General features: G+C 40.7%; 2 protein-coding genes across 3 annotated transcripts; one reads left to right on the top strand and one right to left on the bottom strand.

Annotated features, from left to right (window-relative positions):
* Window positions 1–1852: 1852 nt before the first annotated feature.
* LOC147883743 (large ribosomal subunit protein uL4-like) lies at window positions 1853–4781 on the top strand. The gene is made up of 2 exons (XM_087398067.1): window positions 1853–3026; window positions 4428–4781. Exons 1-2 carry the CDS (start codon window positions 1938–1940, stop codon window positions 4548–4550), a joined length of 1212 nt encoding a protein of 403 aa, XP_087254193.1. The 5' UTR covers window positions 1853–1937; the 3' UTR covers window positions 4551–4781.
* A 47654-nt stretch (window positions 4782–52435) lies between these two features.
* On the bottom strand, window positions 52436–58557 carry LOC147883744 (ABC transporter C family member 8-like). Of its 2 annotated transcripts, XM_087398083.1 has the most exons (12): window positions 57960–58072; window positions 56878–57849; window positions 56426–56746; window positions 56245–56331; window positions 55324–55986; window positions 55063–55227; window positions 54666–54954; window positions 54346–54560; window positions 53849–54154; window positions 53667–53730; window positions 53304–53543; window positions 52437–53212 (listed from the first exon to the last, which is right to left on the bottom strand). In XM_087398083.1, the coding sequence occupies exons 2-12, from the start codon at window positions 57847–57849 to the stop codon at window positions 53079–53081; spliced, it is 3456 nt and encodes a 1151-aa protein (XP_087254209.1). In that variant the 5' UTR covers window positions 57960–58072; the 3' UTR covers window positions 52437–53078. The 2 variants fall into 2 exon arrangements, with proteins under 2 accessions (XP_087254208.1, XP_087254209.1); XM_087398082.1 differs by having other exon boundaries at window positions 52436–53212; window positions 56878–58557.
* Window positions 58558–72089: the final 13532 nt, after the last annotated feature.

Below are 72089 nucleotides of genomic sequence, written 5' to 3' on the forward strand. Positions count from 1 at the left end.
CCATTATGGAAATTTTCTAGCGGTCAAAGCAGGGTAAGAAAAGCTTGCGGATTGGAAGCATATTCTTTCACACTTGGCATGGAATGAAAGAGACTCTTTACAGGGTAACTCTTTGCGAGCTGAGAGCATCCATTGGTCACGGGTTTTTTCTACTCCCTTGGCTTTGTAGGAGCCTCGACGCTCTTATTTTCTTAATATAAAAGGGATTTCCATTGTTGCAAATGTTATTAATGATGATGGCACTCTTTTATCCTTCCCTTTGGCTGCTGCAAAGTATGGTTTGGGTATGCACTATCATCCAGTATGGCAAGTTATTACTCAAATCGTTCAGCCATTTCAGCTAGTACCACTTTTAGAGCTTCAAGAAAGGCTTCAGGATTGGACTCTTCTTCCTTTGTACTCATCCATTCATCCTTTGAAGCTGTCTCATATAATAGTCTCTTCTTTATATAAAGTTTTGTTATCACTGGGTGTCTGACAGAGCCAATCAGATTTGGGCATTGCACCGTCCACTCAAATGGTGGAGAAAGAGATTGAAGCAAATTTGGCACTCTCAAATTCCATTACGCCAACAGGTTTTTTAATGGCGTGTTTTGATGGGGATTGTTCCGTTAGGACAACTTTTTATCTTGCAGATATATTGCTCTCGCTTTTTGTCATCGATTTTTAGCTCCCAAGGAATTTGTATCTCATATCTTTTGGCATTGCTCTGAGACACATAATTTCTTGGGCATCCTTCGGCACGGATTGAGATTGAGATTCTCTCATGCTATTTTTGGCAAGCATTTCTGGTTGTTTGGGATCTATCCTAAACGGCTAAACTTTAATTTGTTCTTTACCTAGGTTTGCTACTGGGCACTTTGGACTCTCTGGAAAGCTAGGAATCACAGAGTCTTTGGTGATCCAGTCTTTTCTACTTTTGTTTTCTTCCGTTGTTCTTTGCAGCAATCCCGATTGTTTGCAAACTCATTGCATAGATCAGGATGTATATTTGTCCTACATGGACATTTTCACTTGATGTACTATTTTAGCTTATCAGTTTTTTTCTGGATAGCTATCTTGTAATATAAAGCACTCAAAGTTTTCACTTAAAAAAAGAAAAAAAGTGCACACACACACACACACACACACACACACACACACACACACACACACACACACGTACATGTACATGTGTGTGTGTGTGTGCATGTTGGGGGGGGGACCACTTGCTTAATGCATATGTATATATGTGTGTATATGCACATATATATAGATATATACATGTACATATCTAATACTCATCGAAGGGATGTGCAAAAGAACACAATGATACAAAACAAATTTTTATAGCCTCCAAATCTATACAAAAATATACAATAGATCAACATAGAGATCCCTTAATAAAATGAATTGCGTTTGTTGAGTATAGAGTGAAGACAACGAATTCAAAAAGATACAATAAATCTACATAGAGCTATAATTTAATTGAATTGCGTTTGTTGAGTGTGGTTATGCAACTTGAAATTTTATTTCTTCACATTTTAAGATCGCACCTTGAGACCTAGCAGAGCGGGTCTCTAGCCCGTTGTAGACGGGTCATGCAACTCGTGTGTGTGTGTATATATATATATATATATATATGTCTATGTCTATCAACAAGCCTTGTTAAATCTGTGACATTTCTAGTGCTCACATTGTTGAGTTGAGATTATAATAGAGTTTAATAGATGGCATGGGTGTTAAGGTAGACATGGGTAAGGAGTGGACGGCCAGGATGAGGGAGAGCGTGGATGGAGGGCGAGGAGGGAAGACACGTAGGCCCTAGAAGGGAGGGCAATTGGGGTATAGAGGGAAGGCTTGGAAAGATGAAGTTTCTTCTTTCACATTCTGGAAGGGGGCTCGTCGTGAAGGGTTTTTCACCTCCCCCTCCTCCTACCGCCGCAGCAGCAGCAGCCATGGCCGCCCGCCCCCTCGTTACCGTCCAGTCCCCCGACGGAGATGCCATGACCGAAAGCACCACCCTCCCTGATGTCTTCAAGGCTCCCATCCGCCCCGATATCGTTAGCTGCATCCACGCTAACATGGCCAAGAACAAACGCCAGCCCTACGCCGTCAGCAAGAAAGCTGGCCACCAGACCTCTGCGGAGTCTTGGGGTACCGGGCGTGCTGTTTCCCGTATCCCTCGGGTTCCTGGAGGCGGTACCCATCGTGCTGGGCAGGGAGCGTTCGGAAACATGTGTAGAGGAGGTCGTATGTTCGCCCCGACCAAGATTTGGCGGAAGTGGCACCGGAAGATCAACATCAATCAAAAGAGGTATGCTGTGGTTTCAGCATTGGCTGCCTCAGCCATTCCTTCTCTCGTTCTCGCCCGCGGACACCGGATCGAGAAAGTGCCTGAGGTGCCATTGGTCTTGGATGATTCCGTGGAGAGCGTAGAGAAGACATCAGCTGCTGTGAAGGTGCTGAAGAAAATCGGAGCTTACGAAGATGTCGAGAAGGTCAAGGCCAGCAGGAATATTCGTGCTGGTAAAGGAAAGATGAGGAACAGGAGGTATGTTTCTCGCCGCGGCCCCCTTATCATCTACGGCACAGAGGGTGCCAAGCTTGTGAAGGCATTCAGGAACATCCCTGGCGTGGAGATTGCCTCTGTGGATAGGCTAAACCTGCTTCAGCTTGCCCCTGGAGGGCATTTGGGCAGATTTATCGTGTGGACCAAGTGTGCGTTCGAGAAACTGGACAAAATTTTTGGTACACTTGATCAAAAATCAGAGACGAAGAAGAACTATTCGCTTCCTCGTCCTCTCATGTCTAACTCCGATCTTTCTAGAATTATTAACTCAGATGAAATCCAGTCGGTTGTGCGGCCTACGATTAAGGATGTGAAGAGGCGAGTCCTAAAGAAAAATCCTCTGAAGAACTTGGGTGCCTTGCTGAAGCTTAACCCTTATGCTAAAACAGCCAGAAGAATGGAGCTACTTGCTGAAGCGCAGCGGGTGAAAGCCAGAAAAGAAAAACTGGATTTGAAGAGAAAGTCGACTGCTCAGGTTTGTGCTTATCCTATTTCATTACATGTGTCGAGGAGTTGTTTTTATTGTTATATTGGATGAGACCTGCTGAAATTGATATTGAGATGATTCGCATCTAGATGGGTTGGGTTTACAAGTGAGCAGTGGTTTATATCAAACGACTCATCATTACAGAAAGTTGAATAAGGTTACCAGGTTTGTTAGTACCTTATGAGTTGCAGGTTACCTACCTTACCTTAAAAATTCTTATCTTGGACTTCTGAGACTAAATTTCTTAGCTGCTTCCTGCTTTTGATCCAGCATGTTTTTCCAACTTTCTACCCACCCTCTGATTCCATGTTCATATAGGAGATTACGTCATTCTGTGATAAAAGCAAGGTTAGGCCTTTAAAGTCTCATATTAGGTATTTGGTGCTTGTATAAAGAGGAATACATTTGCCGTCAGGCCACTGCTTTGATCATTTCTTGGAACCAGTCTTAGCATTTATTGCCATGAGGAATAATGCAATCACAATGTTATGGGCTGTAGAGGACAGACAGGCCTTTTCCAAGTTGCTATCCTGCACATGTTTAAACTCAATCTCCTTCTGTGACTGTCGTGACACTGTAAAAGAGTTTTATTTTCAGTCTTCTTAAGCTGCGCATGTGTTGGGTCCCCGACGCAGTTTGCAGGTATCCTTTGCGCACCGACAATGCCTTACTTGGAGATCCTTGTTGCCCTTGGTTGTCATGCTGTAGAGAAGTGTTCTGTTCTGTTCCTTTGTCTTTGGCAAACCATGGTACCTACAGTTGGAAGTGGAGTAGCATTGCTGCAAAAGCTAGATCATGTTTTTGTAAGTAATCTTAATAGATGAATGAACGCCCAAACGAAGACTAACTGGTTCAAATTGAGGACATGTTTTTGTTCTGGAAACCACTTTTTCCAGTTAGTGTTTAAGGATCTTCCTGCGAGGTAGGACCAGGGTTTCTAGTCCGGCCCCAGAATGCAAGGCAGGACTTTCCTATAGTGCTACCTGTCTCGTGGTTTCTGTTGCCAGTGAAGATGTTGTCTGGATCTATCTTAGGGTATATCTTGGAAGGCCAGAACTTGGGACTATTTGTTTGTGCCACCTCATCTCCTCACTTTGGAATTTGTGAATTGATTTCAAGAGGCTATTCTTTACCAGTGCTCTGTATCAAAGGTGCGTTCAGCACCTGCCTGTCTAGGTTGTCCATGTACCAAGCATCTTTTAAGTGACCACACTGGTGCAGTTCTTAGAGGTAATGTGTATGTGGGTGAGCTTTAAGTTAAAGGCCAAGTGCGTTTTGGAATGCTGTTATATGACAATGTCGTGGCTCCTGGTCTGTGAGCTGCTTATCTAGATATCGGCTCCCTGTCTAGTATGTAGAATGTCCTGATATTTGAGTTTGCTTGCACAGGTTGAAGGGGTTGATAAAGAGGCAATTAAGAAGGCTGGTGATGCTTGGTACAAAACTATGATCTCAGACAGTGACTACACTGAGTTTGAGAATTTCTCTAAATGGCTGGGTGTCTCCCAGTAAGATGAGCTCAGCTGTTTTCACCTCTACGCATTTCTGAATCTTGCTAAATTGCATTTTTGTTTTTCTTTCTGCTGGTGAAGGCTCTTTACTATTAGATTATATAATCACAAGGACATAGCTTTCTTCAAATATAGAGAGAAGTTTTGAAACTTTAGACTCCTGGTTTTTTAAAAAGTCAATGTATACTAGGAATCTTTGATGATTGTGGCAGACTCTTATGTTTTCAAGCAAGACCTCTGGTTGCACGTCAGTTTGCAAATGGAATGCACTAGACGATGATAAAGGCTATTGCAATCTTAGTATATCAATAATTTTGGGAAAATTTCAGATGCTGTGAACTGGCTTGCTTTTTTCTTGTTCTTTTACTGAAGTTGGCTTTGGGAACTTCTTGAATGAACTTGGTGAAGTTGTTCTGGTTCAGTTTTAGGATGTAAAGTGTTGAGATGCACCAGCTGCTGACTTAGTTTCTTGCAATTAAAACATTTTGGTCTTTGCTCCCCTTTTAAATGTGTATCTTCTCACTTCTTTATGAGAATACCTACAATTGCCCAATAACATACCTCAAGTTCTAGTGATGTCAATATAATGACATAGAGTTTAATCATTATTGATTCTACATTATCAAAATTATTAAGTTTGAATTAGTTGAGGTATGTCTAGGATTTAATTTGAATTGTGTGATGATCATAGTAAAAGAACTGCTGGGGTTAAGTAATTTAGTGGTAATATAAGCATTCCATCTATTAAGTGGTTCCCAAGATTCTAAATGATACAGCTTGTGACCTAGATTCCCTAAAGCCAATCCCTATGGGATAACCCTAGATGGCCCTATCAATGGTTTAGAGATATCCACCAAGAGGTAAAAATCAATTTGGATACACTATGAAAAGCATTTATAGTAGAATTGCCCCTAGTGGATGCAAATGGAGCCCGATTAACCAAATGAATGAGGTTAATTGACTCCCTTTGTGATTATATTACCAAGAAAGCACTTGAACTCATGAGATGATGAGTGATGTTCAAAGTCTTGCCACTCTTTAGGAGAGAGAGAGGAGAAGGGAGGAGAGGGGAAGGAGGTGTTGCAAGGTTGGATAAGGGGGGAGTAGGAGACAAGGGGAGGACATGCTTTTGGACGAGAGAGTGCAAGGGAGCATGGAAACTTATAGAATACAAAAGTAGCATTCAACACAATGCCCCAAAGAGTGGGCTTCATTCGATCATGAGATATTTATACAAGTTTGAAGAGTTTCTCTCTCTTCATGTAGGAATTGTAGGACTTTATCTACATGTAGAACTTGCATCTATGATGCAAATAGAGGAATGGAATATGAAACTTGCATGTAGGGTGCAGATGTAGAAGTTGCATCTAGAACATGCATATAAGAATCACATGCAGAATTTGCATGTAGGTTGTGCATGTAGAAGTTGCATCATAACATGCATGCAGAAGTTGCATCATAACATGCATGTAGGATTCCTAAGAGATTATTCCTAGCCTTATGTAAGTACAAGAGGAGCTTGTCACTACTCTTTACACACATTCTGTGCTACTTGAGTCTGTGTGTTGACACATAGTTGACATTTCTCGATCACCTAGGTGGCATGCTTGCCATGTGGACATTGCTCCATTACATGTCGCATCACCACCACCATGGAGACACATGCACCATCACCAGTCAGTGTAGAGCATGTGGACATGTAATGTGTCACTAGACACTCTGGAGACACATGCACCATCACTAGCCAATGTGGAGCATGTGGACATGCAATGTGTCACTAGATACTCTGGAGACACATGCACCATCACCAGCCAATGTGGAGCATGTGGACATGCAATGTGTCACTAGACACTCTGGAGACACACAGGCCCAAGTGGACATGTCATGAGTCAAAAACCATACATTAGTATATCTAACGACTTATCACATAGAAGTTGGATGAATTATTTCGATGTACATTTACGAGTTTTATCCTTGCTACCCTCCATTTTGAAATGCCTATAAACTTCCAAGAGTCTTCTGCACCACATGTGACTCGGCCTTGGTTCCATCCCCACAGCTAGCCTACAATTCGGTTTGCTTATGCAAGAATTGCTAGCATCTTGACCATTGAGAGAAACATTCATTATCAGTTGTACAATAAATCCTCAAGTTACATCTTCACCCGCATATCTGTGTGGATGAGATATATAGCGACATGCTTATCAAGATTAGTTCTTAGCAAGCTAATCTATGATGAAACCCAATGAAAAGCACCCCTCAAGCATTACTATATGATAGCAAAGGATGTGAAATGACAGAAGAAGACCAAGCTTACCTTTTGGAGCTTCTTTTGATAGTTAGTCATTAAGATCGATCTACTACATGGGAGAGTAGGTGCTACAAGCATGCTAAACGGAGCATATTGCCTTGGAGTTGACCCATTTGGTGCTTTAAGTGTTGTTTAAGAATTGAGGTGATGTTGCCTACATGTCATGGCGCCTTGATGATTTCTTGCTTGGAACCAATCATAGCTACTGTGAAATTTTGGTTGCTTTGTCTTGGCTGCATATGGCCTTGTCTATGTGCCACCCAATGCTACATATTATTGATTCATCTATTACAAGTTCTTTTGACCATGGTTGACCATGAAGTTTCCTAACCGAGGATATGGTTGCTACTAGACATTTATATTGGCTTCCATTCTATGCAGTCTATGTGGTTTTCTCATAGGAACTCTAATGCTACAAACTATATCTGGGACTAGAGGTTGGCTACATTCTGTGTTGCATGCTTTTGAAAAAGCTTTGCTTTATTGGTCCCTTCTTTAGATTGTTCATTCAAGGCTTTAAACTAGAAGGTTGTGTTCACTTACAAATGATTACACAGATTTGAAAAGAGAAAATTCATTCTAAACGACAATAGACTAAAGTCATTTTCTATGTAGATTTTTGGTCTTTAGAACAACAAAAATTCTAAATTTGTATGATTGGATTTATTCTAGTCTTACAAAGGTATATATAAAGTCCCTTTAGTACACCAAGCTATATGAAAGCTAGCTAAATTCTCTTAGTTTAATGCAATAAGCATAACTTTGTAGAATCCAAGAAGTTGATAAACCCCAGGAATAAATCAATGTGATAAGTGAAAAAGAGCAAAGGAAAGAAAGATTGAAGAAGAACAAGTGTGTTTATTGTAAAATCTACTAGGACATTATAACAAAATTTCCCCTCTTTTCCCCCTTTTATAATATGAACTTACCTTGCAAAAAGAAAGGGTGTTTATTGCATGAGGAAGATGGCCATATGGAGCAATAACTTGAGGAGAAAAAGATGAGATAGTAAGAGAGCAAAGGATTGCATGAAGAACAAGAGTGTATATTTGTATGTAAAATTGCACCTATAAAATATTAAGGGGTACATCATTGAAAACTAAAATAATGAAACAATACCTGGGATTAATATAATTCTAATAACAACTGCACAATGGTAGTTAAGAGTAGCACAGGCTACTCATAGAGCCATGGTCCTAATGGAAAGCTCGACAAACATTTTGAGTCAATAAGGCACTGATAAAAGAGAATACTGATCTACTCCTATCATAGGACTCAAAGGAGTCTCATCGAAGTTGCAATATACCCGAGAAGCTTTTCTTATGTTCCCCCTTATGAGTAATATAGGATCTACAACAAATTGCTAGATGAGCTTACGACTATAAATTGGCTCAGATCCAGGCTCAACCCCACGTTTGCAAGCACATGAAACTTGTTGTGGTTCACCATGTCCAACCACCCATTGGACTACGGATACAAATTATAATTTACATTATGTAATGCAAAGGATGATCCACAAACTATGGATAATTGATGTATCACAACTTTCCAACTTTTGTAGAAAATGTAGAAGTAAATGCAAGAAGTGAAGATACTATCATGCAATGGACTCTACTATCATGATTGCAAAGCTCTATTATCATGATTGCAAAAAGACAACACCAATCTTGCATTCCGTTTGCAAGAGATGAAATACACACACACACGCATGCGCACACACACACACATGTGCACGCACACACACATGTGCACGCACACACATGCATGCGCACGCGCGCACACACACACACACACCCCCATTTGGGGACACGTGTGCTTCAGGCTTGTCAACATCATTGATGGCCCATGAAGGTCGGAAATCATATTGAAATTACACACACACACACTTATCCCCTTGGGGATCCTTGTGTACTACAGGTTTTTCAACATATTAATGGTCCATGGAAATAGATGGTCACATGGAGAATGCAAGAAAAAGAGATGTGAGGCTCGATGACTTGAGGCACTAATGAATTGATGATTTTAATGAGATAGAAATATTGGACTTCCTTTAAAGCCATTCAATATGTATGTATATAGTGTATCTCATTTTTAAATCATGATGAGATCATGATTTCTTGGAGGGGATCCTATGCGTAAGGAGCATGCGATTATACTATTTAAGCATTGTACAAGGACATATGGTACTTGGCCATGTGATGTAGTTGGACATTTTCGATGCACCAAAGCCCAATAACCACATGCTTGTAATGGGTTTAATGAGGACTAGCTAATGGTACCACCCAACTGGACAAATGGCACCCCTTCCTAGATTCCTGACATTGAACCACAAGACAACTGCCACTTGATTGATAATGATAGTGGACAGGAAGCCTCATGCTTGGTGGTATGAAGCTCGATTTTAGAACCACAAAAGCTTCTAAGAGGGTGACCCACGAGACCCAAAGGAGCTTCTCCATTGTTGACAGCTCTTTGATTAGCTTGCAACTGATCATGTCCGTTACTAGTTGGAGATGGAACGCTCCATATATCATATTTCTACATACAATGAAGAAAAGAGCACTGTTGAGCCTCGCCCAGGCTTTGGCTAATTTGTACTTGCTAGAGGTGGGAGCTTCTTCCAATGTCGTCCCAAATTTAGGCCAGAGCATATATGACAAGCTTATGTTGGGAACTTCTTCCAAGGTCGTCCCAAGCTGCTCAAGCCTCAGCCAGGTACTTGCTACGAATAAAGATTGTGAAAAATACGGTGAGGATGTATTAGCAACTCACTACTACGCTGTCGTTTATGTGTTTGTGCATAGCAAGGCGGAACCCAGATGGGAGTTTTGATACTGTTGCAACCATCGATTACTATCATATCGTGATTATAGCAGTTTTGATAAGCCGCATGATTCTATATAGCGAGGTAAAACCCACAAGATGGGATACAGTGTCCACCAACAAGCAATTGGCTTGAAGGGTGGCACACTATCACATTAGTAGTTCTCCGCACAAGCTGAGTGTGTTAAGGTGTGTGGCTCTGTCGCTACCTCACACTACGCGGATACTAGTAAGCTTAAGGTTCTAGTGATTGGGACGGCTCCCAATAAAGAGGAATGCATGCTCGACTGCTGCCATTTGACTCCACTACGTAGATATGGTATACAAGAGAGACTTACAAAATAAACATGCTGGGTATATCCAAACTCAATGCCTTAGCACTTTGTAGATTCTCGTTGACGAATTTAAAAATTTTTAACGAAAGTAGCAGAGGTCCGATCTATATGAAGCTCTTGCTAGTTGGGTGTGTTTAGGAGCTTATTATACAGTCACCACGCAGCTTTGCTCCACTTTGCTTTGGCTCCTTCTGCATGCAGAGCAATGTTCTCTCAGAGAAATAGTCTCCAGGCTATCTCCTTCGCCATTTTGTAAGGGCAGGCTGGGTACAGTCACTGGATGTGGTCACTGAGATGAGTTTTTATAGTAGCCCAGTCCTCGGCTCTTTAGTCCAGTTGCTCTGTAGCCCAGGGAACCCTCACAGATTATCTGAGTTGTGGCAAACTTATACAGAACTCCCGGCAGGACCTTCACATTCCGTGAGCCATGATTATCTCGAATGCATGGGAATCCTACTTCCCTGGTACAACTCTCATAAGAGCCACTCTATTTTAAGCTTCTACTTGCGCAATGCCAAGAACAATGTATGTCTACAAGGCAAGGATGAGTGGTAGATATAGGTAGACATTGGTTTGAGGTGGTCTACTATGCTCTTTACAGACGAATATGTCTCTGGATACTTCAAGGGCTTGTATACCACAGACTTTGTAAATACGCATACGTATATATTTTATGCCAAAGCACAACTGAAGCTGGTTCTCGGTGACCAACAAAGTCTTTAGACTCATATAATCTTTGGTAGCTGGAAGGCAACGTGACAACTTTGGCCATCATACATTTAACTCTTGTATACTCTAAATATAAGATCGACATGGTGATCGAAAACATGCCAAGGATACATAAGATTAGATGCTATAGAAAAAGAAAGAAAAACGTGACTTCCCTTTGAGTTTCACTTTGTTTAACTCAATATGTTATAGATTCTATAGTATTTTCCTAAAGTCTGTAGTTTAGCACTAGAAAAGAATGGAATTTCCTATGTTGCAGTGACATATTTAGTGTTGTTTACACATGATTTCAAGAGATACGACTATGTTCATATGTGGGCATTTACACATCTATTTTGAAGAGGGATCATGAGTGTAGCTCATTTCCCTAAGGACCTAAGGGGACACTCTACATATGGAATAAGACCACCACGGTTTTATTAGGTTGTCTTTTATTAGCATAGATGGCACCTATATTTTGAAATTTTCGACATAATATGCTGTTCTTAGATTTCTTTGGGGGAATTTTTAGAGTTCTTTAGAGACTTTCATGGTAGATGGTAAGAGTATCATGCAAGGATTTGTATCCATATCATGCAGGGATTTGCACCCTTAGGGGTACACATTCCATAACACAAAATTCGATACACTTTATACTTTGAAGAGATTATGCTTACCAAACTTTTTTGCAACAAGAAATTTGATACACTCTATACTTAATCACTATTTTAGAAAGCGGATTCTTCTAGAAAAACATCCTTTTATGATGTTCCCTTTGGTGCTACTATTGTTACTATGTTATGTGGATAGGGATGAGTTTCTATGGATGTTTATGGTACCCAAGGATGTCTCTTCATACCATCCTTGTAGTTTTTTGCAAAAGTACCTTTGGAATTCCCCTTGGGAATTTATTTATTTTTCTTTGTTGAGGGACAAGTCCCAATGTCAAGGAGGCATTAAACCTAAATTGTGGTATTGTGATGCAGGGATTAGTAAAGACATATCACCCTTGGTTTTGAATTCATTATAACACTCCTTGGTGGGATGATTCTTTCTATTTATGAATGGATTGACCCTGATGATGCAAGAATTGGACACCCTTTTAAGATGTTATCTTGTAGGTTTATGGGCATGGCTGACTTTGAAATGGAAACTGGAGGGCTCTATTCCAGGATTAATGTCTTTAACTCTCACCTTACTAAACTCTTCACTTGTTTTATTCTACTGTTCTACTTACTATAACTTACTAGAATTTCGACATTTTTTGCCAACATATGTTTTATAAGGATGCCAAGATTTGATGCTAATCTAGATAGAGTGACATGGATAACAACTGTATGCCAGCATTGAAGCCTGGCTTCCACAACATGAATGAATTGTTCTAACTTTCATTGTGTTGTGATGGTGCTAGGTGAGTCGGCATACCTTTCCATCAGGTTTGCATTGAATAGTCTAAGGCATGAGGATACGATGTTGGCTACTTTGAGACGTACTCTACAACGGATTATCTCCAAATATTGATAGATAAGATTCGACATTCTAATGGACACTAGTCATCAATATTGTTGTACTTTTTGCAATGTATTGCCATGAGTCTGAGTTTGAAAACTAACTCTCACTTTGACACTTTATTAGGAGGAACGGTATGATATGGATTATTCTCACTTATGCAGTTTTAAGAAGTTGGTTATTAATGGACTACTCTCACTAGGTGTTTGAAAAGGGCAATGATGGATGTTTGCAATTGGATTACTTTGATATTGGAAACTGGTCTAGTAGTATTGTAGGATAGATTGTTTAATAGGACGAACACACACACACACACACACACACACCCCTACTACATCCTTACTCCTTTTTTTTCTTCTCGAGTTTTCCCTCCCCCCATCCCCACCCCCCTTTTTCCCTCCCTTTTTCCTTACTTCCCTTAATCTTTTTCTTTCCCCTTATTTTCCTTATTTTTTCATTACTCCTAAATTGTTTCCCTTAATTTTTTCCTTTTTTCATTTTTTCAAAAATTTCTTAATTTCCTTTAATATTTTTTCCTATTTTCCTTTTTTAAAATTACATTTCCCAATTATCCTCCTTAGTTCCTGAAAAATTTCCTTGTATTTTTCTTATCTTCTAATTTGCTTATCTTCCTTATGTTTTAGTAAAATATCTACTTGGTAATTTATTTATCTTCGTTATCTACCAATTAAAATTTTTATTTTATCCCTAATTATTCCATTTAATTTTCCTTTTTATTTTAATTCTTCCTATTTTATACATTTTAAACATGTCCCCCCTTTTTTTCCTAAATTTCCTAATACTTTTAAAATTTTTCATTCTTCCCTTAATTTATTCCTATCATTTTTTTCTTTTCTTCTATTTTTATTCTTAACATTTTTCTAATTTATCCATAGATATGAAACTATTCGTCTAGTTTATCCCCCTTTTTTTTAATCTCTAATTTCTAATTTTCAAAAAAATTTAATTTTTTTTAAATTCATAATTCTAAACTACTCTCTAATTATTCCCCTCCCCCCCCCCCAATTTATTCATAATTATTAACTATTCTCCCTAACCTACCCCTACCAAACCCAACCCTACCAACCAACCAACCCCAAACCCTCCTCCTCTGTCTCCTGACCCTCCCACTCCCTGACTGTTCACTCCCAACTTGCCCTCTCTCCCTCGACAACTTCTCCCATTTAAACCCCTTACTCTCCTCCTCACTATCCATCATCTCTGCTCACCCATACTACGCTTTTCTCCCATGTCTACACCTTTGTTCCCAAGTCCTTCTGTGCCTTCTTCTACTCAGTCTGCCTTCACTGTACTAGCTCCCCGGCCTACCATAGCTCTTTATCCCCTCCCCTGTACTTTTGCCACCCTTGCTTCCTCGACTGCTGTGCTCAACAATTGCCCTTCTTGCCCCTCTACACCTTTCTCTTCCCCTCTCCATGCATTCCAAACATGTCAGCACTGTGTGACCAGGACACCGGATTCGTGATCCTTGTCGACCTCGTCGTGCACATTCATTCCCCATACCGTCGACTTTCTCCTCCGTATCCGCGATGGACTCTCAGGTCCTTCCTCTTCTCTCTTATTAAATCCCCCCCCCCCCCCCCCCTTTTCCTTCCCCTCTTGCTTTAACCTAGAGGTCTTACTTGACATTTATTAATTCGTTTTTCCTTTTTCTTCTTTTTAATATCATGGTTTTTTTAATAGTTCTTTCTTATTTATTACTTTTTCTTTTTAACTCCTTTACCCCCCCCTTTTTTCTCTTCCTTTCAACATCCTCACCCCCCTTCACTCTTTTTTGATTCACCCTTTTATACGCCCCCTCTTCTTCATTCATTAAAACCACTCTTCTTTTGTATTTTCATTAACCCCCCACCCCATCTTCTTCATTCATGCATTAACCCTTCTCCCCTATATCTTCACCCCCCTGCCTTTCTTTTCTCTCTCTCTTTCTATGACATTTAAATCTCTCTATTTCCCTTTTAAAAATCACCTTCTAATTTCCCCCTTCTCTTTATCTATGTATTCTTCCCTTCCCTCCCCCTTCTCTATACATTTATTTGCCTTATCCCTCCTCTCCTTTTACCCTCCCCCTCTCTATATATATGTTTTCTTTTTCCCTCCTTTCCTTCTTTCTCTCCCCCTCCCCCTCTCTATTTATACAAATTCCCTTTATAATTTCCCCTCATATCCCACCCCCGCCACCCCACCGGCCTTTTTTAAAATTCTCACCCCCACTGCCATTCTCTCTTCTTTTTTCTTTCTATATCATTATACCTTCCTTCAAAACTCACCTCTTATTTTCCCTTCTCTATATGTGCATTTTTTCTTCCCTTCCCCCTCTCTCTATATTTATCATCCTTCCCCCTTTTCTATATTTTCATTTTCATTTTTCCCTTCCCCCTTCTCTATATACATATTTTCTTCTACCCTCCCCCTTCCCTCTTTATTAAAATCCCCTTCAACTTCCCTTAGTTTTCCCCTTAATTTTTCCTTTAACATTTCCCTCTATAATAACCATTTATAATTTCCCTTTAAAAACTTCGCCTTACAATTTCTCTCTATAGTCACTTATTTTACCTCCATAATCTATCTTTTGTTCCACTTTTCATTTATTTTTACCCTTAAGGTTTTACCATGTCACCCTATTCCTATCACTTGCAACTCTACATCGAGCTGTTTAAGTTTGCGATTAATCGTCTAATTTATTGTGACCCCGATAACAAGGGAGGGGTGCTTATGACAACGATCTTCCCAACCAAAGTTCAGTTGGTTCTTACTATGTTTTCTTGTTGGATGGTGGCAGGTATGCAGACTTTCCTCTTCAGTAAAAATGACGCTTACCAGGACTTCTGCAAGCTCTTTTTTTTTTAATTACAATTTTTGTTGCAAAAACATTTATGTCCTTACCAAAACTCCTATGTACTTTTTATCAAATTTAGTAGGTGTTTTACTTGCTTACTCAAACTCTTCCTTCTATAACCTTCTCTCTCTTTCCCTTTGTCCTCTCTCTTTCGTCATTTCACTATGCAAAAGGGGTTTTTGTCTTGTCTTCCACACACACACTTCCTAACCCTTCCTCCCTTTTGTTTAATCCCTAGTTCCTTTTGTCTTCCCACCTTAAACCACCCCCCCCCCTCCCTTTTTCCTCCCTTCCACACCTACTTCCCTTGAGTTGTCCCAATTTCTATTTATTTATTTAAAAAAAAATTTATCACTATTTTAACAAAATTTTAATGTCTCCTTCTTTGGGTTTTTAAATCTCTTAAATCCCCCCCTACCCTCGCCCCCACCCCCTCTTCCCTTCCCCCTTTTACACCCACTTCCAGTAATCCTAATTTCTATTCCGCTCTCCTAAATTTTTCTCATTAAGTAAACATTGTTTTTAAATATATCCCTCCTTGTGGTTTTTTATTTGTTAAAATTTTCTATAAATCCTTTTTTCTCCAATCCTAATTCCCAAGCTCTTTGGTTTTTTCCAAGAAATAACTAAATTCTCTTACTTATTTTACCAAACTCTTCCGCATTATTTTGTTTAAATCCTTTATTTTTTTTCCTTTACTTTTTAATCCTTTTTAAACTAATTTCCCTAAGCTTTCCTCCAAAAGTAAAATTTCTCTTTTTTTATCCCCTTTAAAAATGGACCTTCCCCCCCTCCCGACCCAAACCCTACATGGCCCGCCGCCACTGACTGTAGATTCTGCACCACTGTTTACACCTCAATGCGAACACTGCATTGCTGGATACCTATACCCCTCTGTCCACGCCTCGAGGCACACTTTGCACCTCAAACTCCTTGGGCTCCCCAGGTCTCCAATTATCGTAGCCCCCCCTCTCCTACCCGACCTTCCCGAGTCCCGACTACCCTCATCTCCCCCTATTTAAACCCCTCTACTAAGTTTCCTCCCTCACATGCTCAAAGTCTCCCTGCTTCACAGTACCCGTAACGGCTCACGGCCTCCGCTCAGTCTGATGGGACTCTGGCCCCTTGCTCTGTCTTCTTCCGTTGTTGCTGATTGCCTTCGCCGGACTTCGTGCTAACACAGCTCTCCCTGACGCCGCCTCGGTTTACGATGCCCCGCTCGTGTGCGCACAGCCTAATTCAAAGCTCTCTTCATCACTCTGGTCTTACACGCCATGGACAGCCAGGTATACTTTGCATTCGCGCGTCCTTCCCGGCATGTCCCCTCCACTTTACTCTCACGTCCATGCACCTTCACTCTTCTCCTCGCCGATCGCGCCTCGCCACACACTCTTCTCAGTTTCTTCATCTGATCACCTCTTCTCCTTCTCCACTGTGCACATTGGACCTATAGAGCTTTGCCTTTATTACTATATACAACCCCCTACCTCATTTGTTTGCAAACCCCCCCCCCCCCCCCTCCTCCCTTTTCTTTTATTCTTTTTTAATACTTATATTCTAAATCCCCTCCCCTCTCGCTCAGTCCCCTCCCGCCTTTTAACTATGACTCTAATTTTTATTTACTTTTGAAAAAGTAATCTTGCATTTAGGATTACTTTTCCTTTCATTGCTCCTTCTAAACGCTCGAATTTCACGTTAGCTTAAAGATTAGTTTCCTCCCCTCCTTTTCTCCTTTACTCTTTCTAAAAATATTTACTTATCCCTTATTATTGCTTCCTTTTTTCTCGTATCCTTCCCCATATATAACTATATCCCCTTATTTCTCTCTTTGTATTTTTTCTCCCCCTATCTAACCAAAGTCTTCCTCTACAAATACACTCATTAACTCATTATTAATTAAACCCATTCCTAATTAAATGTTTTCTCTATCAAACTTATTTTATTACTCCTAGTCATAATAGTACATTTACTTTTTCTTTTCACAATCAAAGTTATGTTTAAAGAATTTCTCTTTTTTCTTACCTCTTTCCTTAATTTTTTTCACTTATTTACTCCTTGTTTTCACTATCTTATCCCTAGTCACTCCCTTAATGACTAACCTTTTTTCTAAATTCAAAACAATTTATTTTGGATAGTCCACACTAAAGAAACCGTTGTTTTTTACACTCAAAACTTTACATCATGCTGTGTAGGTTTGTGGCTATAAGCTCCTAATTTATTGTGACCCCGATAACAAGGGAGGAGTGTTTATGACACCTGTCTTCCCAACTAAAGTCAATTTGGTTCTTATCATGTTTTCTTATTGGCTGGTCGCAGGTATGCATATTCTCCTCTTCAATAAAAGAGATGCTTGCCAGGACTTCACCAGCTTTAATTTTGTTTGCAATTCTTTTTGCTAAAAACATTATTGGCATTCCTTGTCAATTAAACTCTTACATATTTTTATATACATTCTCGTATAGGTGTTTTACCTACTCACTCAAACCCTTCCTTTACTCTATAATGTTCTCTTTTTTCTCTTCCCTGACTGCTTTGTCTTTTAACTATGCAAAAGGGGTTGTCCCTCCCCCCCCTTCCCCGCTCCCTCTCCCAAACTTCACCCCATTCTCTCTCTACCCTTCTTCCTCCTCTTTTTCTAGTTTCCCCTAAAAATTCTCTCCCTTTCCTAACTTTTCCCTCTCTTTTCCCCTACTCTTGCTTATAATATCCCCCCCTAATTTTCATAGTTTTGTTTTAATTTTTCATGGTCCTAATTTTTCCTTTTCACTCCCTAGCTTGATTACACTCCCTCTAATTTTTGCCTAATTTTTTCCCCCTTTTTTGGGGCTAATTTTCCTTAATTAATATTTTCCTAACATTTCTCCTATTTTTTTGCTAACCTTTTTCCCTAATTTCCTTTATTTTCCCAATTCTCCTAATTTTTTCCTATTTCTTCACTTTTTTCCTTAAAATTTTCCTATATTTCTACCCATCTCTCCTCTTTTTCCTAATTCCTCCCAAAATCTCTCCCTTCCCAACTTATCCCCGCTGCTATCCTAAGTTTTCCTTAAATTTTTACTATTTTTTTCCTAACTAATTTCCTAAAATTTTCCTTAGTTTTTTCCTAAATTTCCTTAATTTTTTCTTATTTTTATCCTAATTCGCCCCCCCCTTCTAATTCCCCTCTCCCCCTTTTCTTTCCCTATTTTCTTCCTTGTTTATTTATTTTTGACCCCCTATTTTTCCCCTATTCCTTCTAAATTCCTTTCATTATATTATTAATTCCCTATCATTAAAAAAACTCCCCTCCTACGTTTTTTGTCAGCCTATCATTCTTTACTGCCAGCCCGCCTTTTCGTATTCATGTCTCTCGCACATTTTTCCAACCCTTAGACTCCCTAACTCTCTATATTCCCCCCCGACTCCCTCACTACCCACACACCTACCTATTAATAGGGACTCTCCTTCTGTTCTACCCACCCCCAAACCCGTTGCCTCTCCTTGCGACTATCCCCTGTTGCCCTGCCTATGATCTCTCTGCATAAATCTGTTGTGCCTCACTGTTGGCGCTTGTAATTTCTCTCAGCATGTAACTGTCTATCTACACACGAGCTTTGACATTTCGCCTCAACTGCGGCACCCTGGTCCCTGGCTGTTCACGCCACCTCACTCGTGTGCTCTTCCTCCCTCTAAGGCCTCAAGAGTCAATAATACTCAATACTACAGCGCCAGCCCTCTGCTCCTCGCTACACCCGCCCATATGCCTTGGGCTTGGTGATTGGACTGTGGAGACTCCGTGAGATGGCATGGCCGCACGTACACAATCTATGCCTCGAGCCTTGTGCGGAATTTGCCACTCATCGGGCCATTGCCTCAAGCCCTTGATGGACTCACAAGTCCCCTCCATGCATTATTGCTCACTCTCCCTCTTTTATATGCTTCTCTTTAACCCCCCTTCCCTCTTTCTAGTTCACGAATGCTAAGATGGACATTTTGATACGAGTTGGCCTTTAAAGAATATTTCATCCCCCCCCCCCTCAAAACTCCCTTTCTTCATTCCCCTTTGTTTAAATCCCCAATATTAATACCCCCTTTTTTATGTCTCTCCTTATAAAAATTTCATGTCTCTCCTAAACCTTTCTTATGTTTCTCTTTAAAATTTGAATCAACCTTTTTGTAAAATTTTTAAATTTCCCCCATTTTCATCTCTTTATACTTATTATCTCCCCTTTAAATCTTATTGTATTTAAGACACTTTCCTTATTCCTTTTGATCTTTCCCATTACTCTACAATTTGTAATGGAACTTTGTCCAAATAATAAATTGGAAGAAATTGATGCCCCTACTTTAGAACAAACTACCCTCAGAACACACTTTATACATGTGCCAAAGAAAGCGATTTTGAGGTCTGGTGGATGCCCAACATCCCAAATCGCTTTCTTGAGCACATTAGAAATATTATTGCAGATTGTCACCTACTGTTTCAATTGCCAATTACCTTTAGAAGCATGAAGAGAATAGCACCACCAATTCCAAAAGAAAAAGCAATTGCTACCCCTACTTCAAAACAAAGTACCCTTAGACAAAACTTCATACATGTGCCTAAGAAAGCGATTTTGAGGGTTGAGGGGATGTCCAAGAGCCCAAATCGCTTTCTTGAGCACACTATAGCTATTACTCCAAAATTTCACATACTCTTGCAATTTTCAACTGCTTTCAAAAGCCTGTAGAGAATAGCACCACAAAAAATCCAAAATAAAAAGGATTTGTAGAAGTGTGCCTAAGAAAGCGATTTGTAGAGTTGGTAACATGACCAATAGACCAAATCCCTTTCTTGAGCACATTTCCAATTTGCCTACCATATTTCAAAGATGTACGCATTTTGTGCTCTTTCCAGAGTTGCTAACTACCCAAATTTCAAACATGAGTGCATTTTGTGCGCTTTCCAATAGAGAAACTTAAGAATTGTTCTTAACAAAGCGATTTGGAGTGTTGGAGTCTGGCCCAACAGCTCAAATAGCTTTCTTAAGCACAACTGACTCTATGAGGGATGCAAAAAAACAAAGTAGATTGAGAAAAGGGATGGACTCAATCATACCAAGTTCTAGGTGTGGTAGACCTTGTGCCCGCAGGTTGGTTTTTGTAACATGGTGACCGATCCTAGAGCGCGATGGATGGACGTGGAGCATGGGCGACAAAATGAGACAGAAGAGAGCTCAAGTAAATGGATGAATGAGGTACCGGGAGAAGTACATGTAGCTACCTCCAAAAATGGTCAAGTCACCTTGGAATGTGTGTACACGTGTGTTCCATAAATAGGAGGAAGCCACATTTAGGCCCGAGGTACAAGTACTGTACATTCCATAACTAGAAGCATGCCATAATAAAGGCATCATCCTTGATACTCGTGCCCCTTGCATGGCTTTAGTACGAACCTTGGCAGTTGTGCCCACGGGTATATAAGGATGCAACGGCTCACTTCATGCCTCCGACTCTCCGATTCTCACTTCCTTACTTTCGTTCTCCCTTCTAGCCTCCTATAGCACCACCATCTCTACTCTTCTCCATGAGGTACGCTCCTCTCCACGACTACAACAATAGCAACTTTGGCGACACTAGGAATGGAGCAACACCCAAGAGGTATGCACTTACCAAACGTTTTGGAGAATTCCAATTTATTTATTTTGATGCCTGGCCAAATCTTTTTCTTTGATTATGATTGTGCCTAAGAAAGCGATTTAGGCTGTGGAGGCCTGGCCAACAGGTCAAATCGCTTTCTTAAGCACAATCCTAGGATTGTGCTTAAGAAAACAATTTTAGGATGTGGGGGCCTGGCCAATAGGACAAATTGCTTTCTTAAACACAATCTTGAAAATGTGCTTAAGGAAGCGATTTTGGGCTCTGGAGACCTAGCCAACAACAAAATCACTTTGTTGAGCACATTTTTAGGTTCAACAATCTAAACTATTCTATTTCCTTTGATTCTATTATTTCTTAGGTTTAGCAATCTACACCATTCTATTTCCTTTCAGATCAAAGGGATCCAGGTAGAGTATCCCAAAAAAGGAGGCTAGAATTCACCTCCTAGATTGTTTCCAGGCAAAATCGTATACCAGGTCTAATCATCACTCTTTCTGTCAAGAGTCCTATTCCTCTACTGGTTTTAAATTGATTGAATGTAGATACTATGCAATGCAAAAGTGTGCTTAAGAAAGAGATTTTGCTTGTTGGAAATCTGTCCAATAAGCCAAATCACTTTCTTGAGCACAATTCTTGAAGTGTGTCAAATTACAGCTTTAAACACAATTTTTGTTGTGGTTCTACTCCTTTTTTGGTTGTCCATGCTTTGGAAATATGTTTGCTTGCCAGACCAAAAAGATAAGGGTAAAGGCCCCGAAGAAAAGACAATGGAGTTTACTACTAGGGTTGGGACCAAGGACCATCCCAGGTATGTTCATCACTTTGTGTGTGCTTTTCAAAGTCATGTGTCCTTACTAAGTGTGGGGCCTCTATTAAATGTGGATGCAAAGCAATGTTAAGATGTTCTTAAGAAAGCGATTTTTCCTATTGGAGTTTTGTCTAACAAGACAAATCGTATCTTGGGCACAAATCTGGAATGTGTGCTTTTTTAAGCAAATGGTTGCATTTTGTTAGTCATATACATTGAATGGTGGCCCCCCACTGCAGAATGCCTCATAAGGTCTTTAGTTGTTGTATAGAGTCCAATAGGGTATCCTAGATGCAAAAGACTTTAAAATCTCTCTAGTTGCTGTTTTAGGTGTGCCAAATTACTCTTTTAAGGACATATTTTGCTCTAGTTCTCCTCCTTTTTTGGTTGGTCATGCCATTAAGATACTATTGCTTTGTTTGATCTTATAGATAAGGGTAAGAGCTCCCAAGAGGAGGCTAAGGTAACAAATTCTGAGGTTGGGGTCACAAGGACTACCCTATACTAAATAGAATCATGACTCTGCAATAGGAGGTCCTTTTCTTAAAGCCCATTTATTGAAGTCAAGCTTCAGAATGTGATATTGTCTGTCTTGGAATTGTTCAACATGTTAAAATATTACTTTAAAGAATTTCTAGGAAATGTGCTTAGCAAAGCGATTTGGCCTGTTGAGCAAGCCTCCAATTGGCCATATCGCTTTATTGAGCACATTTTATGCATTTCCTTAAATGTGCTTAAGAAAGCGATTGGCTTGTTGGTCAAGCCTCCAATAGCCAAAATCGCTCCCTCACAATCCTTAAAGGGATCATGATGCCTCATATCAAGTTGAATTTTTATTTGTCTTAAGCACAATGTGTAAGTTCTCTCTTTTAAAATATATTTGCTTTATCAGATCTACAAGATAAAGGCATGGTTTCCTGTAAGAGGACTGTGCACTTCACTTCTAATGTTACCATCATGGAGCATCCTAAACTTGATAGACTCTCATTCCAGGTATCTTGATTTTCTTGTGTTGATGTCTACAAGTAGATATTGATGAAGAGTTTTAAATGATGTAGGAAAAAGAAAAAGGGGTTCAGAAAGAGTATGAAGTACCCCCAAGGAAAGGACATCATCACATGTCCCAGAAGGTTCCAAGTCCAGAGAAGAAACAAAATCATGTGATGAAATGCTTTTTGCCTTCCTTCATAAGTGCAATGCCCAACATGATTTTCACATTTTTTATGAATGTGCAACAAGGAGTTGGATTATTCAGATTTGGATGATCAACACATTGAATTTTTGGATGAACAACGCCACATGTTTCAAAAGCTCACAGGGTAGGGCATGGTTTGAACTGGAAATAAGTATTATGTCCACATCAAGGATGTATTGACAGATAATAATTTCAGGACTTCCATTCATAAGAGATATGACCGTTTGCCAAAGCATGTTAAGGCAGAGTGCAACATGCACAGTAAAAAGTGCAAACTTCTGGAGGAATGTTTGGGGTTTATACCATACCTGAACTATCATCAAGTTGATACTAGCGAAGGCTTGGAGATGCAAGAGGATGAGGAAGAAGATGAGAGGACCTAGGATCAAGAACCAGAAGAGCAAGATAAAGAGGAACTCCAAGAGGAGGGGGAAGTATCAGAGAAGGAGGACTAAGAGAAGGTGATAGATGTAGTCAAGGAGAGAGATGAAGCTACTGCACTCGACCTTGAAGGCCTTGACATTGAAAGCTATAGCTGTGTTGTGCCATTGCTTCCCACTTTCCAAATTGGAGATATGGAGTATACTCTTCTTTATGACATTCAAGCAATATTTGACTTGAAGGAGGATTACACGCTGGCATTGATTGTCCAAGCCTGCCATATGGATTCTGAGATCATTGCAAAGGATGACCCTTTCCGCGGCATGGAAGACAACTTCAACTCATAAGAATGTCTAGCCATGTGCTTTGAAGAAACTCAGAAATGTATGGGAGACTATGACATCAATGACAAGACATTCATGAAGATTCAAACAGACTTTATTTTGACAAGATCGAAAAAAGGGAGGAGCAGAAAAGAGTACTAGAAGATATCATAGAGAGAAGAATCTTACTTTGGAAAGATAAAGATCTAGAGGTAGATGAGAATAAGAAGGTGAGTAATCTTGTCCTTTGGTAACTCTACTCTCATTTTCATTTGAGTGATCTTGTCTTTTGCTATCTCTGTTCTCATGTTGCCTTTAATGGAAATCTCATTTTGATTTGGTTTGTGCAGTTGTATGTTGAAGATGATTCCTTCCTTGTGAGGTCTAGTGGGAGCAAGGAGAGAGGTCTTGGCCAGCATGCCAGCCTCTCTCACTATATTAAGATGCTCTCGTTTGCAAAACTATTAATTTATCACCGGCATTTAAGAAAGGATGGTGAGATAATTGTTTGGTTCTTCAAAGCTTTGTCAGAGTTTTTGGGTGGTGATCAAATCAACCAATAGAAGGACAAGATCATTCTTGTCGAAAAAATCTTTGCATACAATATTTTTGGTTACTATCCTGACAAGATCTGCTCTAGGGTAGGATATTATCTTGTTTACACTACCTATGCCCTTGCAAGTGACATTACGAGCCCTCTTAACTTAGATGTTCATGGAAAACACCATCTTATTAGGTTTAGAGAGCCAGCTTAAGCACATGAAGCCCTTCAATATGAAGAAGACAATCCAATTCAGCAGCAAGAGAGGTAGTAGGTGGAAGATGAAATGGCAGAGGTGCAAGGTAGTCCTATTGATGAGGTTTTAAAAGATGCTAGCATAATTAAAGTTGCAAAGAGGGACTTCACTCTTAGCTAGAGAAAGTTAGTTAGTATAGTGTAAAACTCAAGCATCATATAGTCACTGTTTTGACTTTAGTGATTATACATTGTATTGTTAGTAAGTTTTTAAACTCTTGCAAAGTGTAGCAATTGATTTTGAATCATATTATATCAATGTCAGTAGCTGTATTGAATTTCAAATCTTGCATCATATAACCATTGATTTACTCTATGAACTTAAGTGTACATGTATTGAATTTGCAAGTTTTACATAATATAGTCATTGCTTTGCTCTACTGAGCTGTACATTGTACATTTTGTTACAAAGTTCCTAAGCTCTATCTATCCACCTGTGGTTCACAAAAGTATTTGATTGTATCCATTCTGCATGTCTCTATGTAGTTGTTGAGTTATCTAAGATTTGCCTTCTTCTTTCTTTTTGGGCCATCTTGAATGCTAGTTTGACTTCTAATGTCGTCACTTTTTTCTTACCTTATAACCTTTGTAGTATACATCGATAGAACCATTGGAAAACTTCTTTGAGCCTGTTTTCCTTATGTGCTCCTCCAAAATGTTGTGTATGTTGAAAAAATGCATTTCCCGCTATGTAATGAGACTTCTCCATTCCCTAAGTGGACCAAATTGCAGGGCATCCATATTTTGTTACAAAATATGGAAGATGTTTGTAGATAATATGCTGCATTTACGCTAAACAAGAAGTCACATTGTGTTGTTAAGAGAACTTAAGAAAATGCCAGTAAAAAAAGAATACAATTTTATTACCATGTAGTGTGTTATGTTGCAAGTTGTCCAAGTTTCTTTCATTGATTTTCCAAAAGTCTTCAGTTCCTTCTCCAATGCACAGTGATCATTCTTAGTCCAAGTTTGTCTATCAAAAAGTATGAAAAACTTGTCTAAGGATTTCCATACTTCTGTTTTAACAGTTCGTACAATTTCGTCTGCTTCATGATCTTTAATTGCATTGTGTATGTGCCTCCAAATGCCATACTCCACTCTTGAAACATAGCGCAATTGTCTTCTTTGTTTTCTTTTGCCTTGTAGCTGTGATAAAAACCTTCTAGCCTTCACTCCACCAATAGATGGCTTGATGGGCTCTTCTGTTCCATTTTTTTATTTTTTTTAGATCTGTTGAGATATGAATGTCTCCTCCATGGAGACAAATGTCCGACAATACTTTCTTGATTGCTTGAAGTTGCTTCCTTCCTATGCTTTTTCAGAGGAAGCTTCCAGAAAAAACCAATGTACAAAAATACCAGCTTCTCAATGATTTGACATAAAGCATGTAATGCGCATATATGTACATTACACAAAGGGATATCAAGAACGGCTTTAAAATTTGGATCAATCTTATAACACCGTATTGCAAAATTTGGGAATCTCCCAAGTCCCATTTTAGAATTCCCAAATTCCCCAATATAGATTTTTCTCATATAGAAGTTACAAAACAGAAACTAAAACAACACATCGATCAATAGCTTTCCATAATGTATTGAGAAATTGTGCACATCTTGTGGATTTAATGGAGAAAAGTATTCGACTTACTTTTGCATGTGAGCTAAAACTACACCGCGTGGCCAAATAAAATTGCACATGATCGAACTTCATACTTGCCATGTGGCCAAATAAAATCTTTGTTGGGCTACATACTTTTGATGGGTGTTTAAAATCGATTCAAATATAGTCACAATTCATACCTTTTGATATCACATCATTTTCTAATATGTATAACAAGGACGAATTGTAGGAAATGATCCCTCTTGACAAAATCTGTGACAAATTTTTTAAATTAAAAGTCATAGTTTACAAATAGTTCCTCCCCTGCATCGATATCACGAGTTGTTTGTAAAGTAATGTTTCCATATGCGGCCTCATTGCTAGGCTCACAATAATACATGGTTCTAGTGTGGGTGAGTACTTATAGCATACATTTTCATGCTCCAAGCAATTTTACAAACACTTTATGTAGCCTCCCACATTACCATCATGTACATCACCAACAATGTACACTGGATTCTCTTCACCATCAACTCCTGGGTCCTCAAGAATAGAGTATTTTAGTGCTCTGTGGTTTAACGAGCATAGACTCCTCCACTCAAAATGTTTGTACTTGGGTCCTCCATATCATAGAATAGTTTTTCCAATTTCAATGGTTTTGAGGGCAAATAAGCCAAGGACAGAGCTCCAATAATTATTGAATCATTGATCATGAAGGGAATCCCCCTCACATAGAATTTCTCATGAACTTGGAGTGGTAAGGTAGACAGTTTGAACTCATTGTGATCAATAATATATTTGCATAGCACAGATACTTGTCCTTTTCTTGTCTCCCAATCTAGTAAACATCACAAATGCAAGAATCAAATCAAAAGTCTAGAGACTAACACAAGACAATATATTATTGTATTAAAGTGATCCACTATACAAGATCCATTATACATCATACTTGAATATAGTACATCAATCATTTTTGTAAATAAAGGCTTTGGAGTTGTCCTAAATACTGCTTTGCTGTAGCACCATTAATGAATGGTTTGTCATATCCCAATTGTTGAGTAATGTGTAGGGCCTCCATGTCTTTTAAAGTAGACACACGACTAATTCCTCTCAATTTTGACACGTTTGATGAACTTAAGAAAATAGGTGGATTTTGAGAAATACCTACAAATGGTGTTTGTGTATTTGACGGGACTTCAAAATTGTATGTCACAACCTTTTCATGCTCATCACTTTTGATGTTGGAGTTGGTTGAAGAAGTGTCCTGCTCTCCCTCTCTATTGATTGTATTCCATTCAATAATTACATTCATGCAATGGGGATACAATGGGTGTCCAAATTCCATTGGTGATTGACCATATCTATCAAAGTTAATCACTTCATGCACATCTGCTGCTACATCGAGACTTGGAATCGCAACCAGTGTAAAGAGAGTGGGAGAGAAGTAAGCAATCTCACTTGTAGCTTTAAGAAGGGTAGTAGCTCATTAATCAAAACTGAATCCTTATGATCACAATTGAATGTTGTTGGAAAAATGCAGCTTAAACACCCTTTGTATGGACTATCATCTATGAGTACGGTTCTGTCATGCTTGCAAATATCAGCCCATCGGTTCCAAACAAGTGTCAAAAGGCTTGAACATTGCTTCCACTCCCATCTTATCTGGTCTATATACCTTTTCCCCTGGATGTACGTAGCATTGTTCTTGGCTCCACACCATAAAAGAAGGTAATTTCTTCCCTACGTGATGATTGCCATTACATTCTTGTGTATAGCTGCACTGCCTTCCCCCCCTCCATATTGAAACGCTATAATACTTTTGTAACATACTCCTTCTGTGAAAGCCAAAGGAGTTGTTGCATATTCTGATTTCTACCATGTCGGCCTCCTCTACCTCTGCCTCTACCTCTTCTATCATTTGAGTAGAAGACAGTTTCTTTTGAAGTTCCTCCTGAAGAAGATGCACCACCATTTCTCTGCTCTTCAGAAATTATAAGAGTAAACAACTCCTCAAAATCAAGAAATTTTTCACGGACGGCAATGGATGTTCGGAATTGTGCATAATCCTTTCCTAGACCATTCAAGGTCACAGAAACTTGCCTTGCGCTCTCCCTCGCCTCGCCCGCCTCGACTGCGCCCTCCCTCACCTCGCCCGCCTCACTTGCACCCCCCGACTTGCACGCCCTCCTCGTCCTTCGCCACCGCCTCACCCCCACCCAGCCTCGCCACTGCCTCTCCCTTCACCCCACCATGCCCTCGCCTCGACCCTCCGCCCTCCGCCTTCGCTCTCGCCTTCGCCCCCCGCCCTCCACCCTTTCCATGCCCTTGCCTCCGCCCTCGCCTTCGCCCCTCGCCCTCGCCTTCGCCTCGCCCTTGCACTCACCATCGCCCCCACCTTCGCCCTCGCCTCTCCTCACCTTCGCCCTCGCCCTCGCCACGCTCTCGCCTCGCTCGCCACTTCCTCATCCACACCCAGGCTCCACCCTCGTCTAACTCCTCCCTTTTTGGTGGCAGCCTCTTCCTCATCGGAGTTCTCGCAGTTTGTCTTGGTGGTATGGCGGCCCCCTGCCCGGAACCGAAGGCCCAGCCGGACCCCCCCTCTCCAGAAGCCTACCGTGTGATCTTGACAGAGCAAGGTCATCCCGGGTACAACAGGTTGCCAATGATTTTGCCCACACTTCAGTCTATGGCAGAGTCATTGGACACTCCCCCTCCAGACCAGCCATCAGGGATTGGCTTCAATCCATGCTTATGCTAGAGGATAGCCACATCGAGGAGGTGGCCATCATGGGAAGGGGCATCTTCTGGCTTAAACTCTCCACTGCGAAAGCTGCGAGCAACCTGATTGGCAGACTCGGTAGCCCGTAAAGCAAACTAGGCGAGGAGACTCCATCCAAACACGTACCAGTATGCTGTTGTCATGCGTAGATTATCTAGAAGCCATAGCAGAGCTACAGAGAGGTGGCCAATCTATCCAGACCATGAATATCAAGGAAAAGGCGACAAACCACGAGCTCTGTGAACAAGAGATCACAACGTAGACACTTCGCTATACACTAGTATATGCATATCTGGTGGCAACACAGCATAAGTTCAAAAATCCTACGACGCAACATGCTTTCAACCATGAAAATTCTTGAGTTTATTGAGTGCCAAAGGTAAGCGCCCGGCAATAGCCTGTAGTAGATGGAAGAAGAAGCTAAGAGTTTGAGCGAAGGGGAGTCACAAGCTTTGAGGCAACAAGCTGCCATGACCTATTATTTGCCAAATAGTGGCGTGACTGAGTTCTTTCGGGTGGACTCCCTGCTTAGTTAATAACAAAGATGCTCATGTCAAATGGAGGCATAGAACTCGTCTACTAGCTCGAGCTAGTTATTACTAGCTGAGTCGTGGTCGTTGGGGGTTCCCATCCTCTGGTTGATCGCTTAGAGGCTTGCTCAAGGTCTCGAGCCTTTCTCTCATACTAGTAAAGAGTAAGAATACTATGCCAAAGTTGCTTTGGAAACTATCATCCTATTGCCAGGTAGTATGGGCCATTACATTCTATAGATAATGATCCTCCGAGTCATTCACTTTTCCAAGTACTATATGTCCTCCTACACTATTCATTATCTAGTTGATCCTTACAGATAGGATTCCCTCCAAAAAGTCATGTTTAACTCGTCATGAATTCCCTTAGTGGTCCCAACAAAGGGATAATTACCCTTATTACCAAGGGATAATTACACTAGTCCATGGCACTTATTGAAACCTGAGTATCCATGTCTATCTAAAAGGATACACCAAGGTGTATAGCCTAGGGGCAAAAGTCTAAAGTGGTCATCCAAATGTCTAAAGTATTGAAGGATCTAAAAGAACAGAGATCCATAGTTAGGATCAATGGTAATCCCCATGACAGTTGATTCGGATGCCCGCCAAGCTTTGATTTGTGATTGGTTATTTATTTATCCTAAATATCGACCTGTCAATAAATTTTACCACTATCATTAAGGTGCTAATAAACTCCAAGTATTGCAATGTCCAACCATATAAGTATTGGGAAAAAACTTTTGCTGTTACACCCATTAAAGTGTAAAACTGTATGCACACCCATTGATCACAAGGACCCCCAAGGTTTTTTTTTTTTTTTTTGTGGATTAAAAAGTCCCATCAATAATTGAGCCATAAAATTAATTCCATCAATTGGATAAAAAGTAAAAAATGGAAACCTATAAAGAAAAAATGTTTGAGACATCTAGGTTGAAAAATGCAACAACTAGAGTTTGCAAAAATTTCGATCAAAATTAAGAATTTTTTATAATATTGAGTTTGATAAACATAATATTAAAAAAGATGTCAAATCCTTAGGTAGTCTAGGTTCCAAGGTCGGGGTCCACTTACCTACCACCATCCAAACAAACTAGGTATTTGAACATCATAGTTACATTTGGGTAAACAGGTAATGCATTTTTTCGCCAACTTATTATCACTTTACCTAGGAATATAGACAACTATATGGATTCTTAGATAATTAAAAATAAATAAAGCCACAAGTGAAGTTTAAGTCACAAGTGGAGAAGGAGTGAATGAGTGCATGGTTTGAGACGAGATTAGAGGAGGTATGGGACGATTACTGGGCTTGGTGTGTGGGGTGGTTAAAAAGAGAGTGTAAAAGGGAGATTTCACGGGGGTAAATGAAATGATAATTCATAGTTGGGAAAGTATACATGCATGCATGTGTGTGTGTGTGTGTGTGTGTGCGCATGCGAGCATTTTTTATTCTCACTTAAAAAAAAGTGTGTGTGTGTGTGTGTGGTCCACCCAATTTTCAGGTAGAGAGAGAAAGAAAAAAAAGAGAGAGAGAGAAAAGTAGAATCAGCACAAACAATTTTCAGGTGAACCAATGGAAGCAAGTGCATCTGCAATTTTCTTCACCTTCATGTGGTAGTCATTGATGCTCATATTTTCTCTCTGCACATTGTGCAAGTCCTACTTGAGTTGCATTTTCCTGGCTTGCGTATTTGTGCTGTACATTTTTGCCAAAGTATCCCATGACCAAATACCAACTTGAAGGTTCTCAAATAAAGCGTCAAGAAACTGCATATAGCCCGACCAAAGTACCAACCATTGTTTGCCCATGTGTATACTTTCACACTTTCTTGACTTCAAGAAGCAGCATTGTAAAAGAATTCCATTGAGATCCAATACAATTGACAATTTGGTTATGTTTCAAACCGGTTATATATTGGGTACATGGACTTCTTCTGTTTGATCTATTACAGAACCACATGTAGAAATCCTTCAGAATGGATGCATGTAAATCAATTGAGAACCATAATTTTTCTTAAATATAATTTGGATCTGTTTTTCTTTTAGGGGAGAGAGAGAGAGAGAGAGAGAGAGAGAGAGAGAGAGAGAGACCCTCCATACTAAACATTGTAGAAAGTTTAGGCTATGAGGTCAAATTATCTATTCCTTGAACGTTATGCAAGAACACTCTGAATGTTAGAAGATAAGCATTAGTCTTATATTATTGGCTATCGACTCAAGATAGCTAAGAAAACATGACAATTCTATAAAATATTAAAGATAGTTAAGAATACTAGACAACACCATAAAACAATGTCATTTGTATACAAATCTTTCAACATCTTGGGGTGTGTGTGCAAAGCATGTCTTCTATTATATCCAATCTTAAAGATTTCGCCAAATGGTAAAATTTTATCTAGTCTTTGTGATTTATTAGACACCATAATGCAAGGATTGGGATAGAGTGATAGAGAGAGAGAGAGAGAGAGAGAGAGAGAGAGAGAGAGAGAGAGAGAGAGTGATCTCGATCGAAGCTACTGCGAACAAGGCGTTGTCGAGTCTCAATACTCCTCTGATCTCTTACATTGTATAGAATACAACTGCAAAAGTTTTTCTATTATTCACAACTACAACAATTGAAGCTTCAACATTAGCAAATATGTCGAACACAACTTCATGCTCCTATGTGTATGCCTCTACTATATTGGTGATCACATGTCTTTTCTTTTTTATTAACATCCTTGCAACCCTTGATTTCTCATCTTGACCTTCATCATCCTCATTATCCTCAACTTCCTTAGAATCAGAAATATTTGGCTTGTTGGGATGGTTCACATAATGCTCAAGTGCATTGAAACTCTTTTCCTTGCTAACAGGTGTCAACGCAACATATGAATCATGTGCACCGCTAGCCAAAGTGTTAGAGCTTGGTATATAGTTGAAACTTCCTCTCAACACAGTGTACTTTCCAAAGACATCCTCAAGAGCGTCTTTTAATGCTACCATTTGCCTATTAGTCACAAATGACAAGTAGATGAATTGCCTTGGATCACTTGTCATCTCAAGCATTGACTTCAGTACCATATTAAACTTAGAAACATTCCATGTCATCCCATCCACACCATGTGCTGCATCCAACACAGCTACACCTATGGTCATAGGTTCTTTATACACATTGTGAATCAAGTCGAATGCTTCTAATTTTGCCCCAACCACATGCACTTGCCATTTAAAATCCAAGAAATCATCCCGAGGATTGTTCTTTCTGCCCACCACAAAATTGACAATATCTCTGGCACCACTAGGCAACGCACCTGCATCATCACAGAAGAGCTTCTTCCATACCCACTCACTACAAATCGCTACAAACTTGGAATAAACATTGCTGTCAATGTCATAATCCTTTACCAGTTTGATCCCAAGGATTTAGTATAGCTCCAATCTATGGAATTATGCTGTTGAAGAGGACAACAAGATCACCTTGAAGCACCCGATCTTGTTTCATCAATCTGGCCTTTGTATCCATATCAAGCTTATCCTCGCTGTCCCACTTGTTTCTCAGAAGTAAGACCTTTCCTTGGTTGATCTCATCCTGTAATGATCTTATCTCATCTTCTGTAAGGTCCATAAGACAACGAAATATTGATGGTGAGGGTTGTCTCCCCTTCTTTCCTATGCTGTCATCTTGCGATGGGAGCTCAAGCTTGGCACACCTTTTCATAATCTCAACCCACCCATCAAATATTTCTTTTGAGCTAACCACCATGTGACTATCCCTTTGTGCAAATTTCTTGCCCACATATTGCACAAATCTCTACCAAAAGGAAAACTTAACATTAAGACAAGCAACATACATGAAGATTTGACCATGCGGCAAAATCTCTACTTCAGATTGGGATTCAAATAGGATGAAAGAAGATGCGGAATATATCCTAGAACCATTACCTCCCATGGCTGCTGCAATGGATTGTTCTTTGGAAGGCCTTGCTATGGTTTTGACGGAGACCTGAATGCTATCCATTGGTCTCATAGTTGTTGGATCTGCTCAAGGTAATGGACATTCTTCATCACCCGGTGCGATTCCATATTTGTCATCGTGATAGCTCAATGCACTTATCCACAGGGCAATCGACAAGGACTCTTGAATTTTGGAATGCATACAAGTGCTTTGTTTCAAGAAAACGTGCAGATGTCCCCTTGATATACAACTTTGTAGCTGTGATAGAATGCAATCTTGATATTATCCAATAGTTGTATGTTTCAAGCTTGTTGGATTGCACTTCATCCTTCTTCAAGGGTCGGACTAGATCGCCATCGCTTACAAATGGCATGACATATGCTGCAGTTGTTGTATTCATTGGATTCTTCTAAAAAACCACACCTAGCTTCTTTATGTAGTCCCAACAAAGCATCCGGTATGCATATAGTGGCAGTGCTTCTGAACACCTATCAACTGGGATAGGAAACTCTGTGCTAGATTGAAATGGAAAGTATTGTTCATAAATATGTAGTCCACCGATTTACATATTATCTAGACCTCTTTGAACGAAATGTAAATTCAAGGGGCAATGAATCCAATGGCCTCAGATCTCAATTCCATGCACTCTCTCGAGTGATGTGGGCTCTCTCAAGTGATGCGGCCTCAGGTCTCAATTTCATGGGCTGCAATTCGTCGACATGCTCTAGACTTCGAGGGAGGCAGGCCGCAACAGATTTGGTCAAGGGGGCCTCAAGAAGGCAAACACGTTGGATTTTGCCAAGATTGTCGTGCAGACGGGCGTCATGCCCACGCAGTAGATTTGCCAACAAAGAAAAGACATCAGATAAACACCTTCGTACTATGCCATGCCCATGCAGCAGAGTACCCACATAGTAGATTTGTCGTGCCCATGCAATAGATTTGCCATGTAGGTCAAGGAGAGGCTGCAGTTTTGCAGATTTGCCGTGCAGATCGAGTAGAGGCTCATGGATTCGACTACGAGCTAGAGCACAGGAAAGGTCTCATGCAGGGAGGTGATTTTGTCGAGGGAGCAGCAAAGGTCTGCAGGTAGGTTTCTTTTAGGGTTTAGGCTAAAATATACTTTAGTTATGTTCTTTTTAAAATATCTATTTTTTTAAAAAATATAAAAATGGGGTACGTCCTAAAAGACCCTTTCAAAATATTTCTTTCTTTCTTAAAGTTGGACTATGTAGTATGGAGAGGCCTTTTCGGCTCTTGCTTTTTTTGTAATCTCTTTTTAATATTAATAAAATCTTTCTTTTTTATGCTCCAAAAAAAAATTCCTTACATATACCGTCTTTATCTATGTTAGAATTCTTATATATTCTTTTCTTATTAATTATGTTGTTTTTATTTAAATCAAAATAAATAGTTAGAATATATATATATAATTCTTTGTTATAAAAATATATATAGTATTCTTAATATGTATATTCTTTTCTTTATATATTATGCTGTTTTGATAATAAATCAACATACATAGTTAGAATATACACAAATATATGTTCTTAATATGTCTTAATTATTTATTTGTATGTTCTTAAAAAATAATATATTAGTTCTTTATATATTCAATATGTACCTTTAGGTATACATCAATAGATCAATAACAAACCCATCCAAGTGCATATACATATACATTTTAAAATAGATAATGAAATAGAATATATAAATGTAAATGTAAATATAAAAGTATATTTATATAAACATAAATATAAATAAATAAATAAATAAATATATTTAGATAATAACCTTTAGTTGGATATCCAATATAAATAACTTTAGTAGATTATATATATATATATATATATAAAGAGAGAGAGAGAGAGAGAGAGAGAATGAATAAATTGTAAATACATATAACTGCATATACATATTCCATATTTATTTAAAATATCTATTCACACCCATATATATATAGATTATTTCAACTTAAAAAAATTAGTTGCTTATATTTATTTATTTATATAAAATGTGTAATCAAATATAATATGTAAATACAAATATATTAATGAATAATACATAATTTATAAATATAACCACATAGTTATTTAAATATAAAATGGAAGACATATCAAAGGTATACATACAATACAATATGTGTATTAAGATAATGAATAAATAAATACATATAACTACATATACGTATTCAATATTTATTTAAAATATACATTCATTTAAATCTATTTAGGGCGGTGGTCATTCAACAAGTGTGGAGGTATCGCAACATCTTGATTTTTTGACAGTCAATTCTGCATGATATGTTAGTGCCAATTAGGTTTGAGATACTGTAGCATCTGAATTTTGATGGCCCAATGTACATTGAATTTGCTACTTTAGCTGAATTGCTAAAGATGTAATTCTTTTCTTTTTTTGATAATCATATCAAGCCTTTTCTATGCAAAAAAGATAGTTGTAAAAAAGATTTGGCCACAAGGCCAAAACTTTGTGAGGGTTTCCAAATCATCCTTGGGGGTTGACCTCAAGAACAAGATATACAAAAGTTAAGACCTTGTGGCCAAAACTTTCAAGGGGAACAAACTCACAAAGATTTTCACACAAGAAAAACATTTGACTCATAAAGATTTTGCCACACGGTCAAATCTTTTTGTAAGCTTCATGAGGTCAAAACTTTTTCACACACACACACACACACATCAATACATTTGTAGACACTTGGAAAGATTTGGCTGCTTGTTCAAAACCCCACACACATATCAATACATATATAGACACTACAAAAAATTTGACCGCTTGGTCAAAACCGCCATATGCTTTCTGATTGTGTAGACAGGATCTTGTCCTCATGAAGGTCAAAACTTATTGCGACTTTGTGAATATGGGGACACGGTGCAAAGATTTGACCACATGGCCGAATCCATCCTAGGCAAATGATTAATCTATAAGGTGAAAACTTCCCTAGACTGCCTAGGGGTGTATGTACTCAATGGTTTGTTTGGACACCCTTGTGCTTTCACCACAAGCTCAAAACTTCTCTGCGCTTTTTGTTTGTTTGGACACCATCTTGCAATCATAAAGATTTGGCCACAAGGTCAAATCTTTGCCAGGATGCATACTTGTGATGGTTTACCCCCCCAGGCTTTGTTTGGACACCATTATTCCCTCGTATAGATTTGACCCCAAGGTTTAAACTTCCCCCTACTCAATCTCAAATTTTTTTGCACACCACCTTTCTTTTATGAAGTTTTGGCCACTTGTTTGTGATTATGTTGACACCTTCTAGTCATCATAAAGGTTTGGCAATATGGTTAAAACTTTTACATGTTGTGTGTGTGTTGTGTGTGATGAGAGAGAGAGAGAGAGGGGGGGGGGAGTGGGAGAGATCCAACCATGTGGTAGAATTTGTATATTAATTTACTAACTAAGAGTTCTCATTTTACTTTATAGGCATTATGGGTGAAGAAATCCGAGGTGAAGATATGGTGAACTTGATAGTTAACCATGAAGTTGTGGCTGTGGTGGGGAAGGTACATGCAATAAATCCATCTGATAGATTCCATGGGAAACTTCTTGGTGTTGGATGCCTATCAGTGTCAATGGATAAATGTCTCAATAGTAATGCACTTTTCCTTTTCCAACTGATGATGCATGTAAAGTTTGTGATGCTGTTGGTAGTTTTGTGAAGTGGACTAGTGAAAATGTAATGAAGGTACTACAAAACCATGACGTTACACTACACAATGATATTGGCCATGAAAATGGTAGATCTAACCTATGCAGTAGCAATGCAATGTGATGATATGCTTGCAGATTATGATTGCATTAGTGTACATGATAGTTGGAGAGAAAGGAGAGTGGTACTATGGTCAAAGGAAAAAACACAGTACCTTGGCACAGGCGTCATCCTTTTGGATTACCCATATGAGGCTATTGATTTTGAAATTCTAGGAGACCTTGATGTAGGTGTAGTGGTGGATAGGACATACAATGATAGTGCATCATCAAATGTCAGTGATGATCTAAATTGTGTCAATTTGGTGAGGTGGCCTATCAAGAGTTAGATGGAAGACCATTGCTAGATGATGAATACATGGGTGGTACCATGTATAAAGCAGATAGAGTTGATGAAATAGAGGGTTTTAGCAAGGATTTCATTCCAAGCAAGACTTCAATCTACATTAAAAAGAGATTGTATTCTATGGTGAATCGGAAGGGCAGGGTTGTCGCTCAAAAGGCTTCTACATTGAGGTTATGTATGGATGATATTTTACAAGTGGCTACAACTGAATGCTGTGCTAAAAAATGTTGCCAACTCACAAGTCGGGAAGCAATAAAAGTTATTCACAACTACTTTTGGAGCTTGAACTTGGAAGCATGCACTAACTATATGTATGACCGTTTTGACTCATCAAATTGTGTTGATAGTGTGGGTACACAAAGATATAATTTGTGTTTAAAAGGAAGGATGTGTGTGCCATTGCATGGTATAAGATATATGGCATCCCAAAGACCTCATTTTATAGGTATAGAGGGCAGTACGAGCAGACTGTGCGGAGAGCCATCCATGGAAACAAAGGAGTTTTAAGAAAATCTTGGGATCACACTCAGATAGGAAGAGCAATTATGAGAGACTTTGTGGAGAAGAATGCAGGCAAAATGCCACACAAAAGCCGAACAGGAGAAGATGGGTCAAGAAATACACAATCAGTAATTCCAAACATGTATGTATAAGTAGACATCTTCAATGAAGTTAACAGCACCTTGGGACAACTAGGGTATAAGGATATGTCTATGTCCACATTCAATTGAATATGGACCATAGAGTTCAAGCATGTAAGTCTTTCAAAGACTAGTGAATTCTCCAAGTGCAGCAATTGTTCGGAGATCAAAGAACAAATAGGGGCAACAAAATGTATACAAGAATGTGATAAACTCTTGAGGTGACATCGATGTCACATGCTACAACAACAAAGTTGTAGAAACCTCTATTATGCATGGCACTTGGCATCACAATTGAATCCAGAAAAAAACTTATGTATCATACATAACAAGATGGATCAACAAAAGACAGTAATACCAAGATTGAGGGTGTGATCGAAAGAGACAGACAAATGCCCTCAATTATCAGTTTCACTAATAGGAGTTATCATACACAGACATGAGGAAGGGCAATATGGTCACTTTGCTTTGGGATTATGGCCTCATGACCCAAACTTCACTATTGCTTCATTATCCATGTGTTTACAAAACTTAGAGAGGTTGGAGAGACATGAGAAGGGTGATCTTGTAGAGGATGGTATGTTGAGACCAAGCAGTGCACTTCTACATGCACTAAATTCATGAAAGCTGTTGGATCATGACCAAGGTAATATCGATCAAAATATGTGTGTGGATAAGATGGTAGAATCGAAGGGCCAATGGAGTTCAAACGATTGCCTGAACACTTACAACTACAGCTTGACAATTGTGGATCAGAGAACAAAAATCGCTACTTGTTTGCATTTTTATTGCTCTTGGTGGCACAAGGGACCTTCAAGATGATACAACTAGGATTTCTTATGGTGGGCCATACACATGAGGACATTGATGCCATGTTTAGAAAGTTCTCTGAGAAGCTCAGGACAAGCATGACTTTCACTTTCCCACACCTAATGCATCATTTTCAAATGTGTCAATCTTCAAGGCCTGCACCATTCCTAATAACCCATGTCCCTGATTTCAAGAGTTACATTGATGGCTTATTGTGTGATGGGCAGGATGCATTGGTGGGGCATTCAAAGCCACTACAATTTAGGTTTTACATGGAAGGAAACATGCCAAACATGCAGTACAAGATGCATCCAAAGCCGATTGAGTGGCTACCGAGAGAAGGTGGCATTGAATTGTGGAAGAGGGACAATCCTAGGGAGCCCATGCTTCCAACAGGGTCCCCAATGCTAGTCTAACCCATGTTTGAATATATAAAGGATCACCAAGAGGTGGTAGGAGGCATCAAAGTATACTTAAGGTTCTGGGAAAAATGGTCAACATCACAAGGTCCAGATGCTGAGTTCGCACGATACTTATCACCTATGATTGAGTATTGGAAAAGTATGGTGGGTGCTCTACAAACTCCAAATGTGCAGGAACAGGAAGTGTTCAAAGATTTTTGGCCAAGGACACATGGTGAAAGAACATCTATTGCAATGGATGACAAGGATGACTTTGAAGAGTTGGAAGAACTCCATGGATGACCACTATTGTGGGCCTTCATGAAAAAGGCACAAAGATGCATTTAAGCCAATGGTGGATGTCAAGAATGGTGATTTTGTGCTTGTTCGGCCATCAGACTCAATCTACCCAATATGGCTTGGAGTTGCAGAAAGTGACATAGATGAGAATAGGACATCAGACAATTACAAAAAGATACTTGTACAATATTGGGCACCAATTTGTGTTCAATGAAATGCTATAGATGAAGAAGTGTATTCGGGGTGTTGGGATAAAATTCGGATGTGCAACACAAAGGATCCTTAGCTATGGGAGTTTATAGATAGTATTGTATTTGCATGGATGCATACGAGTGCTAAACTTCCTAAAAAAATAAAAATCCCACCAAAACATGCGGCAAAGGCCCAAGAAAATCTACCTCTAGAGATTAATCGTTGTGATGTACGAAGGTTATGCAAGCCTTACAAATGGTTTTTATAAACACCACCATATTGATTTTTTGTAAATGGTGTTTTAAAAACACCACCAATGTGAGTATTTTCAATCCTATACTATGTGGATGCATGTTGCCAGTGTTATAAAAATTACAATCACACCATGCAATTCCATACTATCTCATGGCAATTTCCATGTAGCTATAAAAACATACTATCTCATGGCCAGCTCCATATTAAATGAAATTCCCAAATTTAAAGTGATTTTTCTCATTTGAGAATTCCCAAAGTATTTGAAAATTCCCAAATTCACTAATATGGTGTTATATCTCTGTTAGGTGCTTTCCTCCACCATTTGGGATCCATGATATATGCTGGCTCCTTGCAATAAAGGCATGGAGATTTTGAATTACCTCCTTTGCTTATGTTGAACATACACTTGAGGGTCTTGAGGTTGCTTGCCATATACCAATCAACCTGGAAATCACCTTTGCCGTCAACATGTAGATACCCTCCTTGAACTTGATCTTTAATAATTGCAGCTATTTATGTGCATTGGAATAGAGTTTGGTGGTCCTCTGTCTTAACATGCCATTGAGAATACAATTGAAGATTCAAACATTAATAAATACATTATACTTCTGAAAAACCCACTTTCAATCCACGCATGTGCTTACCTCAAATGTGCCTAGCCACCAAATGGGCGTTTCTAATTGCACACTGAAGTGTTTTGAGTCTACTATTGTAGGGATCAAGAGCTCTATTCACTAGAGTTATGCTCACTCATTCAATCTTTTCCTCGATAATTTCACATTCGTCCATCTTTATAACAAATTTCAGAAGCCCCTAACATTCTTCAAAGATCATACCATAAAACTCAACCATTCTCCTTTGCACGTGTTAATCGATAAAAATTTTGTTAAAAGAGTTATATACAGCGGTCCCATTGTTACTTTTGTACACTCCTTCAATATGCATACAATTTCCAATATAATCATCTACTTCTTAGTTGAGTAGGCCTCTTAACTTCCACATTTCTGCAAGCTTCGGCAATAGCATACGTTTTATGCTTTGATCTTTCAAGGTTGTTGATACTACATTGAAAATGGAAGTATAACATTTCCTCCTTACTCTGCTCTCATCGAGTGTCCCTTGGATTACGTACACATCAATGTTGTTTGTATCTACAAACTGTTGCACAACGTTGCATTTGATTGTTTTGCAATTTTTCTCCGAGCTAGCATATTTTTCGTAATTGTAGTTGACAATAAATCTTTCATTTGTTATACTCGAGGGGCATTAGGATCAACATTTTCTTTCTGAGGCTCAAGAATTTTCCTACAACAAGCACAAACAAAAGATTCTTTCTAAGCTCAATTGCTGTTATCATCGAGTAATCATTGTCTTTGTGTTGCATTCAAAATCACAAAAGCAAAAGAAGACTTACCTTGCTTCTTGAACTTTGCGCTTGCATCCTCTACTGCCAGCTTTCAAATTCACAAGGTTACTATTTCTAAGTCTATCTCCTAAGGGTGTGGCTTTTCTTTTGGCTTTCTACAAAATTTTCTTTGTCATCACATGTTCTTCAATTTCTTTCTGTAGCTTCTCTTTCAATTTAGAGCTTTATGCTATCTGTTGCAATTTCATTCCCATCTCTTGTTGGTACAAGCCTTTATACATTTCCATGGCCGCAGATTGAGCTTTGACATATCCAAATAGGCCTTATTACCATCATCCACACACTTCAGTAATGTTGTCGAATTAGAAAATGGAGAAGTAAAGTTTCTAGTTTGACATTTTGGGTGAATGCTTCCATCACACCATAAAACGATATGCTATAAGACTTCTATCCTCATGTTCTCTCTTTGCATTGCACCTACTTGTGGACCATTCCATCGTTTTTGCACAGGTGCATACTCTTCTTCTAAATCAATATGGAGGTGGTTAAAACTCTTATTGCTGGATTGTTCTTCAGTGTCGTGGTCAATGTTGCCATTTTTTAAAGCAATGTTGTCCCATTGCTTCACACCCTCGTTAAATTTTATAAAACAAAGTGTTGGCAAGGGACTTGCCGCAATAAATGTTAATATTTCGCAGCAGGGATGTTTAAATTTTAATTAAAAAAAGATTCTTAAAGGTTAGTTATGAGTTTCTGACTATGGAATCTTGCGGCCTACATAAGTCAAAATGATAAGTCCATGTTTATCTTAAAGGTTAGCTATGAGTTTCTGACTATGGAATCTTGCAGCCTACATAAGTCAAAATGATAAGTCCATGTTCAGTGTCGTGGTCACATGTTGCCATTTTTTAAAGCAACGTTGTCCCATTCCTTCACACCCTCATCAACTTTTACAAAACAAAGTGTTGGCAGGGGACTTACTGCAATAAATGTTAATATTTCGCAATATGGCAGCAGGGATGTTTAAAATTTAATTAAAAAAAGATTCTTAAAGGCTAGTTATGAGTTTCTGACTATGGAATCTTGTGGCCTACATAAGTCAAAATGATAAGTCCATGTTTATCTTTCAATTGGAGATTTAAAATTTTGAAAAAAAAGATTCTTAAACATTAATTATGGGATTCTAACACGAAAATTTATTGCCAGCCGACATGAGTAAGGACTAGGTGAAACTCGCTTTAAAGAGAGAATCTATATAATAGGAGCATTTCATGCTCATTCTTTTTTGCAAATTTAGGAGCAAAGAAAAATGAGAATAGTAAATTTCTTACAGGGCCCCAAAATGAGTTCCCTTCTTTCCTAATGTATCGGCTAGCCTAAGCAAGCCCACCATCATTTTTTAAAAGGGATACAAAAAGTTACAAAATTTGTTGGAAGCTTTGTTTGTCCTTAGTTTTTTTCGAGACTCGAAGTAGAGCTAGAACTTTGCAAATGCAAACAATACAAGGTAGGCACCTAGTATATATAAGAAATGGTACCGCACGATAGATTAACCATACCACACGATAATTAACTAAAAACCCACACCACTATCGAGCGGTATATATTATACAGCACGATATAGTCTAATACTGTGGTATTGTCACCTAGTTACCACACGATGTGTCATTTCACTGCAGGATGATCTGTTGCAATCTGTGCTAGTAAAACATCATGACTAGACCAGTTTAAATTGCTCCAAGGGGTCAAAAAGAATGTTTGAAACATTTTCATTCATCAATTTAAAACAATGTGTTAAATCCCTCCCAAATCCTTGACAAGCAAGCTGTGCAACTATTTAGCTACTCTTTCCCACAATAAGTAGCCAATATTGACGAATGTTCAGTCAATGAGACCCTCTCGTGGGTCTGGACATGTATCTTATTGGCAGTAATGTATCTTATTGGCAGTAGGTTGAATCTGTTGGCTCGCGTGACTACTCTCTAATAGTCCAGGCTTTTTTTGTACTCTTGTACATGCTTTATGAGGTATTTGAATGTCTTTTACTTCCTTTCTTTAGGGAGGTGAGGGATTGAATTGTCGCTCATGCACAATTTTTAATGCTCTAGGGTTGAAACAAATCCTCTCTAACATTTTGTATAGTGTTCATATTTTAGGGTTTAGAGTTTAGTGAGGCGATATGCAACTTCATGAGGCACCGACAATCCTTTTCATTTGGCTAGGCTACTTGGCATAAGACTTAATACCTTCTTTGTTTTTTTTTTAACACTTTATTCCTATTAATACAAATTGGGAACATGAATGCCTATTTTAAAGTGTGTCTCCCTTCGGTATCCCTAGTTATGGTAGACAGCCTAGAAGGAAGTTTTCCTTTTCTAAGCCCTCGTTAAGCCATGTGTCATGATTATAGGCATTGATCTTTACGAGTGGCCTAATCGGTCTATGATGGGTTAGGGACCCACCTCATCAAGTCTCTAGTTGGGATCCTAGGGTGCCTTTAAAGTTCAAGAAATAAATTTTGCCTATATATACATGTGTGTGTGTGTGTGTGTGTGTACATTTGGGTATCACATGACATGTGCACACATGCATTAGTGTAAATATGCTCATTTAAGTATGCATGTGTGTGTGTGCGCATGCGTGCATGCGCACGCATGTGCCTATGTGTGCACACATCATTGGATGTTTATACACATGCACATGTGTACCCTTGAGTCTTTGGCCATGTTTGAGTGTGTATGCCTCTATCTACATGTGCATGTGGTCTTTGCTTGTGTGTGTGTATGCATGTATATGTAGATCTGTGTTTGTGCTCACCCACAAAAACACATACAGCCAATATAGAGAGACATATGCACAAAAACACCACATAGAGACACACACACACACACACATGCCTAGAGAATCGGCATACACCTATGTAGACACACCCTCTCATGTGTGCACATACATGCCAAGTAAACGAACATACATGTGCACACAAAAACATACACACATGTGCACATACATGTGTATACATGACCTTGAGCATGTGCATACTTTTTGTGTTTAAGTGATGTCAACGTATGTGTGTATGTCTATTTGTGTTTATTACCATCGCCATAGCTCCCTTTTCCTTCGTCCTTTTGATCTTTGCAATTCTCATCTCGACCTCCAAATCACTATATTTGTAAATCTCCATTTCCATCATTCCACCTCACACCCTATGATATGCATCTTCCTAAGTCCTCCCCCCGCAACTTGCAAGTCCCATCGTAATCTTCATCACTCCAACTCCATCATTGTAGCTCCATCTCTCATAAGTAATAGCTAGAAGATGTGCCAACAAAATAGTATAGCAAAGGAGCTAGTAGTAGTAGCAAGAGGAGAAATGATAGTAACAACTTTGAGGCAATCTCAATTCTCATATCCTTCCTCCACGCCCTCCATGGACTCCAACCTTGAGCTTGATCCTTCTCTTCATTCCTCTCCTTACCCTTCCCACCGACAGCTCATTTTCATGATCAATGGCATCATTGGCAAATTTGTTCTATCCCTCAATCCTTCCTTTCTCCTTGTTGTTGGCCTTTTTAGTTCTTGACATTAGTGTGGTTAGCAATGCTCCAAAGGAGACCTATGTACATTCATAGAACAAAGGCTAGAATAGAAGAAACTTACCTCTAAATGCGACTTTGAGACTTCAACAGCTTCTACATCTAAGTCTTCCAAGTCACTCTATCGATATTCGAAAGAAAATGGCAATGTAAGTAGGGGCATTCAATGACATTGTACTGGCATTGGCTACATTGTACTATGTACTTGCAATCGATGGCCGTGGATGTGGGTAATTGGCCAAGGCAAGGAGAGACTACAAGGAGGCAGTCCCACATGGCACTATCCTCTTAGTGCCTTGTGTCACCTCACCAATAAAGAGATGTAGAAGGGGAGGGGTGAGAAGATTGTGGAGGAGCATACATTGTAGCTTGGAGATTTGTATACTAATAATTGTAGTCTTAGCAAAACAAAGTAAGAGGTTGAGATTCTGGGCAAAGGTGTCATCAATCGAATCTATAGAATCTAATCCTGTAAGCACCTTGGATTGGCACAGGAAAGTTCCCATTGGAATGAAGCTTCAAGGAATGGTTAAAAACTTTTAGAAAGATGAAAAAGGTTATTTGCATAACAAATGTCGGTTGCTCGGGCCAAGTAGCTTCATGACTAAGTAACCAAATCTTTGTAGCGCAACCAAACTTGTGTGCATGAGAAATGGAGCGTTTTGGGCACCTCTGCCAATGTAAAGAGATGCTCAATTATACACATAAGTAGATGGGCAAAGAAGGGAGTTTTGGAGGTAGCTAGAGGTGTACAAACAACTATCAACAACCAAGGTAGGATAATTACAAATTCAACATCCATTCCAATAATTACACACACAGGCATACTTAAATGAGCATACTTACACTAGTGCATGTGTGTACATGCCATGTGATACCCAAATGTACACACTTTTTTTTTTTGGTGAGAAGAAAGCTTTTATTTCTATATAATAATTACATTCATAGCTGCTTCAAAAAAACGAAGTAGCTACTACTCAAGAAAAGATCTCAGTATAGGCTGTATACACATCGTGATCAATCAAACGAGTCTGAAAACAATCGTAGAATGATTGTTGTAGAGATCATTTGAAAAAAAGAAAGGATGAAAATAGTGGATCACCAAAGACTCTATGATTTCTATCCATCCATAAAGTCCATAGGGTCCAATATCGCACCCATATAAAAAATAAATCAAAACCCTGTCTCTGGGGATGAAATCCAAACAACCAGAAAAATCTGTCAAAAGTAACAGTAGGAAATCGCTGTCGAAGCCTCTGTCTGATGAGAGCAATGAAATCAGAAGTATTTGGACAGGACCAAAAGATGTGGAGCACTGATTCAGTAGAGTGCGAGCATCTGTGACAAACAGCTGAAGCAATATGTCAGTGTGCGAGTAACTGTCCAGATGGAAAAATGCCAAGGAGAACTCGCCATAGAAAAAGCTGTTGTCGAAGAGGGACTTTGTAATGCCAAAGGAGACGCAGCCTTTTTCTCCACCACTTCATTGGACGATCCATATGCCAAACAATATTTGCTCTGTTGGAAATCCAAGGTGGAGGTAATAACACTCTATACAATGATGACACTGTGATATGTGAAAGCTTCAAAGGATGGACATATGAGGAAGGAGAGCGTAAAATCCAATCCTCAAGCCGATGCTGTATTTCTAAATGAGGTATCGGCAAGTATGGTTGGAGCATTGCTGAAATTTTATGCCATAAAGGACGATAATGAGCTCCCAAGCCGTATTTGCGAGCAGCCAAAGAAAAAGATAGAATTGTGCCATCATCGTGAAGTACATCTGCCCCAGATGAAATGCCTTTGAAGGAGAGAAAATAAGAATGTCGAGGTTCTTGTATGGCCAAAGGTGGGTGGAATACTTTAGACCAAAAGAGATTCTCTACCCTCAAAGAGTTGCCCAAGAGAGAGTCCCTGCCTTTCCATTCCAAGTGGGATAAAATGTGTTTCCAATCAAGAAGCAGAGAAGAAACAAATGGGCATCCTCTGATCTTGCCTTGGATAGAGCCAAATAAAAATTCCCACTGAGTAGGCTGCCAATTTCCAAAAGCAGATGTATGAAGATGTAATAAGAGAGAGCGAATCATAAAAGCCCAAGGCTGATCTCCTTGTAGAAATTGCATCATCATTTTCCCCCTGTGAGCAAGTAAATTCATTTGAATATTGAGAATGTTCAAACCCCCGTGCATCTTTGGAGAACAAAGACGATGCATGGAGAGTAATCTGAGACTTTTCTTGCCATGTTTTGAACGCCAGAAAATTTCCATGATAGCTGACATAAATGAAACCAAATCTGCCTTAGTAAACATAGTGAGAGGCAGATAAAATTGTATGTATGCTATCAAAATGGATTGTGTAATTCGCAGACGAACATGTAATGGCCAAGTTGCAAGCTTCCAATATTCAAGTTTTGCCCTCAACTTTACTAGCACCCAATCAGTTTGTTGTGAACGGGTGAGTCCCCATCCTAAAGGATAACCAAGATGTCGAATGAATTGAGAAGCAGGAACAATTTCCCCCGGCCACAAAAGGTTGTGCCAGTCCTGTGGATGTAAAGGCAACACTTTTGATTTTTGAAAATTTACCCGAAGGCCAGCAGCCAATCCATATGTAGAAAGAGCATGCATAATCATGGACAGATCAGCCCGAGTATTTTTTGGAGTAAAGAAAGAATCATCGGCATATGCTTGAGCAATCATGCTGCGACTGCCATGGATCTCCAAACCGTGCAGCTGGTCCGTGTCCAAGAGGCGATCCAGATATTGAAGCAGTGGATGAGTGGCTATGGCAAAAAGTAAAGCACTCAGTGGGCATCCTTGTCTGACAGAGCAAGCAAGAGTCCAGGATGGAGAAATATCTCCTGAAAGTATGCAGGCAGCTTCACTATCTTGATAGAGCCAATTGATGAGTTGCTGCATTTTTGTGCCAAAACCCAAAGCCTGCATAGTCGATGAAATGAAATCCCACTGAACTGTATCAAAAGCTTTGGCAATATCAACTTGCAATAATAGAACATCCTGCTGTGTGTATTTGGCATATTCAATTCCAATGTAGGCATTAGCAATGTTATCGGTGATATGCCTACGCGGGACAAAGCCATATTGCGCAGGATGCAACCCATCATGTAAAAACCCCTTTAGCCGAGCAACAATCATTTTGGTAGTGACTTTGTATATTACAGGCATAAGAGTGATAGGTCTCCAGTCTGCCAAAGACTCACAAATTTGTTTTTTAGGAAGGAGTTTAACAAGACCTCTCTTCCATGTGTTTGGCATTTTCTGATGTTGCCATGCAGCATTTACCATAGATAGTAATGGATGCTTCAAAATGGGCCAGTATGCTAGAAAAAACTCTACTGTCAAACCATCCCATCCAGGGGATTTCCATCTACCACATGATTTGATGGCATCTGACAGTTCCCTCTCAGTAAAGGGTTCCTCCAATTCCAAAGCTTGAGTAGGGGAAATGATTGGAGAAACATTTTTCAACAGTAAATTTCGTGCAAGCAAAACCTGTTGCGAGGGAGGGGCTGCAGAGCCAAATTGCTGAGAGAAGTGATGCACACAAACAGAGGCAAGCTGTGACCATGAAGTAGTCCATGATCCATCAGGCATAAGCACTCTGCAAATTTTTGTTTTGATTCTCCTCTGATGCAAACTCTTGAAAAATTCTTTGGAAGAGCAACCTTTATTTGTGAAGGCTCTTTGTCTTGCTCTAGTCTCCCATTTTGCCAGTTTCCTGTGATCATTTAGTTTAAGACAAAGTCTTGCCTGACATAATGTGGTTTGCTCATGCATGGACAGCAAACGATGATGACTGAGTTCAGTGAGGTCTTGACAAGTAGACTTGGCCTGAGCAATGGTTTCCCTCAGAGTCTTCATGTAAGACTTGCCATAAACTCTAATCACCATTTGCATTTTAGAAATAAAAGAAGCCCAGGCATCATCAGCATGAAGATGGCTGCTTGATGAGAGACAATGAGCTGCTTCAGTGACCATTGCCTTAAATTCAGCATGTTGCAAATAACTGTTGTTGATGATTAAATATTGCCTTTGTGGCAATCTATCATCTGGCATCTTATGAAAAGATAACCGCAGCCATAGTGGTGCATGGTCTGAATGCACAAAGGCATAGTCCATCCACATTTTGCATGCGAAATCCCCATTTTGTTGGGGAGCAACACTATACCAGCGATCCAGTCGTGCCTTATAAGCGGAAAGAGGATTATGTTGAAAAGTATAGCCCGGTGACAAAGGCTGTAATTCCTTCCAAAGGTCCACTAGATCCAAATGCAAGAGTAGTTGAGACCAGGAATGCCTTTCAAGAGCTAACATATGATCGTGGCTGGAAGTGTTGTCTCCCTGTTGTGGAGCATTATTGAAATCCCCACATATGTAGGCATGAGATCTCCACGAGTATTGTTGCATAGAATGCCAAATTACAGTTCTGTCTCGAGATGACTGAGGTGCATAAACTGAAGCAAATTCAAACACCTCTCCTCTAATAATGCATTGGAGAACAAGCCATCTGCCTTTGTTGTCATTTAATGCAATGACTGGTTGAAGCTCATGTTTGATCAGAAGGACAACCCCTGAGAAAGAGTGCTCCCCAGCATAGAAAATGTCATACCCACAGTAGTGTCCTGTCTTGCCTGCATAAATATGTTGGTTGTGCTCTTGTAATGCCACTATGTCAGGTTGAAATCTGTTGATGTACAACCACACAGATTTCCATTTCCTACTGTCACACATGCCCTGGACATTGAGTGTAAAACAGGTGATGTGAGCAATCATATATACAGATATTTATAGTAATGTAACAACTATGTACAGCAGCAAAATGCATGAGGTCAGTGTTGCATTTCTATCTCAGGGTCGAGGCCTCGCCCCTGAGAAGAAGTAGTCGCCTGAGAAGTAGACAGCAAAGCAGCAACCTCTTCTTCAGGGAAGAGTGTTCTGCTGGCTGTTACTGTAGCCCATGTAATCCCAATTCCTGTATTGATCTCTGGGGTGTTTCTGCTAGAAGAGGCACCATTCCAAGTGCGAGGGGGTGGAATTCTTCGAGCAGAAATAACCTTTCTTGGGCTCTGCCAGCCATCAGTTGAAGGTTGCTTTCCTTTGGACAAGGATTGAGTAGCAGGAGGTGAATGTGAAGTGAGATTCGCATTGGTAGCTACTGAATCTTTGCCTTTATCCTGACTCCCAGAATGATGTCTACTGCTTTTGTTTTTGTTTGCAACTGGAGTAGGAGCATCTTTAGTGGGCATGTGGACTGGCAAGGTGACATGAGGCATTTTATGTAGGTTCAGTGGACACTATGAAGCCATGTGTCCAAACTTTTTGCATTCAAAACAGGCCCCTGCAAATAAACCCCATTTGAGTTTATAAAAAGCACTGCCCATGTTCACATTATTCACCGTGACCGAATAAGAGTCCGGTGTGGGATTATCGGTATTCCAAAGAATGCAAAATCTGTTTGAGTTGCCATTGGGCCGTGGTGGGCAGACCACTTTACCTAAAGATGCTGCAATTTTAGGCAAAAGTGAGGCCATACATTGTGGGAAGTCAACAACTTCAACCCAAACCGGGCATCTGTGTCGGATTAAAGCCTGAAAGTCCCATGTGGGAGACCATGGCAAAACATGCACCATTTGCTGCCCAAAAAAGAGAGGCGAGTGTTCCAAAAGCATTTGTCTGTGGATCTCATCCACCATGATCGCCTCAAAAAAGCCCCTGGCTGCATAATGTACTTTACGAACAAAAGAGCCAGCCAATGTGCGTGTCAGCCAGTTGCCTATTTCTGCAGCAGGTGGCATCCGGCCTGGAAAAAATAATATGACTGCATTCTTAGCATATTCTCTGACTGGATCCACAATTTCATCAACCTCAACCATGATGCCAACTGAGGGAACTGAGTCTTTCCATTCTTTTCTCGTATCTGCAAATCCTTCATGCATGACATCATATACTAGTTGAGCCTCAAGAGTGTCATGCACCGGGTCATGCTGACCCTCAACCTGCTTTTGCTTCTTGCAGGGAGCCGAGCGCTCCTTTTGAAACGTTTTTTCATATGAGTATTCTGCCATAACTTTGTATGAGGGGGAGCTTGGGAATGAAATACCTGTAAAGGGGTAGTGAAAACCACAGGAGTATCCACAGGAAGCCCACAAGGGAGGGGGAGGAGAGTATAGCTAGTGAGGAGAAAAGTAGAGGGAAAGGTAAAATTTTGGTGAAAAAAAAACAGGGCTGTTCGGGAAGACAACGAAGCAAAGAAACCCCAAAAGCTTATACGATAAGAGGTGCTGGGCTGTACGGACTACGACGAGCTGTGTTGAAGTACACACACACACACACACACACACACACGTATATACAGGCAAATTTTATTTCTTGAACTTTAAAGACACCCTAGGATCCCAACTAGAGACTTGATGAGGTGGGTTCCTAACCCATCGTAGACGAGTCAGTTCCCTCATACTAATTATCGTTTGATGGACGCAATTCAACTCGGAGTCTTCCATTCCTTGCAATGTCTTGAACTAATCCATCCATTCTCGAGTTCTAATGATGCTTTGGAATTCTAGAGCTCCTTAACATTCTCAAACTTGTGCAAGGAATTAGGTAGAAAATCAAATGTGAAATCGCTATACAAAGAATTAGTATCCAAGAGCTCATCGATGATTTGTGTGATGCTTTTATATTTTGTTATCATATTGCTCAGGAACTCAAGCCAAAGCTGAGGGCTGCCAACAACCATCTCTTCCTGCAAAGTTGGAGCAAAGCTCACCAAGCTTCCGCATCTCATAGTGCTTCACTTGTGGTAGAACAACATATTTGGCTGCACCCGTCTAGAATTGGTTACATCCCTATGGAGCTGGGGATGCTTTCAAACTTGTAGAGAAGATAGTGACAATTGGCCTTCGGTATACTAAGCATAATACCTCCATACATAGAGGCGAGAAGTGGGTGGCTCTCTCCCCCTAAAAGATTCTGGTACTGGCACGAAACAATAGAAAAGGAACGCAAGCTACAGGCAAGTGATTGAGAAAAGGATGAAGAGGCTGCAGGGTGAAGAGGGGCATAAATAAATTGACCAAAAATGCCTGCAAGATAGAGGTAAAGGGATGGAAGGCTAACCACCTGCTAGTTCAAACAAATCGATGGCACCTCTCCCCTCATTTTTTTGTTGCAGCTCACATCCATAGCAGGGATGAGAAATCTCTCGGTCTTCTACAGATCTTGCCACTACTATGAGGACCATTTTTCTAGTCACAATCTCTTGTTTGTCTTCCTGCTTCTACCTCCTGTTGTTCTAAAAAATGACCACATATTCCCAACACAAAGGCCTTTCGTGACTGCATCATAGAGTCATAGGAACTCCAACGACGGAGGTGAATAGATCAACCATCACAAATATGTGCTGCAAGACGTGGAAGAGATCGAAACTATCACCCCCTTTGATCGCCACGTCACAATGAAGAGGAACCCTCAAGAGGAGTCCCTTGATGGACACGTGGAAGTGCCTTTGCTCGCCATCTCAAACTCTAAAATAAGATAAGATAAGATAATGAAGATCCAAGGGTTTGAAACATGCTTTCGAGAAAAGCAAACTTTTGTGAGCTCTCCTTAAGACACGTGTGCAATTTTAGGCCCTTGATTTTAGATTGATCTAAGGGACCAAAACACTCCTTCCAAATTTGACACAAAAGCATACTTTTTTATCCTTTCTTTCCGCAAATCTATTATATGAGGGAGATAATTGCATGTTTTCTTTCTTGCCATCACTTGATTAAATAATTGTTGGACAAAGCTCACTCACTACCTTGCATTTGAAACCCCAATCTATAATAGTAAGGATTCAGGTGTAATTTGGAGTTAGAGCCATGACTGAAAGGCTGCCTACCCCAACCTAGTTTTCATTTCCTCTCGTGTCCGAAGAGAACATAAGTGCGAATTCATAAAATACGTGTTTCCTCATCCGATTGCCCAAGTTGATGACGAGAGAGAGAGAGAGAGAGCGAGAGTACATCGTTGCACACGAATTGCAAAGGCTCCATCGTTCTCTAAGTATATATATATTATTTGCCGAGGAGAGAATTTTCCCAGCTGGTAACATCTAGGTGAAACTCTCCTGTAATTGGGTTCTATTGAGGTTCTATCCCTTTCTTGTGTGTTTCGAGGTTGAGGCTTCGACCGCCCAAGAAATCCGACGGGCGTAGCAAATTTTCCTGTGACGCAATTACGAAGCCGTGGTGCTGAGAGCTGGTGGTAGCAGCGGGTGCTGAGAGCTGATGGTAGCAGCGAGAAGCGAGCTCTTCATCACCCCGCCCGAATGAAAAGAATGCCGCAAAGAATTTGATCGGTTAAATAAGGACTGATCAAGCCGACACCACCTTGTCGCTGCTACCGCTGTTGCGACCAGCTTGCGCCCAATATTCAGCCACTAGCTGTGCGAATAACGACGACTCGTTCTCCATCAACCTTCTTGGCGGGGCAAATTCTATCAAAATACCTGCACAGCGTAAACAAATCCCTGCGATCAGCAACCAGCGAAATCTGCCATCGAGCAAGTCGTTGTTTGGGGGGGGAGCCAAGGCTTTTACCGTCGCGAAGCGCGAGAACCATGTCGCTGTCAATGACGGTAGGGATTCTGTGAGCGACGGTGATCACGGTGCATGCAGAAAACTCGTCGCGAATGACTCTTTGAAGCAGAGCATCAGTAGCAGAGTCGATGGATGCTGTTGCTTCATCCAGAACCAGTACTTGACTCCGCTTCAGCAGCACGCGGCCAAGGCAAAACAGTTGCCTCTGTCCAGCACTCCAATTTTCTCCTTGGTCCGTTACTGCGCACGGCAGTCCAACTAGTGAACAGACATACCTTTGGCGGTTCACCGTTCATCCCGAGCACAAGAAAACTACAATTCTCAAGACACGTACAGACAAGCAAAGTAGAGTGACGTGAAAACCTGGAGATTCGAGCTGAAGAGGTAGTCTACGAATGACTTTACCCAACTGGCATTTCTCCAGAGTCTGCACGTCAAGACCAAAACGTAAAACTTCAGGTGAAAATTAGTCACCCTCTATCCACAAACAGGACAATAGAAATTTTATCGGAGCCGTTCTCCTCTCACACAAGCTCCACACTCACCTCCCACATCTCCAAGTCTGTGTATTGGTTCAACGGGTCCAAATTCGTTCGCACTGTACCTCGAAACAAAACGGGCTCCTGAGGAATAATGCCCAGCTTGAAACGCAGATCGTGCAATCCGATTGCGCAAATATCAACCTCATCAATATAGATCCTGCCGCCGGAAGGTTCCACTAGCCTAAAAAGAGCACTGATCAGCGTCGTCTTTCCACTTCCCGTCCGGCCGACTACACCCACCTTCTGGCCCCCTGGGAACGTACAGGTGATCCCTTTCAACACCAGAGGAGAGTTCTCCCTGTATCGGATCTATCGAAGAACCATGCTCAGCGATCAGAACACAAACCAGGACGATCGAAAATGAGACGGAGAAAGTGAACTAGACTCTCCGGCAATTTGTTCAACATGATGAATGTAATTTTAATGCGATCGTGAAGGCAAAGGGATGGACTTTAATTCGAATGTTCGAAAAGACGAAGTTCAGAGGCACCGTTCTTTACCTGTAGATTATCTAGTGCAACCTTTCCTCTCGTTGGCCAGTGAGGAGGGGGTCTGTTCGATTCAATGATGGCTGGGGCCTCCACGGGGAGCTGCATATATTGCTTAATCCGCTCCACTGAGATGATGAAAATTGCAAACATGCATTGCCACCACGACAAGAATATCTGGCAACTGTTGAGGGCGAGTGCATACGTAATCGCTAGCCCCGCAAAACCTGTAAACTCGTACGGTGGAATGAGCGACGAATAAAGTGAACTTGTGGGGAAATTCGGGATGACTGAACGGAGAATCTCTATGGGGCCTAAAGATAGGTCTGTACCTGCGGAAATGTTGCTCTGCAACGTAACCAAGAGTGCAGCAACGGTAACGACGACGCTGCAGCTAACCTCGATCCGAAGAATGAGCCACTCGAGCGCCGCATGCTTATGGAAGTAGACGGACGCATCGTGGTCGATTAGGGTCAAGTTTTTCTTCCTAAATCGCTCCGTCATGTCGAAAGCACGAATGGTGGCAGTCCCACTGATTGTCTCGGCGGAGTTGTTAACGATGGGAGCTTTGGTGGTGGAATTGATCCTAGACAATTCTCGAGCGGCAGCGGCGTAGTAACGCTGTGGAGGACCACGGGCGGAACGAGGGATTGGTGGGAGAGTTCGCCCAAATACAGGAATGGAAAAAATTGAGAATGAGAGAGAGAGAGAGAGAGAGAGATGGTGAACCTGGAGATATTGCACCAGAAGAAGCGCAGGAATGACGACGAGCACGATCTCCCAGGTTGCGATGGCTGTGACGATGATGATGCCAAGAAGATCGAAAACCAGAGCCAGCACGAAACCAAAACAGAAGGGGATATCCAGGTCGACGACGCTCATGTCCACCGATGCCTGGCGAAGCGGGAGGTGAACATTTGGGAAATTGGCAAGGAAGGTAAGCAAAGCATGTATGAATGACAAATGTGAATATAGTAAAAGAATTCATACCCGGTTAAGGATTCGGCCAGACGGCGTGGAATCGAAGAAGGACATGGGGGCCTTCATGACGGCGTCCGTGAGACCGTTGAAGAAGGCCCTGGACGCCTTCAGCCCCAGCCTCACCATCATGTACGATCGAAAGAAGAAGAATACGACACTCAGAAGAGATACGGCACCGTATACTCCGATGAGGAGCGCAGAAGAAACGCTGGTATCCGACACTTCCGTGGCCAGCCATACGTTGCTGTAGAGCTGGGCTACGGAGAATGCCACCTGTCCCACCACCATCGCTACAATTGTCAACTTTCCGCCGGCTACCACCACGTAGTTCAGGTAGGGCTTGAGACCCGCGTCCCCCGATTCCATTTCCTCCTCCTGCACCAGTTGCGTCTCTGCCCCTGCCCCTGCTCCTGCTCCTGCTCCTGCCCCCGCTGCTGCTGCGTCCGCCTTGCTCGCCTTCTCCAGGATCTCCTCCCTGCTCATCCGTTTCTGCATCGTCTTCTTCGTCGACCCTTTCACTTCCTCCGGATCCTCTCCTTCCGCACTCCCGCCGTTGCTCGTCACCGAGTGCAGCGCCTCCTGGTGCGCCCACACCAGTCTCTGGAACGCCTCGCCGCTCGACAGAAGGTCGTCGTACGTGCCCGCTAGCCGAATCTCTCCGTCTTGCATCACCTGCAGTTCAAAGTTCGCTCGTATGAGACCTTTGTTTTAACTATGGGACAGTGGGATGATGGACACATTCATCCGACAGTCTTAGAGAACGCAATTCCGGGGCCAGGCCCTTGCGGACAAGCCACAAGCATACCCTCTCCTTTCTCAAGACCCTTCATTAACAATTTCCCCCACCGCCTGCCTTGCCTACACACCACATTCATTTCGCTCGCTTCCACATGCTTTACAAACACTCAGAATGCCACAAGTGCAACTCGCCAGGATTGAGTCCACAGCAGGTAGAAACTCCATTTGATGAGTCACGAGCACCACCGTTTTATTCCTTAGTGCTCCCATGACGCAGTCCTGCCAGGCACGCACCTTGTTACACAAGACAGACGCAAATCATTTCAGCTATGGTGAACATTCCCGCTTCATACACTATACCAAACCTTCGTACATGGAAAAGAGTGGCAGCCGTCTGGGCATCCACTGCACTGAACGGATCGTCCAATAAATAGATATCCGCGTCGTTGTATACAGCCCTTGCCAGTTGGATCCGCTGCTTCTGTCCGCCGCTCATGTTGATACCCCTTTCTCCGATCTCAGTGAGGTCTCCGTGACTGAAATTCTGAATGTCCTGTTCCAGAGCACAAGCACGCAATGTGTTCCTGTATCGGACCTCATCAAACGGCATTCCGAACAGGATGTTATCCCTCACAGAACCGGTCTGGATCCACGCGGTTTGAGCTACGTAGGCAACACTGCCAGACACTTGTACCTGCGTTCAATAGGTTGCAAAGCCAAACAAGTCGGCAATGATTCAAAGAACACCTAACCTAAGTCCTTTGATCCATGATCCATACATTCAAAATTCTAAATGCTTTCGTTGCAAAAGAGAAGGTGACCTACGGTTCCACGTAGTTTAGGTATCTCGCCGAGAATGGCGTACAGGAGAGTGGACTTCCCAGACCCGATCGCTCCACATACAGCAACCTTTTCCCCGCGTTTCACGACCAAATTTACATCCTTCAGCGTAGGTCTGGATTCCTCGGGGTTCCAGCTCAAAACAGCACCATCCACTCTGATAGCATACTCGGAAACTTTGCAAGAATCTCTTTCCACCGCGTTTATGGGTAGTTCATCCTCTTGCAAAAAGACGTCCAGACGGCCAAAAGCGACATGCGCCTGAATGATCGCGGACAGTACATCGGGGACAGTTCTAATCGGATCCTGGATGATGCGGAACGTTGCCAATACAGTGAAAACAATGGTGGATGTGAGTGTCATATTCAGGAGAATACAGGTGATCAGCACTATGGAGGTTACTATGGTAGGCATGAGCCAGTACAGTATTGTGGCGTAATTCCTCTTCTGCTGCGTTCCCGATAGCCATTTAAATTCTTCGTCTCTCATGCGCTCAATGAAGGCCTTGAATTTCTCCTCCCACGCCTGCAGTTTGATGACTTTCATCCCGCTTAAAATCTCGCTGGTGGCCCTCAGCCTCTCATCTTGAGCTACCATGAACTCACCTTGGCACGTCTGCATTGACATGATCAAGGGAGTGATGAGGAGTATGAAGAGTATGATGAGGACCAGTCCGGGGATGGTAGCCAGCCCTACGATCGCGAAGAGGATTCCCAGAGCTACGACAATTTCAAAGGGAACAATCCACGTCCAGTGCATCCACCACACGAGTTCAGACAAGCGGTAAGCATCTACCGATATATAATTCACGATCTCACCAGTGGCGTGCTTGCGCTTGCCTATGCTGGAGAGAGACAGCTCCTTCTGATAGACTGCGGCCATCACCGCGGATTGCACTTTCAAACCCAGACGTCGGACGCCGAAATACCAATGCCTTTGGGAGAAGTTTTCGATCATCTTCACCAAAAAGAGGGAAACCACCAACACAGGACCTTCATACTCAAACCTTTTGTTACCAGAGGCGTAATCCACAAAGAAGTAGAGAAATATCGGCCCAGCGACTGTACCGGCGGCTTTCAGAAATGCTAGCAATCCGGTGTACAACAAGTCCCTCCAGTAGCATCTCAATAGTGCGAACAAAACAGAGGGCTTTCGCGCGGGATTGTTCCTTTTCTGAGAGTCCCATGCCTGCAGAAAGGCCTCAACATTCTTGCCTGCTTGGTCTTCGACAGGAATACTAGGTACATCTTTCAAGTTCAGGAGCTTGGAGTTGCCCAATCGAAGCAACGGTCCCATCCAGTGGAAGGTAAGGCGACTGAAGAAACTTGCCTTCTGAAGGGGAGTGGCTTCGACATCCTTGTCGGTGCTTGACGAGGAAGGGGAAAGGAGAGGTTGGGAGAGACCGCTGGACTCTACAAGCGGTGGTGCCATAGTAACTGTCCGCTACTCCTGATGTAGCGTAAGGAGCTGCATAAGTGAGGAGGAGTATGGGAGCGGGGCACGGCGATGATGGGAATTGGAGAAAGGGGCAACTCCAGCGCCCAAGGTATTCTCGGGAGAATATGCAGGGCGAGGGCGAGGGCGAGGGCGAGGGCGAGGCGAGCGATTGCTGAGGAGGGAGGCAGAGGAGCATGATGTTGCATTTGAGGTGGGTGAAATTGTGTTGCATTTCCGAATAGCCGATATCACGTGCAGCGTGGACGAGATTAATGGCGAGGGGCGTGTCGAAGAATGGCTGCCGCTGCCAGATTGTTTAGCGTGTTGGGCGCACGAGGGGCGCATGTCGGCGACGTGCACAACGTCCGTCGCATGTGGCATGGCCGAGGTAAGAGTGTTCTACTTTCCACGAGACTCTCGTAGCATTTAATGTCACATCGCACGCGATTTCATCCCAATGTCCTCGTTTACGTGCTCAAATCTTACGCTTATTAGACTGCATTCCCACCTAGCAGAATCCTTCCCTGAGCCCTCAATTTCTAGATTCAGATGCTTTCTCCCATGAAAGAGCTCTTTCCCTCGATTTCTACCTCCATCAACCGCAGGGCCCGGGGGTGAGGAGAGATCTGAGCCGTCGATCTCCACCACTTCCTTAATGGGAATTTGGGAAAACCTTCGAATCCACCAACCCGTCAACTTTGAACAGTTAAAAATTACCGCATGGCGATTGCATCATTACCCACCGTTAGATCTAAACAAGATCTAACGGCGCATGACTCCTCTACACTCCATCGAATAAGAACCATCAGATCTTTCTTGATCCAAGGGCTCGCGAGCAGCACCATAATATAGCCCTTAGATCAAGAATTTGATCCACCGGTGCACACTCTGCCTCCCCCCACGGTTAACAGCCGGAACTCCTCTCCAGTAGCCATTATCGATCGGAAACCGGCAAAATCAGCTCTCGACCTATCCGTCGATCGTCGGGTTTATCGTTTTCCTCTCGGGAATGGCTACCCAGTGAGGATTCCCTACTCTATCAAGGGCTGGGGTCAGCGGAAACATGATCTTGGCCGTTAGATTTAAAATCTTGTCAACACATAATCAACGAATCCTAAGACTATCAGCTAAATTACACAACCTTATAAATACAAAACATTACCAAATTAAAAATTACAACTTAAATTAAAAGCCAACATAAAATTACTGAAATCGGTATGTAATTTCTCACCCCCCCTTTTCCCCTCTACATAGTTTACATCTACAGACTTGTCTGACAACCTTTGGGTTGTATAGCACATGGAAGCGTGTGCATGCACCTAGAGCAACATAAGTTAAAGTGTGGCAGATAAGAGACGCATGCAGTGAGGTTGAGTCATATCCAGAAAATCTCCGACGAACAGGAAAAACGACCAAAGATAATCGGTCCATGATAAACATCACCGAGCTCTTGAAAATCTCTTGCGACCAGGAAAAACGACCAGAAACATCACTTCTTGATAAACCGCAGGCAGTAGTTATTGGAAATAGCTCGTGCAACAACAGGACTGACTCACGATAACTCCTCCAGCAACTTAGCATCATCATCACCATAAAGAGAACCAAAATCCGTTTCTCACAACCGCTTTCGACCACCACCGGCAGGAGACACATCACCATCGCAAACAATGCCAGTAGACACTCCCAATGAAACAGGATAAGCCACACAACTGGAAGCATCAGTAGACACACCAATCGATTTTGAAAATTAAAGATCACCAGAAGCAACATCACGACAACTAGTACCAACACCAACGGAAATCCTGACAACATCAAGTAGCCTAGTCCTCCAGTAGAACAGCAGTCCAGTGATCCCAACAGCATCACCACTAACAGACCCCCCCGAAAAACCTCCAGAAACACCACCACCAATATTGATTACACCTGCAAACCAACAAGAAAAAACAACAAAAATTACACAACACAACAATACATAACAAATATGCAAACAAAAACAACGCAAAAACACAAACATTACCTGCAGAACAATCAACCGTGACAACAACAAAATCAAGTGTATTAGATAACCCCATAGCATTAACCAAACCTGCATCAATACATGCACAAACAAAATGTGAATTCAACAAATGTCAGCAACACAACACAACACAAACAACAACAAATACAATAACGACAATACAATACCTGAAGTAACGATAAAAATTTTTCAAAAAAGGAGGGCAGAATGGATTAATAGAAACATAAAGTTTAGGTTGTTCAAGAAGGGTGATTTAGTGTTGATGTTCAACACAAAGTTGGGAAAAATGCCTGGGAAGTTTAAGTTGAGATATGATGGCCCATTCAAAGTACTTGAGGCTTTTGGTCAAGGCACCTTCCAATTGGCCGACCTTCATGGCAATGCATCTGACAGACCAATCAATGGTTTCAGGCTAAAACCTTATATTAGGCCTAACCCCACTCAAGCAAAGATAAATACAATCTCTCTGTAGCTCTCTATTGACATCAATCAAGATGATGTTTGTGTTTTAGTTATTGAGGTTGAAAGATTTATGTAAAAGAGGCTCTGACAGAAGTTGGACTCTGCTATAGACAACCTTACTCCAGCCATTGATATATCAGGGATGAGGCAACATACAATTTTGCTTTAGCAAAAAAGCAAAGAATGACACCAAAGAATACAACGAGAATGGGTTGCAACTTATTTCTACAAATTACAATGATACTTTATCAAGTCACCAAGTTTTAAACAAGGTGGCTAGGATGAGTTTAGGTATGTCATAATATCGTAAAAGAGATAGAGTTTCTTGCAAGTCACAATTAAGGAAGGACTACTGAAATGGAAGTAGCGTGGTGCTACTTACTATGCTTAGTCTACTTAAGCTTTCTATACCTTGCTTAAGCAGCTTGTCAGCAAGCTTGCTAGGAAGCATTGGGAGAAGAACAGTATTTTGGTTCTTCCAAGTGACCCATTCTTGCTCCTTATGTTGAATTATAGAAGCCTTTCCATTGTCGAAAAAGAAAGGAAGAATCGCCTCTATTTTTGCGAATTAGTTGCTTGATACAAGAGCCTTGTGGTGTTACTACATTTTTTAGTATTTAAACTATTACTGATGAAGCATGATCAGTGTTGTGGTGATCAAGCATGACCACTCCTAGCCTTCTCTTGCTAAAGGGCTTTGTCAGATGATTAACTTCATGCCGCTTAGCATGTAGGACTTGCAACATATTACAAGTGGCTATGCTCCTCAGTGACTAGGCAAAAAAGTAGGACATAAACAAATATTCCTAACTTTCCAATGGATTTTGACTTTGGCATCTCTTTGCTTTCTAATGAGAGAGGAATTTATAGTTTTTAATGGTCTATCATGGAAGCAAACAAATGGGGGATCCTTTAGTACTAGAGTCACAAAGCTTGTAGAAGGTTGGAGTGCAATTCCCAGATGGAATGTGCATTGCTTCTCATGTCTTCTCATGTAAGCTTTTCTTTTGCAAGAAATCAAAGATAATGTAGGTTGGATTTGGCCATCGTAGATAAGCAAGTTTGTGAATGTGCATTACTTCTCATGTCTTCTCATGTAAAGCTTTTCTTTTGCAAGAAATCAAAGATAATGTAGGCTGGATTTGTAGTAAAGGATGCCCTAATGGCTCTTTTCCTACCTAGAGTGTGTAAACTTTGTTTTTTGTTTATTTTGGCTCTCCTCTTGTAGGTTGTCCTAAGTCACAAGGCCACCTTGGTCCCATACATTGATAAATGTTTATACATATATACATTTATCAATGTATCGGGGGAATCCTTGCTCAACTTTATTGTATTCCTATTTGTTTTGGACCATCGAGCTATGTTTGTCCATCGAATAATTGATTTATTTGGGTTAATTAATTTATTTTAAGCTATGTCTACGAAGAGTGGAAACATTCTTTAAGAGGGTAGGATTGGTACCCACAATGTTGTCTTTCCCACATGTGAGACCTACCACTAAGCTACAGAGTGGAAGAGTATATCTAATGCTAACTAAAATATTATAAACAGTCCCTCTTCCCCCTCCCCCTTTAGTAGTGCCTTCTTCTTTAAAGCCCCCTTCAAATGGTCCCCATTTCCCCTCCCCCTTAGCACTTGCCTTCTTCTTTAATGTTCCCTCTTAATTGAAACTCCTCCCTTCCCCCTTTATCCCTTAGTTTAATCATGCCCTTTCCCTCTTCCTTTTCACCCCTCTTCTTATCCCAACAACTAATTAATAAGAATTTTCCATTTTTCAATTTATGGGGGGACATACTAGCATGGAGTAGTATTTGTGCCTCATAGATAGTGAGCATAAGACAATATTGTAGAATTGTACATGAGTGTTTATTAAGGTCCACCATCTATTATCTTAACTAGGGTTGAGATGTAGGATTGTACAAAGGAGCTAGAAATTTATGGAAAAGATGTTTTTAGGGACATGTAAAGGGGGATTCTAACAAGATATCCAACAAGTATAGACTAAGCAGGTTAAATGAAGGGGTAGGGAATCAGCCCCAGAAGTTATTCCCAGGAGGAAACCGGGCGACTTGGCGATCGGCTGTAGCTTGGGAGCCGGTCGTCCCAGTTTCCCATTGAGAATCAGCGATCGAAACCGATTCCTGACCATCAATGACCGTGGAGACGTGAATGCTGATGTGGCAATTTTGTGACGTGTATTTGTTCTATTGGAGGTTGTGGTAGTGTGGATAGTTGGTGGTTGTGGCGGCGCTTTGGTATGACGCATGGGAGATTTTTATTGGTTGCATGATGTTCGCTTTTGCGTTTTGCTGGTTGGTGAGGCTCTGGTTTCTGTGTACCGTTGGATTGTCTTTATCTCATGATTTTGCTTCTTTCTTGCATGTGGTGGTTGCTATTGGGTGTTTTGATTGGTGCGTTGGTTGTGGCTTGGATTATTGTTTTTGGCCGTTTGATTGTGTGAGGATCGATGGTGTGTGTGTGTTTTACTTAGATGTAAAGTTGGCTGGGTTTAACGTTCAGGGGTTTTTCTTCGCGGAATGGGTTGCGATGCGGAGCTGCTGCTTACGTGGTTGTTCTTGGATGGGTGTTTCTGCTATGGGCGGATTACGGGTGATGGGAGATGGTCAAGTCTATGATGTCCATTTTTTTGAATCGTTTGTTGATTTCTCTGTTGTTGAGTGTATATATAATGTTGTTGGTCTTTGGAGTTTGCATGTGGGATGGATGTATAAGGGAAAAGCTTGAAGGAGGCTTTTCCTCAATATCAAGATGAATCCAAGGTGACAGTACATTCATCTTCTGCGTGCCACCTTGGAATTCCAGCATTTGATCGTGACCTGTGACTCAACCTCCGACGAGATTCTCTGACACAAATTAAGACATGCGAGTTGACAAGGTGCGTCTTCCTTGGTAGAAGAGCCAAGGATCGGACGGCTGGAATTAAAATTCCAGTCGACTGCGGACATTGACAGATGGTATTGAGGGGCCGTCTTTCTCGTTGGGTGTTTGTGAGGTTGGGGATTCTAGTGGTTCACTTGCGAGCATGGGGAGTGGATATTTTGTAGAGGTTGTAGGAGTTTTTGTTGGGGTCGATGTTCGAGTTAGTGGTCTTAATTCTGGTGGGAATTCTTCTAGCTTGTTAGATGGAGATGTTCCTTTTCTACCGATCAATGAAGATGAGGAGAGGGTTTTGAGGGAGGGTGGGCTTAATAGGAGTGTTGTGAAGGACGAATAGGCTGTAGGTGGTTTGATTTGTGGAGGAGGGTGAGTCGTTTTGATTTGAGTGTGAGGTTGGAGTGTTTGGATCATAAAGAGCTTATTGATATGTTGAGTTGGTTTCTGCTGCTGCAAGCTGTGAAAGTCAATGGTACTCCATATCCATCAACGACTCTGGTTGGGATGTCATACGTGCTTTGGTTGTATGTTGAGGAAGGAATAGGAGATCTAGGTAGGTGCCTCCGGTGTAGTCGAAGTCTCTTTCAACATAGGAAGAATCCTGTATTCAAGTTCAGTCAAGTTGCACTTGAGACAGCCATGAATCATTCGATTCGATAGGGTGCTGCTGAGGAGAAGAATGCAGACTGTCATTGGTGTTGGGGAGGAACAGAAGAAACTAGAGGACATGGATTTTAGCATTCACCATCCTCGTGGTGTGCAATGGAGGTTTGCATATTACTATATGTCGAGGTTGTATATTAGGCACGACAAGGAGCTTCACACTGTTGAGATCCGATTTCTTTCGGAATGAGGATGAGCTCGGATAGTATGTTGAAAAGTTTTTGGATTGTTATCTATTTGTTGGTTTCTTTTCGGGTTTGTTTTGATGTTGTTGTTTTGTTGTGTATGTATAACGAACGGATGAGTAAGAATTATGTGGCGAGTTTGAATAGGTATCAGAAATCGGATTTTCATGTGGGTGTTAGATGAACAATAAGTTGAAGACGAACTGATTTGTACAAAGTCCTTAGGATAGATAGAGTGGTGTCATTAAATATTAAACAAACAATATATTGAAATTGTGAACAAATTGTATTATGTTTAGATCACATGTTTCACAAAAGAAATATTGTTGATGGAGTCTCAAATCATATAGGCATAACACCAAGAGTCACTTGTTCCACAAAAAAAAATTCTATTGATTGAGTTTGAAAACATGTGGACATAACAACAATAAGTTACAAACTGCTATTCATGTTTACTTGTCCATTTATGGTTTCTAAATATCTTCGATTCCCTCCATTGTCTATGTCTCTCCACTGCCATTGAATTGTCTAGAGTTTGTCTTCGTCTTTGCTTTTGGGCTAGAAGAAAAGCAAGCTTGACTTTGGAGCTAGCAACTTTTCTTTTAGCATGCAGCCTCTGTAGTATGCCTCGGTAAAACCATTGGAAGACTTCCTTCAGACTATTTGCCTTTTGACTCCCTCCATAGTATTGTGTGTGTCTGAAAAATGCATTACGTGCCATGTAGTGAGACTTCTCCATGCCTTGGGTAGACCAAATTGCTGGGCATCCATACTTTTTGACAAAATAGGGAAGGTGGTTGTAGATGATATGCTGTAAGACATAAGAATGCATAGTAAGTAATTTAAAAAAAGAGGATCACACTGAAGTAAAAGAAGAAGACAGAACCTTACCATGTAGTGAGTTATATTGCAGGTTGTCCATGCATCTTTCATTGACTTCCCAAAATGTTTAATTGCCCCTTTCTTGTAATCACTCTTTGTCCATGTTACTTTGTCACAGAACATGAAGAGTTGATCAAGAGACCTCCACACCTCTGCCTTCACATTTCGTGCTTCCCCATCTGCCTCATGATCTTTCACAGCATTATGGACTTGCTTCCACAATCCATAATTAATCTTCGAAACTGTTCTACCTTGCCTTACTTGCTTACTGTGTTTGGGTCGAGACAAGAATCTTCTTGCCTGAACACCACCAATAGAGGGCTTGATTGGTACCTCCTTGCCATTGGTAGACTTTTTAAAATCCTTTGTGATTTGAACATCTCCTCCATGCAGACCTATATCGGATAACACTTTTTCCAATGCTTGAAGAGGATCCTTTTTATTTTTTTCGGGACGGAGTTTCCAAGCAAATCCAATATACAAAAATACCAATTTCTCAATAATTCGACATAGACCATGCAATGTGCAAAGGTGAACATTACATAGTGGAATGTCAGAATGGCCTTCAAGGCATATTGATATAAAGGTTTCACTTCTTAATGAAACTAATAGGAAAAAATAATCCATGATGTGCGAAGTCAGGGTCAACTTTATCTCTATTAGGTGCTCTCTTCCACCATTTGGAATCCTTTGCAGTAAAGACAAGGAGACTTTGAGTTGCCTCCTTTACTAACGTTATACATGCACTTAAGTGTTTTAAGATCCCCCGCCATGTGCCACTCTACTTGAAAATCACCTTTTCCTGCAACATGGAGATTCTCGCCTTGCACTTGTCTTTTGATTATTCTTGGTATTTCCATGTGGTGAAACACCCGATCTAGTATTTCATGGTCTTCTATCTTCACCTGCCAGATTATAGAAAACAAAAGTCTTACTATAACAGATTTGAAAACAATGACCAAAATCAAGTACGAAACAAAAAATGATCATACCTGGAACGAGCCTAACCACCATATGTGTTTCTCCGACTGCACACTAAAATACTTCGAACTCGCTTCAGTCAATGATGTATCAAGTGCTCCATTCATCAATGTAATAGTAACCCTTTCCATTTTCTTTTCCTTTACAACCTCACACTCATCCAGTTTGATAACAAATTTCAAAATGCCTTTGCACTCCTCAAATGTTATTCCATAAAACTCGACCATTCTTCTTTGAAGTTGTTGTAGATCTACAAATATATTGTTCCAAGTGTCATACACAGTGGTCCCTTTACCACCATGAAATATTTCTTCAATATGGATATATTGCCCAATAAACTCATCTATACTTTCATTCAAATGACCTCTTATCCTCCACATAGTTGTTGGATTTGGCAGTAAAACTCGTTTAATCCTTTGATCTTTCAAAGTTGAGGATATCGCATGGAAAATCGAACTATATCCGTTCCTGCTAACTCCACTAACATCAAGAGCCTCTTGGATTGTAGTGCCATCAACTTGATTATTGGATACAAAGTCCTCTACAACATTGCGTTTGACTGTTTTGTATTTTTTTTCCTCAATCAAACCTTTTGCTACACCACAAGAAATCAATCCTTTCATTTGTTTAACAGGAAGAAGGTTCCGATCCATATTTTCTTTTGCAGGCTCCAATAATTTCCTATAGTAACAACACAATATGCCTATATCATTCAGCACCTCCATTCTTGTTTTGCGGTAATGGACGAAATAGATATAGTCATTTGAGAGCCTTTTTGAGTATACAAAATGATAAATTTCAATCTAACCTTGCTTCCTGAATTCTTCGCTTGCATCCACCAGTCCCAGCCTTCAAATTTGCAATGTTTTTAATCTTCCTGCTATGTAGTCTGTCTCCAAGCACGGTTCTCTTCTTTCTTGCTCTTGTCAACTCTTTTTTACTCTTTGAATGCTCCTCAATTTCATTCTGCAATTGCTGCTCGAATTTTGCACGAATGGCTATCTCCTGCATCGTGGCCCCCTTTTCTTATAGGTACATCATTTTATACGTTTTTGCAAATGCAGACTGCGCTGAAATATAACCAAGAAGTCCATTTTTTCCATCGCCGACAAACCTCAGTAATGTGGTGGGATTGACAAAATAGTTCTGTAGTCCTTACTGACAGTTCTGAGCCACGTTTCCGTATTTTACTATTTTTGAGGTCTTTTAGGAGAGAAATAAATCAAAAAATAGTGAATTTCTTACAGGGCCCCAAAATGAGCTCCCTTTTTCCCTAATGTTTGTACAATCACTATGATAAGGAGTGAGCTTCTCAGTCCCTCTGTGAGCCTCTAGTCTGGTATACCACTTCTTCGTATACTACAAATTTTGCTTCTCTCTACTACAAACTTACAAGCTACCAAGCCATATGGTCTATATGAATGACTATGAGACAGATTTCAACTATGCAACGTCTATATGACTATGTTGAACATATGATTTCTTGTTGAGGTCATTATATTTCGAACTTAGCTTAGTAAGAAGGGATCTCTGGATGCTCTACTAGATCCCTAGACTCCAAAATAATTGAGGATGCTACCAATAGAAATGAATTGTTAATAAAGACTTTCAAGTCTGGATAACTTGGAGTATATGAAGTTAGTTCACAAGTATCTGGATTCCCAAGAACATAGTTGACATTCCATTGGAGAGTTCTAGCTTTAAGGATACGCACTCTTCTTATAAAGCAAAGCTTTTTATGTAGTTGTTCACTGATGCAAAATTCTGGGTTTCGCTGAATTACGTGAGCAATGGAAAAGGGCATCCCATTTCTTTGCATATCCAATGGGCATAATAATTTGCACACAACTCAAAATAGATTGTATTGATGCACGTGAAAAGTATTGTACCTCAAATACTATTCTTTGGTTGTGCATAACACTTGGTAAAAAACGTGGTTTGTGATGCGTTTAACCATCCAATGCATATCTGACGGCAAGATATTTTGCACACACCTCAAAATAGGTTTTATTTTTACTTGTGCAAAGCATTGTATCCTTTGGATATGAGCGCATTTCTAATAATACACCTCAGGTACTATTTCTTGGTGGTTGTGCATAACACTTCGTGAAAAAAGGTGTTTGTGGCACGTTTGACCATCCAAAGAATATTCTATGGACATGATATTTTGCACACATCTCAACACAAGTTGTATTGATGTGTGTGCAAAGTACCATGACCATTAGGTATGAGCGCATTCGAATGATACACCTTAGATACTATTTTTTTACGATTGTGCATAACACTTGGTGAAAAACGGGGTTTGTGGGTAACTTTGACCATCTAGAGCATATTTGATGGGCATGATACTTTGCAGAGAGCTTAAAATAGATTATATTTATACACGTGTAAAGTATCATGCCCATCGGGTATGTGCATATTCAAATAACACACCTCAGAGCATGTTTTTTGGGGATTGTGCATAACACTTAGTGAAAAATGGGGTTTGTGGCAAGTTTAACCATCCAAAACATATTCAATGGGCAAGATACTTTGTATAGGCCTCAACATAGGTTGGATTCACATAAGTGAAGATTATCATGTCCATCGAGTATGTGCACATACGAATAACACACCTCAAATAATATTTTTTGACAATTGTGCATAACACTTGATGGAAATGGGGTTTGTGGGGTGACTTTGACCATCCAAAGCATATACAATGGGTATGATAATTTGTACGTGCATTAACATAGGTTGGATTCATGTGTGTGGAAAGTATCATGCCCATCAGTTATGTGCACGTTTGAATGACACAACTCAAATGCTATTTTTTGACGGTTGTGCATAACACTTGGTGCAAAATGGGATTTGTGGGGAGTTTGACCATTAAAACCATATCCGATGCATATAATACTTTGCATGTGCTTTAACATAGATTTGATCGATGCATATGCAAAGGATCATGCCCATCGGTTATGTGCACAGTCAAATAACACACCTCAAATACTATTTTTTGGCTTAAGGTTTAGGATAAGGTATAGGGTTTAGGATTTAAGGTATAGGTTTTAGGGTTTAAGTTATAGAAAATAGTGGTTATGGTATAGGAATTTAGGTTTAGGCTATAGGCATCAGGGTTTAGGATTTTGGGTATGGGGTAGAGTTACAAATATTAGCCATGCTACAAATATTAGCCTATGAATTTGGTTTAAATATAATTAAACTCCATTCATAGCTTTTTATAAGTTGGAATTTGAAAATTCCAACCCTATGGATGACTTTAGATGGCTTATGCCGATCGATTTGAGTACTTGGAGGGCTAAATTTGGACCTCATACAATAAAGTTATGTTAATTTTTGGGCGAATTTATCAAGTATAATTAAACTTCATTCACAGGTTTTTAATAAGTTGGAATTTGAAAATTCTAACCCTATAGATGACTTTAGATGGCTTATGCCGATCGATTTCAGTACTTGGAGGGCTATATTTGGACTCATACAATAAATTTTAAGATTGAAAGATTAGCCACACTAGTTTGGAGAAGCTCCTAAATTCGTCTTTGGGAAAATATTCGCCCTTAAAAAATTATCTTGGGGACGGTAGGGAAGAAAGGAAATTAATGGAATGGAAGAGAGGAAAGGGGGGGGGGAAGGGGGAGGAGGAAAGGGGGAGGGGGAGGAAAAGGCAGGGGGAGGGGAAAAGGGGAGGGGGGGGGAAGGGGGGAAAGGGACGGGGAAAGGGGGGGGAGGGGAGGGGAAAGGGGGGGAAAAGGAGAGGGGGGGAGGACTGGGGGGAGAGGGGGAAGGGGGAAAGGAAGGGGGGGAAGGGGAAGGGGAAGGGGGCGAGGGGGAAAGGGGAAGGGGAAGGGGGGAAGGGAGGGGGGGGAGGGAAGGGGGGGGGGGGGGGATGGGGGGATGGGAATGGGGGATTGGGCAGTGGACAATGGGGAATGGGGGAGTGAAGTTTGAATTTTAGAGCGGGAAGTTTGAATTCCTTGAGGGAAGTATATTGACTCTCACCTCTCCCTCTCCCTTTTCAATCACACTCTCCCTCTCATCATGTTCCCCTTCCTTCCTCTCTCCCTCTCCCTCTCCCTTGTGTTGCATTGCGCTCCCTCTCCCTCCCTCATGTTACACACCCATTCCCCTTCCCCTTCCCCTCCCCTCTCCCTCTCTGTCTTCCTCTCCTTTCTCCTCCCTTCTCTCCCTCCGTCTTTCTCCCCCCATCTCTCTCTCTCTCTCTCTCTCTCTCTCTCTCTCTCTCTCTCTCTCTCTCTCCTCGTCTCCTCTCCCTCCCTTTCTTCTATAGTGTGCGGCGGCGACACACACACACACACATGGAGAGAGAGAGTTGCGCTACCGTGGTAGCGCAACGGCGACGAATGATAATTTTTTTTAAAAAAAATTTCCACTGCCTTTGCACTGCCATCTCTCTCTCTCTCTCTCTCTCTCTCTCTCTCTCTCTCTCTCTCTCTCAACTCTCTCTCCTTCCCTTACCTTCATTCCTTCCCCCTCTTCTTTCCTCTCTTTCCCTCTCCATTCTCTTCCCTTCCTCCTCGTCACCCACCTATCTAATTAAATTTATTTTTAAAAAATTATTACTCCCTCCTCTACTCTTCCCTTCCTCTCTCCCTCTTCCTTCTACTCTCGCTCCCATCATGGTCCCCTCCCTTCCTCCCTCTCCCTCTCCCTCGCGTTGCGCTCTGTTCCCCCTCTCCCTCTTCCTTCCCTTTCTCCTTCCTTCTCTCCCTCTCTCTTCCCATTTTCCATCCTTCTCTCGCTCTCTCTTCCCTTCTCCTCTCCTTCCTCCCTCCCTTGTCCAAGAGATCAGCAGTGTGGAGGCAGCGACAAAAATAAAATAAAACAAAACAAAACAAAATAAAACAAAACAAAATAAAATAAAATAAAATAAAATAAAATAAAAATAAATTTTTAATTTTAATTTAATTTAAAAAAAAGACAAATTTCCCTCTCTTTCCCCCTCCATCAAGATGCATCATTTGAAGGTGTTTGCTTAAAAAATCTTTGTAACTATTGCAAGGTTTTATTGGCACCATTATAAAGTTATTTGAGATTATACCATTTTTGCTTTTTGAAACTCTAAATGGTGTTTATTAGCACCATTATCAACTCTTGGAGATTTTAGAGTTTCGAAACTCTGAAAGATGTTTATTAACACCGTTATTAAGTCTTGGAGATTTTAGAGGACTCTCATGGTAAATTAATCTAATGCATGGACCTTATATATATATACATACATACATACACATGTGCATGCACACACACACATGTATATAGTTTATCCATATATTTAAATGATTTTTATTTATTAAACTTATTAATAGGTTAAGAAAAAGTTAAACTTTTAAATGAAGATTCTTTAAAATGAAAAATTATACTAGGATTTCTACAAAAACTTTGAAAGGTATTTTGACACCATTATTAAGTCTTGACGATTTGAGTTCCGAAACTCTAAACTCTAAAAGGTGTTTATTAACACCGTTATTAAGTCTTGGAGATTTTAGAAGACTCAAGTGGTAAATTAATCTCATACATGGACCTTAATTATATAAATATAAATATAAAAATCTTACGGTCATACCCATGCCACATGGATAGTGCAGTGCACTGGTCCCACCATATGTATCAATGGCCTTTGATCGATGAACCAAGGACATGTACATTATATGTACATT

Source organism: Dipteris shenzhenensis, chromosome 27 (assembly GCF_047967505.1).
Source record: "Dipteris shenzhenensis isolate YYH24624 ecotype China chromosome 27, Dip_SZ_1.0, whole genome shotgun sequence".
NCBI classification, from domain to species: domain Eukaryota; kingdom Viridiplantae; phylum Streptophyta; class Polypodiopsida; order Gleicheniales; family Dipteridaceae; genus Dipteris; species Dipteris shenzhenensis.

Excerpts from the sequence above, each read along its gene's own strand:
- LOC147883744 (XM_087398082.1), bottom strand. The coding sequence starts at position 58,323 with ATGGCACCACCGCTTGTAGAGTCCAGCGGTCTCTCCCAACCTCTCCTT. Across the intron at positions 54,561-54,665 it reads GCAGAGCAACATTTCCGCAG|GTTTTGCGGGGCTAGCGATT; the intron begins GTACAGACCTAT and ends ACGAGTTTACAG. Across the intron at positions 53,213-53,303 it reads GGTTCTCGCGCTTCGCGACG|GTATTTTGATAGAATTTGCC; the intron begins GTAAAAGCCTTG and ends TACGCTGTGCAG.
- LOC147883743 (XM_087398067.1), top strand. The coding sequence starts at position 1,938 with ATGGCCGCCCGCCCCCTCGTTACCGTCCAGTCCCCCGACGGAGATGCC. Across the intron at positions 3,027-4,427 it reads AGAGAAAGTCGACTGCTCAG|GTTGAAGGGGTTGATAAAGA; the intron begins GTTTGTGCTTAT and ends TTGCTTGCACAG.